Source organism: Chrysoperla carnea, chromosome 3 (genome assembly GCF_905475395.1).
Source record: "Chrysoperla carnea chromosome 3, inChrCarn1.1, whole genome shotgun sequence".
In the NCBI taxonomy this organism is placed as follows: domain Eukaryota; kingdom Metazoa; phylum Arthropoda; class Insecta; order Neuroptera; family Chrysopidae; genus Chrysoperla; species Chrysoperla carnea.
In genome coordinates this window covers 48,874,332-48,946,420 of record NC_058339.1, presented here as the reverse complement: position 1 = coordinate 48,946,420, position 72,089 = coordinate 48,874,332, and the positions used below count along the sequence as shown (strand labels likewise).

General features: G+C 28.3%; 1 protein-coding gene and 1 long non-coding RNA gene across 4 annotated transcripts in view; both read left to right on the top strand.

Annotated features, from left to right (window-relative positions):
- The first annotated feature begins 17,038 nt into the window (after positions 1 to 17,038).
- Positions 17,039 to 40,047, top strand: LOC123296684. Its single transcript, XR_006535190.1, has 3 exons — positions 17,039 to 17,087; positions 24,032 to 24,038; positions 40,037 to 40,047. It is a non-coding gene; the product is annotated as an uncharacterized LOC123296684 (long non-coding RNA).
- Positions 40,048 to 58,857: 18,810 nt separating this feature from the next.
- Positions 58,858 to 72,089, top strand: part of LOC123296432 (triple functional domain protein) — a 343,272-nt gene continuing 330,040 nt past the window's right edge. For all 3 annotated transcript variants that reach the window (XM_044877904.1, XM_044877905.1, XM_044877903.1), the window contains exon 1: positions 58,858 to 59,064. In XM_044877904.1, the coding sequence (XP_044733839.1) occupies positions 58,883 to 59,064 (182 nt within the window). In that variant the 5' untranslated portion in view covers positions 58,858 to 58,882. The remainder of the gene's footprint in view (positions 59,065 to 72,089) is intronic.

Genomic DNA, 72,089 nt, shown 5'->3' with positions numbered 1-72,089 from the left:
AACCAATAATAAAAGAAAACATTTGAAATCAAATTGATAGCGAACTGATTACGTTTCCCGTTTCCTTAGAAATCTCCTATCCCATATCACGTTTCGTCTTGCTAAACAATACCCCCTCTGCCCTCTCATTTATACGCCGTATTTTATGAATGAGAGCGCTTGGTTGCACTAAGCAAAATTTTTAAATTTATTTTTGGAATTATTTAATTAATTCATTCTATTTGTAAACAGAGAGATATCCATTCTTTATTTTGACGATAAACGTATAAATATTGACAAATTCTTACTTTTAGAAATTTTATTGAAATATATAAGGCATTTGAAAAAATTGTTTACTGATCATCTTCATCTTGACTTTCACATGAAAAAGGTCATATGCATACAATTCAATTTCTTTTGCAAGTATTTAAATTTATAAATATTGTTTGTAAAATAGTTGTAATTGTTCGTGAATTACTGCTGCATGTAGGTTAACAAAGATTTTATTTATTGATTCTTAAGGTTGTTAAGGTAAGGAGCGCCAAGGAAAGTTTAGACTTGTGGTTGAAACTATTTGTACTTTATTTTCAACTTCAATGACGAACTTTATTATATTTTCATGAATGTAGACGATAAATAAAAATAAATTTTGTCAAAAATCGGCCTTGGTTTTCGAAATTTGGAAAGCTAAATAATTAAACAAAATTTTCAATTTTCGATGTTTTTAAATGCATTCTTAAAGAATCTGATTTGAACAGCATATTTGACATGTATTCTTAAAAATCTTGCGCTAAAAATCAGATTTGTACGATTTTAAACGAGTTAAAATGGAGTCGGAGGTAGGCAAAGCATTTTTTGAGAATTTTCTTAATCGCAACCTACAAAAAAGTACAATGGGAGGTTCCTAATTCCATGTTACCGTAAAATTTAAAAGTATTTTAGTGTTAATTAAGGGGATATTGGCTGGTATGCGTGGATAACATAACGAAAAAAATGTTTTTCCGTTTTCCGAAACAGCAACGATTTTTTGTTGGCTCTGCCATATTATCTGCGTCTTAAATTCTGAAAATCGAAAATACGAAAATATTGGAATAATATCTGCGGATCGTCAAGTAAGATTAAACGTAGGTGAAATGATATCCAAGCGATTCACTCTTTTTCTATTCATTAACCAACCTCAAAAACAATGAGTATAATCAATTCGACTGTTTGTTTGTGTATACTTCCGAGGTGGTCCCAAAAAGATTTTATCAATCGATTAAATAAAGAAGGTTTTTATATTTAAAAAATATACAAAAAGTAAAACCGGCTCCAGAAAAAAGTTGTAGTGAAATCTTTTCTTAAAAATAGTAAATAATAGGTTTAAAGTACCGTCTTCAATTAATAATTTCTTTGTATGCAATTACACTATGAAGTCGACGACAATGAATTGATCTTTGGCCAAGGCTATGGTTGACGTCGACTTCAAAACGCATTTTCTCACAAGGAGGTTATTGATTGGACTTTTTACTTGAAAATTATTGCAGCCGGTTTTATGTTTTGTAGAAATCTTTATATTTTAGTCAACACTAATTTTTTCTTTCAGAATTTTCTGAAACAGAAGCAAAAAATGCGGAATCCAATTCTGTCATCATTTCAGAGTGTATGTTATCATTTTGAAAGCAGTAGTAATATTAAAACTTCCTTAATATTATTTATTGTATTATATATTATTCATTGTGATTGTAATATCATAAACTTAAATACTTTCTTCTTTTAATTTAGTTATTTTAATTAGTAATTCAATTACAACAGAGATTCTAAAGATCTTGTCTCATTTCAAAAGTATGTCGTCTACTATCTTTTTTGTAAATCTTTTACACATTATTGATGATCATGACAATGTCAATTCTTTTATGTTAATATGCATTTTAATCAGTGGCGAATTATCCCCGTACATTCTTCACTGAGTGATACATCTCAAAAAAATTGTAGTTGTTTGTATTTGCTACAGGCCCCGTGATGGCTTAATCCGATGGCTTAATCCCTACAAATTTTTCGGGTACGGAATCCTAAACTCGCACTTGAAACATATATAAAAACACTCTCCATTAAATTACCTTATTCCTTAAAGCATTTTGAAGATCGTCCCTCAATTTATTAGTATTTTTCGGGGACTGAACCCTAAACATAGCTTAGAATGCTCTCCGTTAAACTACCTTTCGAACGAAACCAAAAATATCAAAATCAGTTCATCCGTTTAAGCGCTACGATGCCACAGACAGACACATACATAGCGGTCTAACTTAAAACACCCTCTTTTTTAATTCGGGGGGTAAACAATTGGAAATCTCCATAGGCAAATTGTAAAAAATCGGAAATAAACCAAAGTTGCATCCATTAGACGTTTAGTTTTTGAAATATCGCCAATAATCGTATATGAAGGACTCTTTCGGAAAAATTTCAGTTGATCTCTTAGGAAATCGTGGGTGTAACATGAAGTTGTCAAAAAATGGTTATGAAAAGTTAATTTTTATACAATACAGATACGTTAAAATAAATAGAGAAATGTCGCGAATTCAGTGGCAGTTTCTTTATTTTGCAAGAACCCTTATAAAATCATACCTACTTCTTACCAAGGAATAGAAACTCTTTTTATTTTGACTAATTGTTGAAAAAAATTTCATTTCCTTGAATTTATTCAACAATAAAATTTTGAAGTAACTTTTCCATCAAATCATACAATCAATGAGCGTAAGTTATTTTTAGATACACTCATATATCATTCAATTTCAATACATATCTAAAATTATATTATCTGTCAAAAAAGTGTGATCAGGAAATGACCCAAATATGATTTTTACAAACACTCAAATATCAACAATAATATTTTCTACACAATTTTAATTATGATATACGAAATATCTATCAAAATGTTTATAAATAACAAAAAAAAAAAAAAAAACAAATTACAAACAAATAATAATTATGAAAAATTTTTTTGTTTTGAAATTTACTTTGTAAGATAATAGTTAATTTCCGGTCTGTCATAATAATGTTCATTTCGTAACATTTAATATCATCTGTGTATTATACATATATTGAAAATCTAATATTTACCTTTTTGAACGCCCTTTACCATTCATGTTGATCAAATTCATTGTATTCAGTGGTTTTCGTGTAATGGTTAGATTTTATGTGTAAATTATTAGACCACTTTGAACCCTTAAAATGATAAGTTGACTTAATCGATTCGAATCAAAAGTAAAGGATGAGTGAGTAGTGATGAGCGAGATCAACATCAAAATCAAGATCATAGTTATCTGGGTTTTAATCTTGGTATTGATCTTGCATGATCAGCCTTGGTTTTGGTCTTGCAGACTCAAGTCTTGGTGTTGTAGAGATGAGCCTAAGTCCTGGTCCCGTAAAAATAATTTCAGTCTTGGTCTTTGTCAATCGAGTCTTGTTTTGATCTGATCGCAACCATGTTTGGAACTTTTAATTTTCGATTGAGTCTTATTGTATTATTTCAGAATTTTTGGCGTCTTACTTTTTATAATTATTACAAAATTAATCAATATTTACAAATACATATCTTATCTCATATATTAAAACGAGTAATTCTTGTATATATATATCAGCAATCTCGGAAACGACTCTAACGATTTTCATAAAAATTAGTATATGCAGGGGTTTTTTGGGACGATCTAGCTAGGTTTCATTTTTAGAAAATTCAGTTTTATTCGTGTTTTCAGGAAAAACTGAAACAAACTGCAAAATATGACTCTTCCTGACATCTATTGGTGTTTATCGTAGTTAACGAAATAAAGTACATTTCCGGGACATTCAAATTGATATTTGTGTGGAGACATTTTAAACGGTTCTTATATTAGTGATAAAATTTGTGTCTTTACCCAAAAAATATCTAGTAAAGCTCGGTCATCCTGTTACTATTATTTATATAAAATCATGAGAACAGATATTCAAAGTCTGCTATTCAAACTGTGTTATGAGAAAGTAGAACTGTGTTTTTTACTAAGAAAGTAAATGTTTTTTCTTTATTTATGTTACTCAAGTATAAAAACAAACACATCGATAAATATCCTAGGGGGTTCTTGATCTTGAAAAATTTGCAAGACCCAGACTAGTTTTGATCATCCCTGTTGATAAGTTACGAAAAAATGTCCAATGATATCACGCTTTCAAGGTGGTGATCCAAACCTTGTTGACCACCAAATTATAATTTTTTTCCCCTGCTAAAAAACTATTCTAATAAAATCGTTTAGCTTAACTTAAGATATTAACCATCTCAACCAATCTTTACATGATTTATTGCTAACATTACAGGATACATATATTGTTACATAATATTTCACTTAAAATTACTGTACAAGATCAAAGACAACCACAAATAGAGAACCTCTGGCATTTTATCATTCGATTATTGTATCCCGAATATAATTGATCAAATCCTATGAAGATTGACTTGTATGTAATTGTTATTGATTTTGTGCAAAGCTCTTTCCATGGTTGAATTAATAGATAATCTTATTACAAGCCGTGACCTCCAAACAATTGATTGAAAAGGTGCGACCCTTGAACTTTTTTTAAATGTTCAACCTAATTTACTTGTATGTGCTGATTTGTATACCATGTATATGAAATATACCAAGGTAAACTAAGTTTAGTCCCAAGTTTGTAACATTTAAAAATATTGGTACTATGAACAAAATTTTGCTACAGGTGTTCATAAAATCAACTAATTAGTCCATTTCCGGTTATCTGTCTGTCTGTCGTCGTTCTGTCCGTCTGTCATCACGATTACTTAAAAACGAATAGCTGCTCAAGCTGAAATTTTTATAGCGTGCTTAAAGACGTAAAAAGTTAGGTCGAGTTTGTAAAAGAGCAACATGGATCAATTGGGTCTTGGGTCCTAGGACCTATCTTATAAACCGTTAGAGATAGAACAAAAGTTAAAATGTAAAAAATGTTCCTTATAAAAAAATAAACAAAAATTTTGTTTGAAACATTTTTTCGTAAACATCACTGTTTACCCGTGAGAGCGCAAATTGTATAGTATGTATTATAAGGGAATATCAGTTATGAATGTGTGACATGTATGAATGTGTAATGTGTTAGAGTAATCAACACTGCCTATACATGGTATTTCAACATGTAACTCAGTCAATTGTTTGTTTTCACTTGTTAAACCTATTTTTTGATAAAAGCCCCTGAAAAACAATTATTATTTTGATTTATTTTATATTATATTCCAATCGAATAGCTTTAAGCTTTTATGTAAATAATATTAAAGTCGTTAAATAATTACAATGAAAATCGTTTTTTATTTCATGTTTGTGTTAATATCGATATCAAAAGTTATTTTTTTTTTTCAAAAGAAAAAAGTTATGTAATTTATTTACTTTCCATAGAAAACATAATTTATTAAATATTAACATAAAATCAATACTAACAATATGGTTATGAACTGAACCTACCACTAGGAGTTATATCAACCTAGTAAACATGATAGAAACTATTTAATTGCCTGTTGGCTACTTGAATATTCGACTACAACTCAAAATTTAATGAATTCCTAATCTTAGTAGACATAGACCTTACTATGTATAAATAATGTAATCTAGTTGATTAAAACGTACAATTCAATTTTTATTTTAACCTTTTAACTATATTACTTACTTAAATTATTTAGCTTTTCACAACTCAAAAATTCAAACAACCTTAAAAAAGTGGGAATAAGAATGTGTTTTGTGAGTAGAATCCAATAAAATAAAAAATTCCGCCTGCAAACTGTCTGCTATGATTCTATACAAAGAATGTAGCTCTGACAAAACCTTTCGTATTTTATATAGATATTAAAGGATGCTTTGCCTATACGTAAACAGTGAAACCACGGTAATCCGGCCACTATATAATCGGACATATCTATAACAGTAATTACAATGCATCGAAAAGAAAGTTGTGTCGTACATTTGTACAAAATTCCGTTTCTTTATGCCCAAATGTGAAGAGATGTCGCCAAATTTCCAGATGAGTACATTAGTAGCTAATAGCCTTAGAGCTTATAAAGCTTTTTCGACTTGCCATTCGCCTCACTTTCATAATTAATTTATTGGTAAATTTAGGTAGTGTTTAGGATAAAATGTCAACTCCGGTACCTATATTATTTCAGTTGGTCTGGCGTGTAACCATTAAACACTGCCTCGATTAACTATAAAATTAATAATAAGGTGGGAAAAATCACTCCAATAAATGAGCTATTAGCTCCAGGGCTATAAACAATGCACAATCTTTTCACCCTGTGAATAGAACTGAATAGACTGATTCATAATCGTAATATGTAAATATTACATATTGTATAGTCGAGAGCTACGTATTTATGCATGTATGTTTGTACACATATAACAAACACGAAAGCTTTAGCTATCAACTTTGTTTAATAATTGCACACAGAGATGAAGTCGATCGCGTTCATCTCATGCATAGTTTGAGTGTCCATGTCGTATTATATAATAAGTTTCAACCAAAACAATGTCTAACATAATAATATCATTCGTATTTCATCTATTATATTAATGAAGGAGCCAGATTTTTTTAAATTGTATTTTAGGATCTTTTAAAATAAGAAAGATGTTGGCTGCTTTTCAGTTAACCGCTTTTGGATTAAAGCCAATTTAATATTCGAAAACTCCCCAAAAAAACAGTTAAGTAAAAAAGTGTTAATAAAATAATTAATTACAAAAACAAAAAACCGGGTTGCTTTAAATAAAATTTAAGAAGAAAAAAACACGTTCAGTAATTTACATAGCTACTTGAACAATCGGGCCCCACTATTGGAAAGATTTGTGCCAGTCTAGTTATTAATTGCCCGCACTGTTGAAGTAGCTATGTAAACTACTGGACTTTCAGATTTCAGCCTCTTTCTATTCAGGTTTTATTCAACCCAAAACCCAAAAAATCCTCTTATTAATACTAAATTAAAACTTTGCAAATCAAATTATCATTCCTTAATAAATTTAAACAAACAGGCTGGTAGGCCATTTTAATTTATAATGGCGTCGTGAAGAGTGCTAATAGTTCGTTTTGGAGTTAATTAATAAAAAAATAACGTAAAAAAATGTAGAGTTTGATCGGAGATAATCATGTTCTGGCATCAGATCGGACCTTGTTCTGAGGGTTGCTTCAGTAGCCAATTTAGATCCTAAACGGAGAGATATAATAACACTTCAAATTAGAAATTTGATCCTCATAAATAGTTAGCTTTCGGAGTAAATAGTTAGCTTTCGGAGTAAAAATATTTATATATCTCCTTCAAAAGCTGACAATTTTCGAAAATATGGTTTAGATGAAAAATGTTAGTTTTTTTTATGAGGATCAAATTTAAAGTACTTTTCTATCTATTACCGTTTAGGATCTAAATTGGCTACTAAACGAACCCGAATGTCAACATATGATGTCCCCCATTAAACTATCCAACTTTTTTTAAAGTTATTTATTGGTTAACTGCAAAATGAGCTATTAGCCATTAAAGATTAAAATGGCCCGCACATCCTGTATAACTTTACTACTACTTAACTTTTATATTTTTGTAATACTCTTTTTATTATTTTGATACCCTACTGCGATAGATTTACCGAGATAAAAACACTTGTGTTTCTAAGGCGAATATAACGATACCTTAAATTTCGAAATCCATCGAGGTGTTTAGAAGATACGAGGTATTAAAGAAATTTGCAAAGAAACATACATACTTACATACGTGCAAGATAAGCCCGAAATTCATCCCAATCTTTGACAGTCGGATAAAAATGTAATGAATTTCCTAAAATTTTTAATTAATGAAAATCCTTTATCAAGTTCGGAAGAGTAGTTGCATGTTACTTCATTTCAAGGTTTTTTTGGGACAAAACTATGAACTTTCAAACTCCATACTCGAAAATTTTGGTGTAACCTTGCGCCTAAGTTACATGAGTATGTATGTATGTATATGTATGTGCGACTATGTGATAGATTGCTATCAACCAACAACCAATAATCTCTTCAACGTTAATAATAATCGTTATATAACATTTCTCTATATTTTAACATGCAATTATATTTGTAAGGTATTCAAACCATCCGACATGTTATGTGACGATGGGTATTTATTAACGCTTAAAATGCTATTGAATTATTTAATGACTTTGAATGTTTGTTGTTGAAGTATTTTTGGTAATTGTTCATATTTCAATTGAATATTTTTGTGTCATAATATGAGAGCTGGTAACATTTTCAAGAGTGAGCATTTTTTTTCTTTATTGAACTTCGGAAGGGATGATGTACTTGCGTGATGTAACTGCGGTTGCGTTAATTAAACGCGTGATGTGCGCTAGTAAATCGCCTGATTTATTAAAATTATATTTTTAATAATAAAATAAATACGTTATTATTATAATCATATCTAGCGCGGTGTGAACCGCCAAAAATTCTGGAAATTATAATTTATATTGTTAAAAGGACATAGAAAATAATTTTTTTTTAAATTCGTAGCGCAGGAGCTGCTTATTCTCTCAGAGATTGAAAAAATAAAGCATTTTTCTTAAAATAGAATATTGCATTCTTTGCTTAAAACTCAAAATTTTGTATCTTGCTCCTAAGTCTTTTATTCTGTTTCACACTGATCGATTAGAAAGCTATGCATATAAAGATATTTGCGTTGAGTTTTATTATGAATTCCAAATGAATTTTCTCAGGAAACAAACAATTTTTGGCACTTAATTTCTTATTATTCAACATTATTTTATTTTTTGTTACAGGTAAGCCAGAAAAAGTTCGTTACTTAATTATTAAGAATTTTAATGAAGGTAGGATCTACATTTATAAAAAATTCAGTGATGCTATTGAACTACAAAATATAAGAACTATCTCGGAGTTATTCGTTCAAGAGGTAAAAACTTCTGGAATTGGTAAAGCACTTGTGTTATAGCCAAACCGTTTTCAATTTTTTAGTTACAGACAGTTTCGGTCTTATTTATGTGTAGCTTAAATTGCGATTTAATTCAAATGGCCATGAACAAAACAGTGGCACCCCTTATTCGAAATAATAATGGAATATCTTTAGATCATGTAACCATTTGCGTATTTTTGTTTGAATTCAGTTATGTTATTTATAGTGATGAACTTATATACTTATTCGTGTCTGCTAATTAAGATAATTAAAAATATTTTGGTCACGATCTTTTAATTTATAACACCCTTAATGTTGATTACAGACATGTTAACCACTAAAAATAATTATTAATGATATGACGTTTTTATTAAAACCTATATGAGCTTTGAATTTTTGAAATGTAGTATTAGAGTATCCCGATATCCAAATCGAAACTTCCCAGGTGTTGGGCGAAAGCTAGGTATTATACAGTATTTGCCAATTTAACACCAGAACTACAGCAAAGATTTAGATAACGTTAGAACAATAATAATTTCTCAATAAAATTATATAACCGAAAAAATCTACTTTTCCAGATATAGGGTGCTGTAATTTTAGAAAAAATGACATTTTCGTCTGGTATTTCCAAACAGTAGAAAAATTTGAAATTGGGCACACAGTATGAATAAAGGATCCTCACTTAAAACTGTCTTAAAAAATTACCAAAATAAGCAGTGGGGATACGGTTATTTCATTTCCTCGTTTATAAAAATCTCTTACACCACTGATTTCTTAAACCGCTGAAAATTTCCACAGGCATAATGTGCGCTAAAAATTCAGGATTTTGGAGTATGAAGGGGCTAAGCTCCAACATATGCAAATAATACATCTCTTCAGAAAATTATAATAACTGGTGTATCTAACCTTAGAGATAAGTAACTGCAGAAAGGTTTTTTCTATTTTTAAATAGGTGCACACAGTTAAAATATAATATAATATTCAAATTACAAATTGATAAAGTAAAGGATATAATCGCAGTGCTTGAAATTCAAATGTAACTTTAACCATTCTAATCGGGAAAACCGCTTTTCTTTATAAATATTTGTTTCCACCAATGAATATTTAAGGGGAGTCTTAAAAAATTTAGAAATTTTCCCGCCAATCAAATAATGATTTCACGCCATTGAAAAATGTGTATAGAACCGTCTTAAACACGCTGTGTAATCATAAGCTAATCCTATTATGTGGCCGTATAGGGTATTTTTGGCAATGTCTTTTTGAAAGTCAAATCTCCTGCATTTTACGTACAGTTCAGTTCAGATATTTGTGTTGTTTTGGTATCAAAGTCTCTCTTTAAGGATAAACTTCAAAATTATATCTCCTGTGGTCTATATGGTAACTAATTACAAAAGTTTAATTAAAGATTATATAGTTATTACTGAAAATTATTAGCTATTGCAGTGGTACACCTGTACAACAGATATTAATCAGGAAAGTTTGCTAATATCTATGTACAAGCATGAGATAAATTTCATTCGATAAATGGATTTAGGTCATTCAAATTACAAAATGAGCAAATACTTGAGCATCTACAATATACAGAATGCTTTCTAAGTACAAAAAAAGGGATTGAACTAATTTTAAGAAATAAAATGTTATACATGTGAGTGCGTCCCTTATGATCCACACGTTCGACTTCCTAGATTATGAAAAAAACTTCCCCAAACTGTTGAAAGACCATGCATAGACAATGTTGTTTATTATGCATCGATTGGCGCAAATCCAAGATCACTATCACTTTTTATTCACAAGAATCGTGAACGACAAAATGTCCCCAAACGAACACACACCCGAGCGTACGCATAGACATCAAACTTAAAATGGTGTAAATACATTGTCCGGATGATGGAAACGTACGGAGATGCCGAAAATTTCGATTTTCGAATTGAAAAGAAAAACTATGTCTCCAAGATACATATTTTCTTCAAGGCTCTGTGGTGATACTTAATAGGATAGAGGGCCATTTAAAAAAAACGCAAAATTTGTTAAGTTTTCTTGGCTTTTAGAACTTTCACTTCTCCGCTGTTACACTGAGCTATATTTTTACAAATACAAAGGTCACAATTGATAGAACACACCCCCTAGAAATTATATAAAAATAAATAAAACTTTAAAACAATCAGTCAGTTAAGAGAAACTATAATTTGCTTTTCATATGCGCGTGACATATTTTATGAATGGCTCCTATAGTATTTTTTACATTTGTGACCCTGAATTGTTTAGAAGTCGAAATATCGATAATTTACTTTCAAAATTATTATTATAAAATTCAAGATGGGGGCAAAAAAGTTTTGGCGTATGAATTCCAAACGAATTATTTGCAGATTAAATTGAAAAGTAACTAAAGACACACTTGCTTAAAAAAGTTAATTTTTTAATCATTAACATTTTGATAATTGCTGTATTATTCCTATTATTTGCTTCCGATCCTTCTGTACAAACGATTTCAAGATAAATTCTGAAATACAATACAAGAACAAACTCGTCGTAAATTCACTTACTTATCGAAGTCGAAATATTATTCTACATATTTACTTACATTCTAGTATTTCTCCAATTACAAATTTATCTATCTAAACGAGTTAGATGTTTGTATTGTTGTTTTAATTCAGTTGAATAAACTTTACCGGAAGCTAACATTATGAATTATGAGAAAATTTTACAAAATTAACATAATTTGGTATATTTTAATTACGTTTTGTAAAACAGAAATAAAGGTATGAATAATTATAATTCGGTAACTTCATGTGTAATTTACAGATAGAGATCGGATATTTTATTGCAAAGAATACTCTAAAAATTATTTATTTATTGAAATTTTTAAGTTTTCCATCATATTATCATTCAACTGTATTTTATGGTTAGGACAGGGAATGTAAAATCAATAGACTAGCTAAATTTTTTGTTATATATTGAATCGATTTTGAGTGAACACGGCTCATTTTGTTCGTAAATAAGTTTAGAAAAAAGCCTCTAAATAAGTTTTTGACCCTCTCTTTTTTTTCGGGAATTCGAATTTAAGCACCCCCCCCCCCCCGAGCCATAAGAAATATCAAAATTCAAAATATCGGCTGAATAATAAAATTTTTAGCCATAAGCCCCCTTTTAAACCGATAATATAAAACTCGATTAAAATCAGGGGTTTTTCAGCTTGCTGAATCCAAATCTAAACTTAAATAGTTTAAAAATCGAAATTGATGGCCGGAAAATTCAAATTTTAAAAATTACAAAATGAATATATCACAAAAATAATGCTACTTGGGGCTGTTCCGTGATCGCTGAATCCAAATCTTTACTTAAAAAATTTCAAAATTTAATTGACATTCAGTTTTTCAGGTAGGATTTAGGTGACAGTTTTATTATGTGTATTTTAGTTAGTCTTCGTTTTTCAAATTTGACTTGTTTTGGGAATCTGTATATTAAAATCTACATGTTTCGAACAACTTTTTAAAATTTCTTATTTTTAACCGACTTCAAACAAAAACGGAGGAGCTCATCAATTCGATTGTTTTTTTTTCTTTTTTGGTTTGATCTTTCAATTTGCGGAATTTTTTTCTATTTCCACCAATTTTAGTTTCCGAAACTGTAAAAGAAGGTTTAACATCAATAATAGGTATCTTAAAATAATTTTTTTAAATCTTAAATCGATAAAATTAAAGAGAATTAAAAGAATCAAAATTAAAATGAAAAACTTAAATCAGAAGCACTTGTGGAATCATTTATAGAACTTTTTAAATAAATATAATAAGATCCAATCTTTATATAATATACTATACGTACAAATAATGTAAAAACAAAACCCATAATGAGGTTAGTTTTTTATTCTTACATAATTTTTTTGTTGAACTATTCGTATTGTTGTAAGTTTTTTATGAATAAAAATATATTTGTTTGATGAAGTTTCTGTGATTGTCTGATATTTGATTAAGTAATAGATATTTATAAATTAATATTCGGCAATGATAGTTTTAGACTACAGTCAAAATCGCTCATAACAACATGTAAAGTCCTTCAAGTCGTTATAACACCTTTCTGGTCGAGTTATATCCTTCAGATAGTAGTCGACTGACTTTGAAGGGTAGGCACTCTGATTGTAGAAACTTTAAAATTGGAGAGTTTATGGAAACCACTTTGAAGGATTGTGCCAATTCTTGAAATTGCATAAGCTTAGATTTGTATGTTACGGAGCTAAAAATTAACTCTGTGTATGTGGTTATGTAATCCACTTAAAAACAGGAAAAAAGAATATTCTACCTAAGGGCATCTTCAAAGGTACGTCGTCAGTATCTTTATACATGTTATTTAAAAAAGTAAAAAGTTACAGATGTATTTTAAACTAACTAACTACTCCTTAAACTTATAATAATAATATGTGCTTGTTTTGTGCAATGTAAGTTGTTACATAACACTTCAATATTTTATAAAACTACCATGTATTAGATAGGTAGTTGTGTTTACTGAACATACATAATGAAAATACAAAATTTCCATACGACTTACTTAGTTTACTAATATTAAGTACTCTTCACATTCTCGTTTAATAGCGGGTGTTTATTTTTTATAGAGGTTTACAACTTTAAACTAAAATATAGCAAAGAAAAATATTTTTAATATCAATGAAACTGATTTTATTGGAAAGATAGTTTGATGCCATTAGTGTATGAAAAATGTAAAATAAAATTAAAAAGTTCGCAAGTGAAATTGTTATTTTCTGAAAAAATATCGCTTGAGTAGAAAAATTAATCGAAGATTTTTATCCGGGATCTAACAAAATAACAAAATCTCACATAATCCTTTGCCATGTTTTTGATTCCCCAATGAATACTAGAAAAATTTTCAAAGAAGCTTTCTATTTTAATTGTCCTAACGGTTCAAAAAAGACTTGCCAATTCTTGTGGTATAACTACTACTGCTGAAATCACAGACGACTGTGGTTGAAATTGTAAAAAAATGAAGTAAAAAAATCTTTGTTGATTACTATACATTCGATCATTGAGTTTTGAATAAAACAAACTACAATGAATTGAAAAAGGTGAAATTAACAAAATTTAAAAAACCACGCAGATGAAAAATATTTTTACATATTACGTAGGTACCACAACTTTTAGTTTTACATTTCCCAAAGGGGTCCAAATAACATACCAAAAAGCTTTATATATACTTTTGGAGAGAATGGACACGAAATTTTTTCCTAATTTGCTACCGAGATAACAATTATGTTTACGAAAAATTGTTTCAAACAAAAGTTGTTTATTTTTTAATTAGGAACTTTTTTTACATTAAAATTTTTGTTTTATCTCTAAAGGTTTAACATAAGCCAAACTCCAAATTTTTACATTTCCTAAAACCATGTAAATTTTTCAAGCATCATATCTCAAAAACTATTAGATATACAGAGGTGGGTTGGCTTCTGTTGTTTCAAATTTCAAAATGATAGCTTACTAATGTGAAAAACTCATAGTTTTTGAATTAACTGCAAAGATAATTTTGCATTTTGCACAGATTACGCAGGTAGCTCAACTATTTTGCTTGTGAAACGTAGTTTCATACTCGTCTTAAGGGGTTGAAATTACATATCAAAAAAGCAGCTTTATATCTCGTTTTGCGATTTTAATGTAGAATTTGTCGGGCGTAACATCGTAAATAAATTGAATTTAACTTAAAATAAACTGCATAACTAGTTCACAATCCAGTACATACTTAAATATAGTCAAATAAAATGTGATTTATGTCATTTGTGATTCTGTGTAAGACGTTAGCATGCAAAGTCATAAATTATATGTTTAATGTCAAAATGCTTATACCTAATATTAAATTTGAATGGTGATAAAATGTTTCGACATTAAAGGTCGGTCATTTTTATTTACTAAATAATATGTTTGTAAACTTTATAAGAAGTAAGCACGCATATATTATATATTAATATGTTAAATAAGTGGATGTATGTTATATGTAGACTGTAGAGAACTTACTATAAGCATGCATAACAAAGAAATCAAGTTATTTATATAATTTATTATTATTTGCGATACTAAAATTATTTTTTAAGGGTCAATGTCAGTAATCAAATAATAATGAAAAAATTAAAAGTCAAATTGAAATTCAGCATCAGTGAACGTACTTGTCAAAATTAAATTTAATTAAATAAGGGAACACGAGATATTTACAGTTTATAAATATCCTTAATACAATATTTATTTATTTAATAATAAAGGATACAGAGGCTTTCCTAAATTCAAACAGTTTTCTGGATATTAGGGGAAGTGAAAAAGAACTTAGTTGTGAAATTGCCTAGTCAAAATAAAAAATGTCTCTAATCCCGCCAAAAATATATCCAAAATATAACAATTAATGATAGTAAATAGTCGATATCGTAGCAAATACTCAACTCATCGTCAAATGAGCTCGATTTTTGGGCCAAAACTATACTATGTACCGTCCATAACTCGATAAAATGTTTCCAATTTTTGTATTGTTTGGCTCCGAAAATTCACTATACATGTAGTTTTATCAAACTGTGGCAAAAAAGGCGTTTGCGATTTTTTCGATTTTTCCGAAGGGGTTATAGAAATGACCCACCAGAATCATGTTGAAAAAGATGCTCCTATATGTAAAAGTAAGTTTAAGCACCATAGTGTCATTTCTACGTTACGTGTTACATTTTGGTGTCTTATCCCTGCACCAGCAAATATCTACCTCGTTGCTGGATACTAACTCTGCATAAATATTCGAAGCGAATTACATAAATGCCGTATAGAACTAAATTCGGTAACTTCGATACCGGAAGTTTCTGATCTCCCATCAATTTCCGAAGCTCTACGTGATTTATTTCTGTACGGCATTTATGTAATTTCTTGATGGGATTTCCTGAATTCATTGTAGTCAATGTCATAAAAAGAAAAGATTAGTTAATTGTCAAATGAACCTGGTTTTTGTATTTTTTGGATTTGTAAAAATGGCACTGTATTACGAGTTTTATCAATTTTCGAGATTGATAAAACAATTTTTTTAGACAATTTTTTCAAAAGTCGAGAAAAATCTTACACCAATTATTTCCATAAAACTAAATTAGATAATTTTTTTTCGGATTCATCAGATACGGAAAACAATTTCTTGGATTCTTTTTAGGCTATTTCTTCGAAAACATTTATCTAATATACTTATGATCCTAATTATTTTTGAAAATAGCTTTTTTTTAATTAGAATCACATATGGAATACGGAATGATTGTTCATTTTAATTTACGCATTTTTTATGTATTTTTTATACATTTGTTACATCAACAACATATCAAATTAAAGTGAAAAAACTCACAACTGTCTTGAAAACTTGACATGAAAATGAAATAAGAATAATTGTTTAAGGTATGTACAAGTCATTACTTCATTAGTTCACGTTCGTATGTGTATAGCTATGGGGGTGACGCTAGGATGATTGTCTAGAAACCTAGAAAGTATTACACAAGATATATGTTGGGTAATGTGTAGTATCTTTGATACTTTTTACCTTGAATAATTCTATAGTGTCTCGATAAAAATTATAGATAATATAGCAATTTTGAGAATGCTTTACTGTTCATTGACTTACTTCCAGACCCGAATTTACCAATAATTTAGTTTGTAAAATGTGTGTTTATGTCAAAATATTCTTGAATAGACAAAAATTTTTGTTTTTTCCTCTTTTGCATTGTGTTTCTAATCAGTCGACGTCTTTGATTAAATATGTTGCCAAAAATTGTCATTCGAGCACGGCCAGCAAGTTACTCGTTTGTAAATGTCATAGCTCGGCATAGTAAACCTTTTCGTGGGGGAGAGTTTTCGAAGGAAGTCTAGTTAGCATGAGCATCAAAGTGCATCAAAGATATTTCTCTATCTAGAAATACAATAAAAGAAACAATTTTAAAACTGGCCAGAAAAGTAACGGAACACTCAAAAATTGATATAAACTCGCTGCTTCTTTTTATATCGCTATGTTTTGACGAAATCATTTACGTCACTAAATGTGCAAGATTAGATGGTTTTGCTTGATATTGCGTAGGAAACGTCATTAAGGAAGGATCAATTGCGAATCCCAATAATCACGAAGTCGAATTATTTGACGGCACGTCTATGGCCTCATTAAGCATTTCTTTAAAAAAATGGTACGGTGATACATAAATATTCGCCACCTCAGGCCTAGTCAATCCAATCTCTTTTTTAAAGGTTTAAACCTAATCATGCCATATTGACTTCTTTTCTCTATTGTCTCTAGAGTGAACTGTTAACTTTGCACGTTAGATAAAGTGGCTTAGAAATAGTGTTATAAAGATTTTTTTTTTTTTAGTTTTTAAATCAATTATAGTATTAATAATTAAAATTTTATAATTTGAAAAAGCAAGTATATTAGCTAAACCCGGCCACATTTCGCTGTGGTTTTGTCTGATAATTGGGGAATGAATATAAATAGTCTAGAAACGCATTTGACATTTATATGGCTTTCATCACTTTATTAAGTTATTTTTAAATATTCGTTTCCGTGACAACTATGGGATGCAAAGTATGTATTCAAACTGTTCGGTATAAATGCAAGTATTTGTCAAAATCAAGTCAATCCATCGACTCTTTTTAGACATCTTCATGGGTATTAAAACTAGTATAAATAATAAAACGGCCATAACGCGCAATGTTCTAAAGTGGTTCTCCCATCCAAGTACTGTGCCTTTTATTGCCTTACTTCATTGATTGGTCGTGAATCGATGTTTTCGTCATCCGAGATCGTGAATCGATGACGTTACCAAACAAGAGGTTTTACCCCAAACTAAAAACATTTTATAATAAGAATGCAAAACACAGACCATTTCCATTATTATATTTAAAACAATCGAATTTAAAAAACCCATGAATGTATCTTTTGATTCCCGGTATAACACTCTCCCCTATATAACAAGAGGGTACCTAACTTAGAGACACATACCAACTACTACATAAACATGCAACTAACGACTCATATATATATATATATGTATGTATCAAATGTTTATATCTGTGTGAGTATATTAGAATTCACGAAGATATCCCAATCTTCACTATACATATATACAACAGGCGATATTCACCGTATATACAATTATTGTTCTTGAATAGTTTGTGCGCATGCGACATTGAAATTCCAAAAGTATTTTCCAACAGAGAACATCATATCCATATATATATATATATACATATATATATATATATATATATATATATATATATATATATATATATATATATATATATATATATAATTTTTAAAACCAGTAGCGTACAATGATTTTCCTTACGATTTCATTTATTATTCTAACGCATACTAATGCTAGTTATGTCACCAAATTTATTAAGTATCAACATGTACCTATGTATGATAAAGGAATTTTTTATTTGTCAAGTGCAAACTAAGACTTATTTCAGATGTAAGCTATATTTAATCCAAAAATCGTAACCCGCTATTGCTCTATAGAATAATATCAGTAAAGTAATAATGTAAAAATTCGTAATTCGTGTAAAAGTACGTCAGACAGAGAGATCTGGAATCGGCCAGACTAGAAAATTGTGTTTTAATAGGAAGCACTTTCATTATCAACAGAGCAAAAACTGTAATCTAAATATCGGTCAGTAACGTTGAGCTTTCTACATTTTTAAAAAGAAGAAAAATATCTGTTTTATGTAGTTTAAAATGCTTTTACCATTCGTATTTCTTTGCCGATTTTAATTTCACTTATTGTCATCTCTTTTACCGTATTGGAATATTTTTTTAGAGACGAAAGAATTTTTAACGAATATTCTCTATTAGTATTAACTTTTCTTGATATCAAAAACTAAATATATAATAATTTTGTTACAACTTAATGAATGTAGACAATATATATAAGAATAAAATTTTCTTGGTTTTGCCTGGAATTTAACAAAATATTCAGTTTTATATATTTTGAAAATTGCTCCAAAGATGGAAAATTTTTAGTCATCATTATTTACCATCAAAATTGAAAAATTTATTTTATTAAATTCGTAACCCCACTCCCGTGCTCATACAGCCTTAATTAGTCGGGCACAACGTTTTTTTGTTTTCAATAATTTATTAAGATTTACTTTAAATAATTCTTTTTTTATTTTCCACCAACTAGTTTTGGAGAAATCAATGAAAACAAATCAGCCATCTACCGTTTTCCCATAAGACCATTGTTAAATGTGCCTACTTTTGAAGTTATTTATTTATTTGAATTGATTCAGGCTTAGTCCAACTTCGTATAATAAAAATCAAGCTTTTAATTTAAAATTTCCTTGGTGTTCGTACATCCTTCAAAAAACACTTCATAAAACACATGCTGTAAACTATAATTATTATTATTCTTTCATAAATTGCATTTTGAAAGTAGAAGTTAGTTGGAAATAATTTAGTAGAACCGCCTTTAAAGAAATTAGAAAATTTCAGGTTGGATTCATCAAAACATGTTAAATTTTGTAAATAATTAACTAAATTTTGTTGTATTTTGTTTTGTTACAGGTGAGGAAATATTAATTATATAATACAAGATAAGACAAAATTCTTCATATATTGTAAGTATGCAATAAATTTGTACTATATAAGAAGACTTTTTCAAATACAGTTTTATTATATTATACGCCTATGAAATAAATGTTAAGAGGCACTAACTATGGGCACTAACACCATATAACGCTCTGAATCCCTAACAGCTATATGTATATTTCTCATCATTTTGATACGAATACGAAGTGTTCTAAAAATAGTCTAAAAAAATTGAGAAAAAAAGCATATAAAAATGTTTAGTATAAAAAGGAAAAGAATTCTTTAACATTCTGAAAAATTGATTTTTTCGATTAAAGAGAAACTTGAAAGAAATTTAAAATAATGTATCAGTATGTATTTTTTTAAGAATTTTTTTTCCTCTCTATTCCACCACTTTCCTTTGAGGGAAGTGTTTTTGTTGGTATAAAACTTTAAGGAAAATTAATACTACGTTTGTAGGTAATTGAATTTATTAATGAAATTATTTTCCTCTTGTATCTCCAAGTTACTTCAACTTTATGAAAGTGAAAACAAATTATACAGGGTGGTACATAAAGTTTTATAATGTAGGTAACATAATCCATAGATAAGTACACCACATGAAGGGAATTGTAGAAAACAGAAAATAGTTTTAAAATGAATTGTTAACTTCTCTGCTTTAACACGAACAATACATTGTACCTGAGGAAACCCCGAAAAGTAAAATCGTTGGTACACAAAACCCAATCATCAAGAAAATCAATAAATGCATATGCAAATAGTTGATTTATCATATCGTTTCGTCATTTAAAAGTAGTTACCAATCAACAACTAATAAGAAAGAAACTAATTCCTATACCAACTATAATTAATGCATATCAATTTATTCACTTCTCTGTATTTTCTTGGCACGTACCGGTACGATGTACCAAGCGTATACATATACTTAACTCTCTGATTTGGATCTTTAGTCTGGATTAGGATCTTATCAAAAGGAGCAAATAAAATCAGATAAAATTTTGTAACAATTCTGTTTAAAAATTTATCCATTTCTACAAACAAACAAAATTACTTTAATTTAAGTTTGAGAGCGTTAATTTGTGGAAGTTATTAACATTAATTAAACACATTTTATTTGCTTAAAATCCACTTTATTAAACATTTTGTCTATCAAAATATTTTGTTTATGTACATTTCAACTTGTTAGTCATCTTCAGAACAATTGTTAATAAAAAAATTAATAAAAATAATAATAATTAATTCATAAAAAAAATTACATTTTTTAGAAAATTGAATTAAAATTTAAATTCATGAAATTCAAATAAAGCACTATTTGTGATTAGTACTTCATATACAGTTAGCCCGTCAGCATTCACGTTAACCGTTTGGTAATCTTTAATCGCGTGATGATTATTACTTTTTTTTTTTCTTTGCCCATTTTAAATTAATTGATTTTTTAATTACTTTAAATTTAATAGTATTTTTTTTATTGTATACAAATAGTGATTATATTGTTTTTGATTTTGTAATATGTCAATTAATAAATAATAATAAAATTGAAGTTCAGATGTTTCTGTAGCTGAATTAAAAAACTTGAGATGCTTGGATTTAAAGAATCCCAATTCACATATCTTCATAAAGATAATATATCTTTAATATATTATATGAATATATGTTATATATATTAATATATTATATGAATATATGTTATATATATTATGAATCATATAAGTACAATTATATAATTTTGGTTAAAAAATTGAAAGTATATATATTATGTTCTATTTTTTATATTTTTCTTACGAGCTATTATTTAATTTCACTTGGCATGCATGTAATGTCCTTGAATTTTCCAAGTAAAATTTGACCCTCTTCTCACTTTCTGATTGAGCTGAATTTAACATGCTTACGGTAATCGGATGGCAATGTTTTATATGATATGAATTTTTTTAAGTATGATCTGATTTTCCCATAGTTTGCATATATTTGATATATCATCATACGTTTATTAGTTTTAAATAAAAAATACTTTGTTAATTAAGGATAAGCTTTGATTCTACAGTAGAATTTCTACTAAAAAGTAAAGAATAATTTTTCTTCGAAATCACTCAAAGATGACTAACAGTAAAAGCTTAAGGCGTTTCGAATCCTTTTACAAGAGTGATTTATATGAAAAATTATTTTCTACTTTTTAGTACCATAAAAGCTTGTCTCAAAAAACAATATTTTTTATTTAAATTTTTGAAAGTGACGAATATTCTTAGAGATACATGTTATGTTATATTTTACATCTTTCTTCATACATTGTATGTATTAATAATATTCCTTCGTCAGTAAATTCTTCTTTCAAAATTTTTATAAATCTTGAAAGAAAAGCCGGATATTAGTGTCGCTGTTATCCTTTGAAAATCTATTGATATAATCTTATTTTGTATCAATATATACAAAGTGGCTTAAAAAACACTAAAAAAAGAAACGACAGAAAGAACAAAATTCAATATACTTCTTTCTATTTTCTTTGAGGTCGATATTATAAATTTGAAACATTTGTTTATTTGCCAGAAGGTTGGGTATCGTTGAATTCAAAAACTTGATACGATTTCATAAAATTTAATTTATTGTAGTTTATTCTTAGTTATGCTTTATGAAAATCTATCAACGGCTTACAGACCGCCATCGTTTTTTTGAGGAATAATTTACGAGGAAGGCAGAGAAGTTAAAAAATAACAACCAAAAGTAATTCATGATTTATTATTCGTCGGAATGAAGTTCGCCTAATATTGAATATTTCTAATATTGTAACAAAACTGTTTCTAAATATGGCCGCAAAATTGTTAAATCAAACGGAATACTCGAAATTTTCGATGAATAGATCGTACTCTGTTAATGATAATTGCATTAAGATTTGTTTGTTGTGTATAATAATTTCTTATCTTATTCTTGCAAAACAACTTTTGATATCTAGTCTCTATGGCAATTGCAGGCTATGACGTCACCAAGTGTTGTTTTCCTTTCTATTTGTACATTTAAATGCTTCATATTTTCGTAGATATTGATGTTATCCAAAAGTTGATTTCACACGATTTTTTGGCTCGATTATTTCAAAAGATGAACCTACTTAGCATTTAAAATGAAAAACTTCAGTATCTACAAATGGACAGTTTGTAAATATTTTTATACTTCAGTATGATAATATTAAATTCGAGTATTATTCATTAAAAAATTTGCTCAATGTATTTTTGGTGTTAATATTTTTGATCAAATAAACTGTAGGTCTGAAAAGCAGTATCAATACATATAATTGAATTTTGAATAAAATAACAAAAGCGTGCTGCGTAGATCTATGAATTCCAAAATACGTAAGACAACTGTGGATACATTTAGAAAACCCACTCAATATTTAACCATTCACAACAACATATACACAAACACATATTTAAAAGTTATGTATATCCAAATACATAGAAACAGAAACGCATGACAGTGTGGCGCCCATATCGTCACAAAACCGTATTTCGTAGTCAGTCTTAACGTCGGTCGCGTCGATCCACCACCAATATAATATTATACACACATAGAAAGTCACCAGCTGGCGTTTCAATCATTACTATACTATACTCCTTTATACATTAATGCTTTGTGTACAAGTGGCCTTTTTTTACAAAAATAAATAAAAACTTGAAAAAAATAATCAAACCCTTTTTACATACATGCAAGTTTATTCATACATATCATTATAAAACTCTATAAAGTGTGTTTTCCAAGGACTATGTTCTATTACTGTGTACAATCAATGTTTTTTCTTACCTTATTTTCTGAAAACCTTATTCTGTTTTTCCAACATCACCCTTTTATGACAGTTTATGGAATATAAAATATTTTCTTGTTTTCCTGAATAGAAAATTGTGTGCATTTGTTTTTTATTTGTCTATTTTTTTATCCATAGTTTTTATAGTGCAAAAAAAAAATTGTGTTTAGTTAGATATACAAAAATATTTTTTGTTTTTTCGTTAGCTGATATGAAGCAGGTTTGAATTTTCTTAATGTTGTGTGTTGTACGGATACTATGGAAGAGAGGAAATTTTTGTCATTTCTTGGTAAAATTGCATGCTTATGTCAAGTAACAATAGTTTATTCGTTTCAATGAATTTTGATACGAATATGTGACATTATTATCGAAGATACAAAGACAACTCGATGTATGTAACTCTTAGAGGCCAGATCAGTCATCTTTTTGTTGTACTCGCTGATAATTATGGCCCCTAGAAGCTCGAACATTAATTAATTTCAAATGGCCCTTAGAAACTAGTTATCAATTTCGTATGTTTTTTGATAAAATATATTTTCTTAAACTTTGCTTGTAAAAGATTGTAGGTTAAGACACGTTTAAAGAGCTCATTTTTTCACTTCTGAAAAAAAGAAGCTGAAAGTAAGCTGCCAATATGTCAGTCAAGGACAACTGTTAAATCTTAAAAAAACACCAACTGTCTATGAAATGGCTAGATATTTTAAAACAGTTATTTATTTTTTCTTTGACAGTCCATTTATACATTTGAGCAGTGAGGTTGTAAACTACTATGATTTCTTTATATGCATCTTTTGTCGCATGACAAAATGGATCTGCCAATTAAGAATCTAAAATTCGACAATTTGGCATATTGATTGCATAATTTTTATTATCACTTCAGGTGAAGAATTCTCGTGCAGAAAAGTTTTTGAAAATATTTACTAGTATGCAAAACATGAACGTTTAAAATTTCTAATTAAACAAAGAGGAAGATACCCACTAATGCCGTCATACTTGGGTATCGCCATAGAGATTACATATAAAACTTTGTTTTGATAAAAGGAGAGAGGCAACCTTTGCATGCCAACTTTGATTGCTGATAACTTCTTCGTTTTTTAATCAATAGGGAATCGGACTAATTTTTTTACTCCAGATGAAGAATTTTCGCTGGACATGCATACAAGTTTTTAATAGTACCTATGCAAGATATGAACGTTTAAAATTTCTAATTTAACAAAGAGGAAGATACCCACTTGTCACGTCATACGTTGGTATGTCCATAGAGATTACATATAAAACTTTTTCTTTGTTTTTTTAATCAATTTTGATTTCACTTTCAAATTTTTTCATGGTACCAAGTTTTAAATTTTTATGGTTATTTCCTATTCAACAGGCATTCATATTGTGTTAAGCCAGAGGTTAAATTTTCGTATAAGACAAGTACTGTTGAAGATAGCATGAGAATATACTTAAATTTTCTTTTTATAAAGTTTCATTACGAATTCAATTTTCCATCAGGAAATTAAATTGACGGTTTATCCTTATAAAAAAGGATAAACCGTCAAAAAAAGTTTAGAAATAGACGCCTACAAAATTATCAGAAATGAATGAATGCAATTTATTAATATTTTTAAACATAATAAATGTGAATTTAAAAAAAAATCCATACACAACAACGGTACATGCTTTCGAAGCGAGATCGAATACTATATAGTCATATATTTAACGTAACTATGGTTTCCATGGAAACTGAAGTACTGTACGTGTGATGCTTGCAGGAATAGCGTAGCGTAGAGAGTGTATTATACATACGAAAATACAATACAGACAAGTGAGAATTATGATTGGATTTTTTATCAATATTCATTTGAATAATCGCAATAAGTTTTTATATTCATATTCTAAACTTAATTAGTAATATTCATATCGTAAAAAATTAAAATCACTCGTTTTCATCCCTATATATATATATATATATATATATTATAAATGTGAAAGTAAGGATGTTTGTTTGTTACGCTTTCACGCAAAAACTGGCGAATGGTTTTTAAGGAAACTGTACAACAATATAGCTCATGCATCAGAATAACACATGAGCTATAAATTAAAAAGATATAGATACTAAAAAAATTTTTTTAATAAATTTTAAATAGTAAATGTCACAATTCATAGCTATCTTTTCTGATATACTCAATGAATTGTGACTACTTTACAATTTAAAAAAATTTTAAACTGTGCTTATCTTTTAATTGCGTAAAACAATCCCTTCAAGTGTTATGGAACGTTGATAATTGAGATCAAAGGAGGTGGAGGCTAAAGCGGTGGTTTTTACTTTTAAGCCCAGTGATTCGGGCGGATATCAAACTACTTCCAATATAAACGTAATTGAAAAGATAATTTTTCAATTTTAATTCATTCTAATGTAAATTCAATGTTTAAAAGCGAAGGCTTCTATCTTCAAACATTCTTATAATTAGTCGTCTATCTTACAGAACTATCTTACAGAGGACACAGAAATGAAACATCAACGCGTTTAAAGTAAATAATTTATAATGTAATTAAAATTAAACCATTTTGGATTTTCTGTCATTAACTTAACTTTTTCTTGTGTGTTTTAAAACACCTAATTTAACTTACTCTCTTTGTCACAAAAATGCACGTTTTTTACCATTCTAAGTATTACAGCTTAAACATTATAAATGAATTTCATATACCTAATGTTATAGTAATATCGCTTAGAATGGTTTAACTTTAGTGTTTATTAACCCTTGAACTTTTGTCTGTCTGTGGCATCGTAGTGCCTAAGCGCATGAATTGATTTTGAATTTTTTGTTTCGTTTGAAAGGTAATTTAATGGAGAATGTTCTAAGCTATGTTTTAAGTGCGACTTTAGAGTTCCGTATCCGGAACAACTTAAAAATAGACGATGAAAATTGATTCAGTTTGTAGAAGGCTGTAAAGAAAAAGGTAATTTAATGAAGAGTGTTCTTAGATATATTTTAAGTGCTGATAAATGAAATTATCAGCTGAAAGGTGGTAAAACACATATGGTATCACAATGGGCTCTATAGCCTAAGTGTGTCCTTCGGGGACAGCCAATATAACCTAACCTAATCTAAACATTATATTAACATTATTTATAACACAAATGGTATATTTAATATTGCATTATATTGCAAGAAAATAAAATAAATGCAAGAAAAAGTAAATGCTTCATTGAAATAATTTCATTTATACTTCGTTAATCGTTTATCGATAATGTTTTAGCGTTAAATTTTATAAACAAAGATGTTGAATAGAAAATACTTAACTCGTAAAAGTAAAGTAATTTAAATTCAAATTAAAACAAAGAAAATCCGATAAAACATACGCCTTGCTTGATAAAACTATTTATACAAAGCTCGATGCTTTGTTAAAATAAAGTTTCAAAATGTATTTATTCAATGCGCAAGTGAACAATTAAAATTTTATTTTATACTGTTATATGTGAGGAGTAATTTAGTCTAAGAGTAAATGGTTCACAGTGAACAAAATTTTTTTGTTCGAAACTGTTTTTCCTAAATGATACTTCGAAATACAAGGAATCATACATAAGCGATTAAGAGTCCGTTGCCTTTTGACCCACAGTATTTATATTTCCTTTATTACTAAACAATTAGGTCTAAACTTCTAAAGCAGACCTCTTTAACCTGCGACACAGCTAATTTTGAATTTGTGTATTTAAGACTTTCAGTAGTATAGTAAATATTTTGAAATAAAAACTTTGAAAAATCATTTAAGGGGTTAATAAAGGACACTATGAGGGAATGAACCAGTTTTTGGTGGGGGGCTTATCATTGTTAAAGGAAAGTATAGTGGATTAGAGAAACAAAAAATGAAGCTGGCTGAAAAAGTTTTAAGCGTGGGCGTCAAATAAATGGCAAAGATCAGCACAGTTTGTTTTATGTCCATATTATTAAAGTACGGAACAAATTTGTCTCCCTCAAGTGGCTCAACTAAGACGAATACGCTCAGTTTACGAATCGAACTATAATCTCTCGGATTTATGATAAATAATGTACATCCAACCGTCTGCACCATTAATCTGATGGTAAAAATAGTTGCTGTATTTGCAAAAATCGCCAGGGGTCGATTTTTGACCTGTGTGTACAAATTTTCATTTGCCTGTTAATTTAACAAAACTATTTAAAGGTCTTTTAGCATTGTAATTCTATTTACGTGTGACACTGTACTTATTTTTGTTGTCAACTTAAATTGGATAAACTTCAATAAGCTTTCTATATCACTTAAACGAATTTCTAATCGAATGTGTTTTTAAATACATTCTTCTTAGACTTTTATTATGCTAGAAAGCTATTTAACATAATTATGCATGAATTGTGTTTTTTTGTTGTTCATTATTATCTAAGTATAATGCATACATTCTATGTTAAGGTATAATGCCCGTAAACTCACTTTCTTACTGAATAAAATAAATATACAATAAAATAATTATGTAGAATAAAATTTGTGTAGATGTTAAGAATAACCGTCTTGAGAATTGTTAAATTTTAAATTTTTTACCCGTCAATTAATTTATGACGAATTTTTTGGTAGAAAACTCTTCTTGCCCGATGTGTTAAAAAGGAAAAATAATTATAAATACCGTATGTGTATAATTTGTATATGTATACATACGATGTACAAGTATTACATTTACACGTATGTTGTCACAAATAGTGTAAAGTATAAATAAATAGAATACAGTATATCGCAACATGTCTGTATAACCGACTAAAACGGAGATTATACCTTAATTTTATTTATATATATATATTAAAATTGCATGATATCACATTACGTTCATACATAATCGATCTCTAAGCTACCATTATAAAATGCATTATTACGGAAATATGAAAATAAAGTTTTAAAAACTATTCAAAATGTCATTATAAGGTGAACTATTCTAAGGTGAAAGAGCGCCCAATCTTTGAAAACATAAAGCGATCATTAAGATATTACTAAAGTGCATTATAATTTTAATGCAAATTTCGGACTTCAAAGCAAAATTACGTAAATTTAAGTACACGGAGAATTTTTTTAAAATTATTTTTAGTTATTAACTAGTCGGAACTTTAACTACATCTTAGAACATTGATCTACGTCAAATTTTCAGAAAATTTTTCAAAAATGTGTAAGTCTTTTTAGAGCAGAACGAAAATGGTCGCAAATCTTTAGACGACTTGAGGTATCAACAAAATTGTGCCTCGAATGCACGGCAAATTTTATATTCCACTAATTTTTTAACTACTTATTATTGCGCCGTTCGGAGTTCTTAGGTCGTATTTCAAGTGATACAATGTTACTTATAAATTTCCGTTAAAATAAATATGTCGAATAGCATTCAATTTAATTTGGGAAAAATTCAAATTATTGAAATGTTCACTTATTAACACAACCAAAAACTCTATTTAAGAAAATATTAAAAACATTACAATGAAAACTATTGAAAACAATTAATGAGGTAAAATAAATTAAACGAGGGATATACAACAGACATAGTTAAATGTTTAAATACCATTTATTTTCCGAGAGAAACTAAGTTTTCTTAATAATAAGAAATTAAATTTTAGTGCTTCCAATATTTCTACTCAATTTTAAGTTAAATTAAATAAACTAGGCAAATAAGGAATTTATGAAAATGGACTTTTAAATCGTCTAATAAATAGACATTTTAAGATTTTACAAAATAACAAATTAAACTTAATAATTAACCAAAAAATAATTTATTAAATAAATATATTGTATCCTAATTAAACAAAATCCTATTATACTGTTCACTATGAAACATTTTTATGATATAACTTTATTAGTATATCATTTATTTAATATCTTTTTTTCACTTAAACATACAACCAACAGAAAAAGCAGAACAATACAACCATTTTTATTTGGATTAACAAAGCCTCATGATTAATCCACTCTAGTCAACAAACAGTTGTTAAAAAAAGATTTTAAACAAATGGATAATTTAATCCAAATGAAGGGATTTATTTATTTTTATCCTTTTTAAAAGAGAAAGAGTTGAGCATAGAAATGTGCGATTTTGAAAACGCCATAAAACAAAAACTCATTAATGTGTTCTCTAATTATTTTTTACCATCTTAAATTTATGTATTTTTAACCAATTGACAAATATGAATTGTATTAGTGAATTATAGATTATATTTTCGACAACTTAAAAAAAGTAGTCAAGGAAATTAAACAAATGTAATGAGTTCAAAAAAAATCTACAGTAAGATAGCGCTACGCCCATTCTAGCCTATAGATTCTTCTACGGTGAGATATTTAATTCATTGATCGTAATCGGTTATTCTGGTACAGTTTTTCCTTCTCCTAATAGTCTTTTCTCATGTTAAACAACAAAAAAAAAAAGTCACAAAAATTAAAAATTAGTAAGAAAAATATAAGAGAAACTGATGGGTTTTTGTTGTACAGCGTTTTGAAAACGCCTACTTCTTTGCAAACTTGTTTAATTATACCCGTACAAGACCTCTTCATAAGGATATTTCATTTTGAATCCTAGAATTTTGATTCCAAGTTTACAATAGTGATCTTATGGTGATAAAGTTTTTTTTTCATAGTGCATAAGAAAATTTCACTTTCAATATAAAAACTAAAAATGGTGTTTGTGATTTATTTCACGTTTAAAATGTCACTGATGTTTAAAGATGTCATATTACATCAGCAATAAGTGGTATATAAGTGAGCATTCGAGTGAATTTAAAAAGAAAATAAAACACTTTCACTACTTTCATTTGTAACTGAAATGAAACGTTGGCAACAGCTTTTCTAACAATATTTCTAACAATTGTTTTTGTCTCTTATAATGTTCATTTTTCGCATTAAGTTTATATCTTAAATGATTCCAAGGAAAAAATAAACTTGAGATAACTGAGTTAAAAAATTTTAAAGCTTCTATATAAATTAACGACACCACTTGAATCAAATATAGACAAAAATATCATATTAGCTAATCGATATTTGTATGTGTTCTTTTTATCACTTAACATGGGCATTATCCTCATCGGGCCAACGTTTTTCCACGTAAATTATAAACTGTTCATTCAACTACTCATATAGGTAAAACGAATGGGAACTCGAAGTAAGAAACGTCAACAATTTCTCTTCAAATTCAATTCAAGTACAGTTATTCTTATAAAATTAATAAATTTGTCACAATTTGTTCAAAATTTCTTCGAAATTAGTTAATTTTCATGCTATTCGTAAAAATGAGCGTCGCGAGAAACTCAATTTGTTCAGATACAATAAAGCTCGAAGGAAACATCCCTACATAATATATATCTGAGAAAAACATTAGAAACTTTGGTAATAAATAATTACAAATTTTTACACACAAACAAATATTTATAAACATAAATATACTTAGGTTGTTGTTGTCCTTTGTACCATTGGCCTAAAAATTAATTGTAAACCATTTTTCTTGTTTTTATCTAATTTGTAAAAGCTCACAAATAACATTCCATTGTTTTTAATGTGTTGTTGGTACTTTCGAATAAATTTTTATTTCAGCAGAAATTTCAATTTTTCGTATGTAATACAATTTTAATACATGATAATATTAATTTCCATTAAAATTTCAAATATTTAAATATTAACTCCCTTCGGTATTAAATATGAGCAAATCAGTAATTAATTCGATAATTATGTTAGGTTATATCATATAGCATCCGTGATTGCGATGTATATATTTGTTAATTAAAAATTACCAAAAATTTTAATTACTACAACAAAGTATACAGAGATGGTTTTTTTCGAAAAAAATTTTTGTATTTAAATTGCAATATTTTGAAAATTTATTATCTGAAACTGCTATAATAAAGTACTAAAATAAAGGAAATTGGAAAGCGGCAAGCATTAATTTAAGTTACCGCGGAAAATAAATCAGTTTTTCTGCTGAATACAACATAAGAAAATTATACAAGAAAATTTTTTTTATTATAACTCTATTAATTTTTGTGCAAATGACTTGAAACTTATTTTTCATTTTAAAGGTTTTTTATTGTACTTGGATGTGTACGATATTATTTTCTAAAAAAAAGGCAAATTTTTCAGTTATTTGACGTTAAATACTCTGAATTTCAGTCGCCAATAACTCGAAAAGTGTTGAATTTTCGAAATATACTTAAATGACACTTTTTGCTTAGACTTTATTACTCTTTCGACTCCTGTTGTCATCTTCAACACATATTTTGCCACCCCCTAGAAGGCGTGGTTTTACCTTTTTAGTAAATGGCCCGGTGCCATATAACGTTTGTTTCTTAGGTTCTTATCTACTTACCATCAAACTTTCCGGTCAATCGGAACTATAGGAAAGAATTTGGAAGGCTAATTCTCGTTTACTTTAGTAAAATTGATTTTGAATTTTGCGACAAAAGAAGTAAAGATTGGCTTAAAACGGGGCGGAATAGCAATTGCTGAATAATAAGATCTCTCTATCACATTAAACCTATTAACACGAGTTCTACTTCAATAGGAAGTGTGAGTGAGGACTCCCGTCGTGAGTTGGTAGCATGTATGGTACACATTCTATTGAATTATAGTCATGGTTTCATTATATGTATGCTACGTGAAAGGTTCAAATACACAATACAAGTAGAGAAGAACACTTGTGATTTTCTGAATAATATTTACTTTGCCTTCTAACATACTGATTTTGTTCCAACTACATGCCATTGTTTACTGTAGAAACAAACACATGTAGTTCTGTATGATTTACACGTAAGACTAGTGATGTTTAACGCTTTATATCGTTATTTTTTTGTAAAATTTTTAAAGTAAAGAAGATAATCTTCGACAAAATTTTGTGATGGTAAAAAAAAATTGCTACCAGAAACGCAACTTATGGACGTCGTAGGATAGATAAAAAAAAAAATTAATTAATTAAAAACACTGGCAATTTAAATTATTAAAAATGTTTTGTTAACGGAGACATCTGTTGTGTAAATTATTGTTTTACAAATCCATAAAAATGAAATAAAATATTTCAAGTAACTCGTCTTATTCTCAGATGAAAATTGCACGAGATTTGAGGCTCCAGAGAACTTTGAAAATTGTAAAATCAAAAACTTGCCAAAAAGAGTGCCAGTAGGAATTGAATTCACGACTTCTAGCATTCTGCTAGATTCTTCCAGATGAATGGCAGAAGATGTGTACGTTTCAGCCAAAAACTCTTTATATGTAGTGATGTGCCCTAGGACCAAAACAAGACTAATTTGATTGTTTTCATCTTACACACTTAGGCGTGAACTCAGCTCTTTGTCTTACACATTGATCTTGGTCCATTTATATTTATAAATTGTAGCTTCTGTCTAGCATACTTGCTGTTGTACTTTGATCTTGGTTTTACACATATGCAAGACCAAGCAAGACCAACGAGTAACACAAAGATGCTAAATCCATTACACTAAATTCGTTAACAAATATATACAAATACAGTCTTGATTTTGGTTTTTTCTTGGCGTCGCTCTTCACTATTTATATCTTTGGTTAAGGCTTTGGTTTCGCTATGGACATAGTGTCAGAAAATTTCTATTTATCGTATCTAACTTTTAATGGGATAAACTTATATTATTTCACTACAAGCTTATATACTCTTACCGTGCTTATAATATCGAAAACTTTTTGTAGGATGGCATTAATTTATTTTTTACATTTTGAAAATAACCTATTCCATTCGTGTGCAATTTATTTTTTTATGTCTTCATTCTTTTTCCCAATTACCTTGACCAATAATAAATAAGCTTGAATTTAAAATACCTAATTCGGTTTGTTGATTGTTAGTTAACCATCACAGAAAGCATAGAACTCATATAACATACTCACATGACTATATACAGCTTTCAGTACACCACTATTCCACTCTTGTACATACAGGAACCAAGGACACAAACCTCTCATGTATTACCGCTTCGTTAAATTAATGTGTACGATATTCTCATACTCAAAGTTCAACATTTTCAACCGCATACCCATCTTTTAACTCACTTACTGTAAACCTCTTTAAAAATGTGTATCTACCTGTGTATGTGTAAAATAAATATGCTCGTCAAGAGTTTTACATTAGGAATGTCCATGGTTTAAACTTAAATCAAGTTGTATGAGACATAGTTGAAACTTTTTTTAGATGAAAGAATATTTCGAAAGAGCAGCGCTCATATGAAATATATAATTTTTCGTTATTCGGCGATAAAGATCGATTTAATATCATCAAGAACATTGTTTTTTTTTTTTTTTTTTGAGACTCTCAACTGGACCACATGTTTCGATGATTTGGTTTAAACGCATTTTCGGATTTTTTACTTTTTGATATTTTTATCAGTTTAATTAATTTTTAATATTTTTATCAATTGAAAATCATTGAGATTACCCGACTGTACGAAGGGGTGGCTATATTTTTGCGCATCTAGTATGTATGTATATTTGTTTGTAAATTTCTTTATTACCAAACTACCTTTAAACAAACTTTATCTTCCAAACGGCTCGATGGATTTCGAAAGTAAACGTATCATTATATTCGTCTCAAAAATCCAACCTTAGATAGTTGTTTGAAAAAAAAAGACAAAACGGCGAATTTTTGGCTCGAAATACGTTAATAACCAAAATAAACCAAACTTATCCAGTCGGGTATCACAATAATGGAAACTAAATATATATAAGTTACATGTTTAAATTTAATGAATAATTGGTTTAAAAAATTTTAATATAATGGCTTTTTTCTTCCAGATACTAAACAGTCTTAAATAAAATAAATAATTTTAAAAAAATCAAAATCCTCACTCTGTTAAATAAAATCTGAAAAAAAGTAAGCAAACCCAGAAGTTTATATAGCGACTTTAAAAATCGTGACCCATGAGAATCTAGATCGACTCAAGTCGCTATGTAAACTACTGCGCTTGTTTCCTTCTTTTCAAAATTTTATTTAGCACAGACAATAATTTGTATGCTTTGTTCTAGATTGAATGATGAGAGATGGTTATTTATCACTCACAAAAAAAAAAGGAAATTTAAAAATATTTAATATGGACACTCTTAACGATAAACCTGTTATAATGTGTAAAATGTCTAATGAGGAAATTTATGAACATAATATTAATAAGAAATATGTCTTTTCATTTATATTAATTAACTAATTTACTTGTTTATTATTTATTTACCAAGTAAATTACCTGGATATAAAACTTTTTACTCTGGTTTTGTAAGGGTAGATTAATTTGTTCCTGAAAACATTGATCGTTTTATGCTTTAGGGCAACTGTTGGTTGTTTCCCTATATATAAGTTGTTTATTTAAGCTGTTTAAATTTTTCTTAATTTTTAATAATTAAAAAAAATGTTTATCATTTAAAATGTATACTATAAATTTACCAGAGCAGTTTGGTAACAGAATGTGGCATTTTTTAATTATTTATGATAATTTATCTATGCTGATGTAATAATACCTATAAGGTATTATCCCTCGCTTCGCATATCGTATTTACTTACAGGCTAGCGTTCTCTATCTGCATATCTCTATGCTTACGACACTTGTGTTTTAAGGCTTATATAACGTATATATCTGTCGAAATCCAACGAGCCGTATGATATGAGGTATTATTACAGAAATTTATAAACAAACTTACATACATACATACATACATACATACATACATACAGGGTATGCCCGAAAAACAAAACCACTCCTTGGCAGTCGGGTAAAAAAGTATCTAAAACTACATATTAGCTTTTATCCATGGGAATACGATTTATTCTTCCGTAAAAATAAAACAGTTTGACCTTATTTTATATCCGTTTAACGATATGTTTTTACTAGTGTTTTAATTGTTGATGTACTGTAAATACGTTTAAATATAAACTCGGTTATTAATTTCATTGTCACAAGGTCGTAAATGTATGTATAAAATAATTATCATTGAAAAAATGTTATCATGTAACAGCAATATTAATTTCGCTTCATAACGAAGTTATAAATTATAATGAAATTACTTAATTTAGTTTTTTGCAAGTCAGTTTTGCTGCTTGTGTAAGTGAAAAATTTTGATCATTAAAACTAGCTACTGCCGAATACCATAAGGTTAGTCATTTCACAATTCTTTTCACATATCAAAAACGTTTTTTTTTTAAACATACGAAGTATGTAAAGTTATTTTTATTTAATATTATTTACCTAATTGATTTTATTAATTGGTACAAGCGCCCAGACTTTTATAATAACCTGGAAAAATTACCTAGTAACAGTTTAAAAGTTTAGATGTACGTAAAATCTAGATAATATAAGCTTTCAAATGATTGATGAAAATTTGATCATTTTTCGCAGAAAAATAATTTATTGAACGTATTATTTGATACACATAATCTAGAAAATACAAACTTTCGTATGACCTGTAAGTGAGATGGTCATTTTAGGCGGACAAAGTGTATTGTTTTTAAAATACGGAAAATTTTGGATGCTTTTATGCAAAAAAATAATTTTCTTAATTAATTGAACATTTAAAAAACACACAAAATTTCAAAAAATATGGTGGAAGCGCAATGAAATGCATATTGCGTAGTAAAAATTCTTATATTGCACAATTTAACTAAGACTCAACCATTTCTTACTAAATAATATTGTACGATATCAAAAGTATTATTTAATATAATATAACGGCCCCAGGACAAAAAAATTTATAATTATATAATTATAAATCTGAATATCTTTTTATGAGTTTTTTGAAAAGAAACCTCGGAAACAAACTTTCGATCGAAGTCGGATGAAAACTGAACAATGATTTTCTACATTAAAACAATATATTCGAAATATTTTGTTGAAATAAAAACGTGTAATATTTTTGTGTTCAATATATAGTAATTTGATTGATGTATCACATAAATAATAAATATTCAGTATATTTAAAGCAGCAATAGATACCAAATATATGGTGTGATACCAACAATCAAATCAAAATTCCAATTTCAATTTAAATATAATAAATTGGCAGTATATAGTCGGTGTGGTACTGAAGTCGTGTGAGTGCGACCCCTGTAGTCCACACGGCTTCCCAGGGGGAAAAAATTAAAAAAAGATCTTGTAAGCCTTCAAAGATTATTTTTCGAACATGTACTGCAGCTTATCCTGGAACGATCATTATCTCTATAGATAAATGATGTGTTTTATCCACTTTTCAAATTCTGTTTATTTAGTTTTTTCCAGTTGTTTTATTACCATTAAAAAACGGCTAAACTTATTCTGCTGACAACTCTTTCATTTGTTAAATACGCGACTACGTGTCGAATAATCGAAAGAATCCGAACGAACATACGCACATGCGTACACACACACACAGACATTGAAAAGGTTTGGGTCGAATATTGCGGCGTTAAAACTGCGGAAATATGTAAAACTGAAGATTTTCAAAATCGGCCCCATTACATTAACTTCCTCTGGGAAGTTAACAAATCTTATGGTTTGTTACGGTTAACGTATGGCGTTGGCCTTATATGGCCAACGCCATACGTTTATAAACACAATGAAAATGAAATCACGTATTGTCAAAACAGTTATATCCATTGAAATTTGTAAATTGAAAATTTTCGATGTTACTACATACAAACAAATCCAAGTGCATAACTATAAGTGACTACAGTTGAGTTATATGAGATGCGTACATGCATATGAGTTATATAAGTAACGTTTGAATATGCATTTTACGTACAGACGTCACGCCAAAACTAAGAAAATACATATAGATATAAATATTATCAAAGATAATAATGAGAGCTCTAGGATATTTCAAAATAAATTTTGATTTTTGCCCCAATTTACTGTGGCGGTGCAGTCCGCCACAAAATTAGCAACGAGTAACTTGGTAGTCGAAATACGTATTTATATCATACAAAAAAATAATCTAGTTAATTGGGGCAAAAATCGAAATTTATAACATACACAGATGCTAAGGATTTATATGTTCGTTGAAGAACCGACTTTTTCGCGGTTGTAATGCTTCCATGTTTCGCGAAATTTGTACAAAGAAGCATATTCTTAAATTTGGGTGTTATCTAAAAAAACTAAAACAAATACGGTTGAATAAACAAAACATAAACTTGGATGAAAGTTCAACAAAACTATCATAACGATATCAAAACAATATATTCTAAACATTACGTATAGAAGTAAAATCGATCAATATTTTGGTGTTCAATAATATAGTAATTTGATTGATGTATCTCATAAATAACACATATTCTGTAGTATCACATTAATAATACATATAAGGCTTAAGGCCAGTGTATTTGACAATCTTTTTAGAACGACTTGAAAATTGAGAGGATGTTGTTTCTCAAAATTGCAAAGTTGTTTCTCTAAAATAATCTTAAAGCCGGAATCTGCTCTTTCGAAGAGCCTGGAAAATTTTTAATATCGGCATAAACTTAAAATTAATGGAAAGGGAAGCTATCGGGTACGTATTAAAATTTGCTTAGATTGTTCGGTTTTGTAGATCTTGGCATCTTGAGCGAAAGTCTGAATGAGCACGATGATCAAAATGCAAACGGACGTTAGAATGTGGATAATCCCTATATAAAGGTTGGCGCGTTTTTCATTTTTTTTTCGATTACTTGGGAGCGTTAGTTAGTAAATAATAAAAAGGCAACTGCACACTGCACAGTGTTCAAATTAGGTCTCCTGTCCAATTACTGACTGTGCCAAAAGTGACTTCATTGATCGGACGTGAACCGGTGTTTTCAACATGTTATGTAAGTTATATGGTATGCATGTCGCTACCAAGGTGACGATGACGTCACTAAAATAAAATTTTTGCCTCCTACGAAAAACTGCTAAATAAAAATTACTCAAAACGGGTAAAGAAATTTTCGTTTCACAAATCTCGCTATATTAGCAATTTGATCAAAACCCAATTCCCATAAAATTAATGAGGAATTATTTCCAACCGTTCTGAAATACGTGTCAAATACTACGACTGATCCTAGAGCTACCTATTTATAACAGTAATAGATATTGCACGTATGCTTGTTATACTTCGGCCGCTGAACCGGTTTTCGTGACAGATTGAGGTCCACGAAAACGACTTATGGTTTTTGGCGTATTTTTTTCTACTGAATCCGAAAACCAAGGTCGTTTTTTCGAATTATGGTGCAGTTATTTTTTATAGGTAATGACTATAACCAATTATGCTAGGCAATGACTTCTTGTTTTTTAAACGGATAATATTATTCTATAAAACTAACTCCACGAAAGAATTTTTCAAAAATATTAATTAGAATAAAAATTAATCAAAAATTTCGGGAGAAAACCGGGAAAATATTACTTTTTTACTGTAGCAGACGATTGGGCTTTCATTAATAACGTAAGTGTCCCGAGAGACGGAGGTTTAAAAAATCTCCATATTCCTTTATCTTGGACCACGAGAACCAGCTCAGCGGTCGGAGTACTTCTAGTCTAGCTACCAACAAACGATTTCAAATACAAATTTTAATTCAGTTCAAATATAAAAAATACCTGTTATTTATTTTATTGTATGTTCAGTATTGTATTGTATTTGTACATTGTATGTTTAATAATAAAATGAAAGCACTATACTACGAATCTATATTAAAATGAATGAAACGTATAACGCATAACAAATACGTCTGTATGTGTGTGTGTGTGTGTATTTATGTATTATTGTTGTTGTTGTTGTTCATATACAGAAAATATTGATCGATCTCTATATACAAACATATCATATATTCATTTATACCATGTATATGAAATATATCAAAGTATACTAAGTTTAGTCCCAAGTTTGTAACGCTTAAAAATATTGACTTTACAATCAAAATTTTGGTATAGGTGTTCATAAAATCACTTAATTAGTCTATTTTCGGTTGTCTGTCCGTCTGTATGTCAACACGATAGCTCAAAAACGAAAAAAGATATCAAGCTAAAATTTTTATACGGTGCTCAGGACGTAAACGGTGAGATCGAGTTCGTAAATAATCAACATAGGTCAATTTGGTCTCGGGTCCGTAGGAATCATTTTGAAAGCTGTTAGGCATATCTGTAGAACAAAAGTTTAAATATAAAATGTTCGTTATAAAAAAACACAATTTAGGCGCAAATTATATAGTTTGTATTTTATGGTAATATCAGTTAAGTGTGTATGTATGTACTTACTTACTTGGCTATCTTTGTTTACTTATATGACGTTAAAAAACAAACGATTGCGTGATCAACACTGTTTTTACATGGTATTTCAACAATTAACTCAGTCAATTGTTTTTTCACTTGTTTTTTTTTTGTAGTTCATTCAATGTTTAAATAATTCTACAGGTTTTGTACCGGAAAATAGTTTTCAATTTAATTTTGCGGCTCAAAATTATTTGGAAAATATTTTTTATAACCAAAAGCCACTGCCTTTAAATATATCTTTGATAAGAGGTTTATTTTTTACTTTTTAGTTGATACGCTAAAATTTTGACACGCTTCCAAACTTTATATAAAATTTAGGGATCAAATTTTTCACACTCCAACCCTGTGCAAAGCGGCAAGGGGTGATAAAATAAAATGAGCTATTGAGGATCCAAATTCAATGATTTTTCGCGGAGATACTGCTATTTGAAATTTAGGTAAAATTTTGTGTAAAAATTTTGTTTCTTTGATAATTTGGTGCAGTGTGTGAAGAAATAGATAAGTTTTTTTTTTATCAAAAAACTTTATTTATGCCACTATTTATTGTAGCATAAATTAAGTACTATTTATTGTTAAAAATTTTTGTGGCAAAATTTTAAAATTTTGTAAATTGTAATTTTTGACTCTTTCGACTAAAAAAGCCTCTGGTCTTGTCATTCCATAGAACACTGTTTTCTTTAAAGATTTAAACCTGAATATCTGAGGTAAAAAGGTTTAAACAGCTTTTTCTTTGTTCATTTATATGATCAATATGAAATTCTGCTCAAAACAAATATCATTGAAACAAAAAAACTGATTAAGATTTTAAAAACAGTAATTTCTTTGCCTAGATGATACAACAGTTGTAAAAAAAAAATAATTTTTTTATTTCCCTACTTACTACTTAACTTTTAACATACTACTGCTTAACTTATAACTTTTTTGGTTAGTTAACTGTACGCACTGTGAGTGGGTAATGTATGTAAAAAATGTATATGCAAATGTATGCAGAAACATTTTTTATTTTTTTGCTTCTTTCGTAGAATAATCATTAAAATGTTCTTGTATATGTGTATTTTATGTTTTCTATAGTCACGCCTTTGATTCAGAAATGTAATTGAAGTTTTATCAAAGCTTTGTGAGCTACTTATTTACAGATTAAAAACAAATCATTGTCAATATGAATCAAAAGAACAAACAGCATGTTAAATAAAAATATTTATATTTCTTTGATTGATTGTTAATTATACAAAATATTTTGTTAACGTTTAGACTACATGCAAGTCACCGCACGCAACCTGTGACAAACTGGAATTCTATGCTTCGTTAATAGTAGAAGCGATAAGCACAGTGGCGGATTTATCAGCAGACTGGGAAGGCTAGAGCCTATGCCAGCAAATTTGGATAAAAAAATGAAAAGTGTTGTAGACCACTCGGTAGGAACTGTGTTTCTATTGTATCTTCTCACATTATAAATGTATCGCTTACTTTTTTATTTTCAGGATATTTTTCTGAAAATTTAAGGTATTAATTTTAGAAGACAAATATTTGTTTTATTCTTTCAATAATTTAATTTTAGCTACTTTTACTTTTTACTGTATGAATTAATTGTAATATTAGTTTATAAAAAAGACATATTTCTGACTTAGTAGTCAACCTTATATGCGTGTACCTACATTTGGTTTGGTCAGGATATTTATTACTTACTTCAAATTATCTCTACTATCTTTAACTTCTCATAATTCACTTTCACTGAAAACTGACTGCAGATAATTCACTTCCACATTTTTTTAAATAAAAAATCGTTTTGATAAAAATATAAATTTACAATTTTTTTTTTTAAATTCAAAACTGTTTTCAACAACAGCTTTACTATCAAATTGACAAATTAAAAAATTTTTTTTTTATATTCTCAAAATTCAAGCTGAATCGCTTAAAAAAGTTTACCCAAAGACTATTTTTTTGTTTAAACTTTACTAAATCGTCAATTGTAATAATAATCTAAGAAATGACAGAACGATCTCTTAAGTCACAATCATACTTATTCCGGGAAAAAGCTTTTGTAATTATTAGAGGTTAGTTGGAGCGGCAAAAATTGAATAGCCTATTGGCAACAAATGTTTAAATCTTGCACTGGACAAGCGCTTCAACCTTACATTCTTGGAACACACAATGTTATTTGACACGAACTGTGGTACACTCAGTTCCAATATATTTACAATATTAAGTTTCATATTCCTATAGTGTAATCATCACATGTAATGTTGTAGTATCACTTAAAATGTTTTAATTGGCGCCTTTTTAATAACACAGAGATATATATCAATACCAACAATATGAAATATGAACATATGTTCTTTTTTTTAAAGATTTGCTACGGTCCTGAAAATTATGGGCTGAAATCGTTCGATTCAATTTGCATATTGAAATGAAGAAATTTATATTGTATAATGTCAGCGCCAGGGGTTACAGTAATAGCAACTAAATGGCATATTAATTCCTTTAAAAACATTAGGTATTTTAAAGTCTTATTGTACGCCGCTGCTTCTTCTTGTAATTGTAATCTTTCCTCACAAATCCAATTCGCGATATACTGGTCACAAAAATGTCTTACTACTCGGTTTTTCATAAAGAGAATAGATCGAAAACGGTTAACTCGTATCTTATTAAGAGAACCAACTACAATTTTTATACTGATTTGTATAGTTTTAATAAATGAAAATGACTTTGTGCTGGTTTTGTTGTAGACATATGGTATTGTGGCTATCTAATGTCGCATTATAAAAATATTGATTTACTCGTAAAAGTTATGTACACACACTTATAGATCGGGTCATTTTAACAGAAAAAATGAATACAGCCAGCTATTTATATTACTCAAAAAGGAAATAGGTTTCTTAATACACAATGCTATAGGTGTTACATAACGCAAGGTACTAAAAAATAGCGCATGTTCTTAGCAGGTAAGAGACACTAAAAAATTGCATCATTTACGTTTTTTAAACACTGTATATATGAAATATATATCAAGTCCGTCTTCATCACGATAACTCAAAAGATGTATCAAGTTGAAATTTTTATACCGTGCGTAGGACGTAAAAAGTGAGTTTGAGCATCATCAAATTTTCGCTGTGGGCTAAAATTAGGACAAAACTTTGGTGTCAATTTTCTCCAAAACTATAAAAAATAAGGAGTTGAAAATTTGCAGATAGCTTTAACTAGTGGTCTTGTGAAACATTTTCACAAAACGAAAAGAAAATTACAAAATACTTTCGGTAATTTTCGAAAAGCAAATAGTCCGCCATAATTGGGTCAATTTATTTTAAAAAATCCAAGCACTGATATTCAACACTTTCTATACAGGGTATTTTAACAATTTACTAAGTCAATTTGTTGTTAAAACCCTCGTTTCTGTTAAAATCGTCCAATCTATTATATTTTAATGTTGTGTGGTCAAAATATACAGACAAAAATTTATTATACACATAAATTTAAAGATGTGCAAAACCTTTTTCCTTAATAATGTTCAATTTTATTGTTTTCCTTTGTTAATACATTATTTGTTGCTCCTATAAATTATATCTTAGTACCATATTAAATGGCATTAAATATGTGGGCTTTTAAACTATTCGTTTCATTTAAATATGTACGATTTGAGAGAAACATATATGGCTTCCTACACAAATATTTGTATAATTTTTGTTGATATTGTATGTAAATCAATTCTTGTATCATTCAATCAAATTTTATGAAAAAAGATTTTAACTTGCTGCGAAAAATTGCCGTCATTAATTCAGCCAAATATCAAAATTTGACAAAAGTTTGAGGTATCGAGTGCAAAAATAACTCCGAGATATAACCCCTTGTATATGATTTTAGTCGATATCGCGTTCAAAAGTCGTATCGAGCTTAATATTTTGTCATAAAAATTACTCTAGACAATAATTTTTAACGGATGGTTTAAAATAGTTGACTTACTTCTTGGGGAGTGCATTTGCCTCAGTTGCCCTTCGCTCTAGATCCGCACTTGACATTCATTATAATTAAATCACGTTAAAAATTTCATACGATAATTATTTCTAAAGTAAACACTGTTAAACACACAGTCTAGTTTGTGTGCTATAAAGGGGTTGAATGTTCAATAAATCATAATATTCTACAATTAACTATATATTTATATAAACATCCTGACATTTAACATTTCCTTCTGTACTGTTTGCATTACCGTATGTTTTTATAAGTGTAGGGTAGAGTGTATAACCAAATCAAAAATTGACGTTTATATGTTTTTCAAAGTCATGCACTAAAATTTAACTATAGAAATAGTGTCTATTTATAGCATTATTATTCGTTCATACGTACTTTTTTTAGAATTTAAATATTAAACAACTATCGATAACCATGTGTGATTGATGGTACAAGATATGTGTGTGTGTGTGATCTATGGTATCCGATCATAATATTCCATGGAAATCACACCCTAATGTGGCTTGGATCACCCGCACGGAACATCAAGTTATTCAAGTTCACTCTAAAAGTTCCTCTAAATCAGTCCATGTTACATTATGTTGCTAAGTTCAGCAGATTCAACGAACCTGGCTTTGCGTCTTTTCAAACTTTACTTCCTCAAAATTTTATTGAATTTTTGTATGTTTTGAGCTGAATGTGTCATTAAAAATAATCACCAATAAGCAACGATTTAGATAGAATGTGACTTAAAACACAAAATACTGCAGTTCACTCATTAATAAATACATGAACAATAAAAGCAAAATTTTTTTCCCTTAAAACACTACACTGATGTTATTTCTATTTAACTTCAAAACAAGTGTATATAATTCAGTCATCCATTCGGTTTCTTACCTTCGAGTAACTTGTAGACATCTTAGTGAGAGCATGATTTTTCAAAAAACTGTAGAGCATCCATTGGCAAATGTGGCTTAGAGAAGCCACTCAGACTTCTGTATCTAACATACGAGTAAGACAGTGATACCCTAACCAGTGTCAACCAATAATACGAGTAAGACAGAGAGACAACATTTTTTTCTACCTATCTTATTACTGTTAGAGAAACTGAGATAGGTAGAAGAGTCCTATACCTGTCTCGCTTACTCCTCTATGAGCAATGCGGACTTGCAATAAAGAGACATACAATAAACTTTATTGCACGCAATAAACTTATAACAATGGTGGCTTTGACTTAAAATAACTTGCCCAAGCCTCTTGTAGAGTATTTCAAAGTAAAATGTATTCGTGGTACTACACCTAATCCTTTTATTTTAACAAAATAATTTGAACCTTAACAGAGATAGTTTTGTTTATACGGTAGTATTACTACTACACTCAGGCTTGAATCCCGCACTTCATGTTGTAAACGACAGGCCAGCAACTACATATGATAAATGTTATAAAAAGAAGCATCAGGTTGATTTTCTATGATACCTCCAAAAACTTTGAATGTGAATATTTATGTAATAAATTATTTTATTTCTATTTTAATAAAATATATGCATAAAACAAACAATTAGACATCCAGACGTCTTTCCTGTTTGGATAGATAACGTTAGTATTTTTATACAGAAAAAGTATTATTTTAATTATTTCGTGTGGATTTAAAATGTCTTCAATTAATCATTCCTAAACTGTTTAATTTTTGTAAAATGGTAATTTAGCCTTCAAGCAAACATTTTATTTGTATTTTGTTAATGGTGGTTTTAAGATCAAAAAGTATATTAAGACAATTCGTATTTTTATAAAATTATTGTTATTTTTGTACAAAAATAATTATTAATTAACATAATAAACACATGAAAAATTTATTTAAAAAAATAATTTAATTTGAGACTTTTTCCGACCACTTGCATCTCCCGTTTTAGTTACTTTTTGTTTCTATTAACTTTGAAATTTGACTGATTTCTACAAAAATTTTAGTCTATAAACAAGTGAAAACAAACATGAAAACAAACAATTGACTGAGTTAATTGTTGAACTACCATGTTTAGACAGTATTGGTTCCTCTATCACATTACACATATCCCTAAGCATGTCACACATACATAACTGATAATCCCATAATAATACATACTGCATCTAATGCGTGCCCTCGTGAGTAAACAGTGATGTTTACAAAAAATGTTTCAAATAAAAGTTGTTTATTCGATCAGGGACATTTTTACATTCAAACTTTTGTTCTATCTCTACGGTTTACAAGATGGGTCCTCCGGACCCAAGAACTAGTTGACCTATGTTGCTTATTTACGAACTCGACTTCACTTTTTTCTTCCTGAGTGCGCTGTTTAATTTCAGCTTGATATCTTTGTTCGTTTTTGAGATATCGTGTTTGTAGCATCAATATTTTTAAGCGTTACAAACTTGGGTCTAAACTTAGTATACCTTGATATATATTACATATATATACTAGCTGTTACCCGCCCGCTTTGCGTGGCGTAAAATATACCCGCTTTGCTGGGCAACATCCCCACTTGCACCCCTCCCTCCACATTTCCTCGCGTTGGATAACATTTTTGTAATGTACACGTCATGCTCTTTTATTTGATACCCCACTTAGGTATATTTGTAAATATTCGATATTTTCTTCCCACTTTCTCGCTACACCTTTCTATCCTCCGAAGGTTAAAAAAATTTCTAAATGTAATTTAAAACATTCTGACCAAGTTTTGAACTATTAAAAGCCATAATTTAAAAATATGAATTTTTTATTCATGAACACCCCCGCAACCCCCCTTGTGGGTGGAATTTCGTAAAATCCGTTCTTAGCTGACCTCTACTTGGCAAAAGGAATATTCCTGCCAAATTTCAAGTCTCTAGGTCTTATAGTTCCAGAGATATCGTGATGAGTGACTATCTATCTATATAGATCTATAGAAAGTCTCCTATATATTTATAGATATGGTATAAAAATTTATAATATGTACAAAATACTATAAATGTTTAAAAGAAAAGCAAACACTTATGAAAAGAAAGTATGGAAACAACAGAAAGTACATTACAATATCATATTTTTAACTAACATAATGAATATGTTCACTATTCGGGTGTGTATAATTTCACACATACAAATAGCATATTTGAATAAATTGTTCTGAAAAGTTTAACGATTGCTCTAAAAGGATCGTAATGTTTTTTAAGTATATTATTATTGACTTGTCATAGTAGTTTGTCACTTAATTGAGGCCCGTAATATTCATTGTTTATGTGATTTTAGTGAAAACTTCTATAAATAATTGCTGTGACAAACGCAATATTAAATGAACTTGTATATAATATTTATGGTTTAGCATATATTAAATAACATGTGGTCTTAAGTCGGTTTTCGACTTCGAAGGAACTATAACAACAACCACGCGTTAACGTTGACTATTCCATGCACTTTTAAAATTTTCTGTGGAAATAAAAGTTTTGGAATATGTAACACCATTTAATAAAAATTAAATCGTAGTTTGTGAAATTAATAACATTTTATCAAGTCAATTATCACAAGAAAGTTTTGGTATTTTTACAAATATGCAAGAAAATGAAAAACATCATAGAATTCTTGCAACAAATTGTTTAAAATTACTAAAAATAAACAAGCTCGACCCTATCGGAACTCCGCAGCTACGGTACCCGTGGCTAAAAACAGGCTTGAGAAAAAATATATAATTGAGTAATTTAATTTCAATTTACTTATAAGCAATTTTTTTACAGATATGATATACAAATTACATATTGAACAAAGTTAAATCTATATATTATTTCTGTAACCTGTTTTTTCCTTAGCGGCACATTTTTAGGCTATTTTTCGTCATCAGCCATCAAAATAAGCCTTAACATGAGGTGTTAATTCATAAAATTTGATAAAGGAATAACTAATATTTAAATAATATAATATAATTATATTTTGAAAACGGTATATTTTTTTTGTAATATTGTAACACTTTTTTTTTTCAAAAAGATAATATTTACCAAAGCACAGAAAGTTGCAATTAAAATAAATACTACTATAAAATAATCCCAGAAATGTATACTAGGCATTCAGAACCAAGATAGTCTTCTTTGATTAATAGTTTCGTAAAATTTTTTTTGTATTTGCCTTATTTATTAATCTTTTTGTATGGTTTAATATAAAAGTACTAAATAGCATAAAGTTATAGACATTTTCTACAAATCTGAATATTTGATTGTTAATAGTTTCAAGTACCGCCTTCTTTTCTTAACGAGTGTATTGCGTCGTTTAACTTCCATTTATTTTCAGGATAGGCTTGGATACATAATGTAACATAGAATTTCATCGAAAAACATACATTCACAATACATAAGGGAACAATTCTTTGAAGTTAATGTCACATTTTAACAGATGGACTAGTTACGTAGAAAATATCACTGCGTATATTACAAATGTTAATAAGAATATATTTCCATGAAACAAAAAGTTTTGATATCAACTTCTGGTTTCTAGAAACTTTTAAAATGGTAAGAACAATGACTCCCATGTATGCCAAATATTAATTTAAAATATATAGCCTGTTTGTTTATTTTCTAATTTCACAAATTTAAAAAGTTTTTTTCAACTTTTGCCTAAGAAACTAAGTTATTATGATTCAAGACTTTATCTTATAATATTGAATGATTTCCAGCTTGCAAGTACGGACAAGTATGGAAACTGTTTCATCGATCTAGGCTTAAATATACAGAATTTTCCTTACAAACTTAGGACTAAACTTAATTTACCTTGATATATTTCATATACATGGTATAATAATGGCCAAGTTTTCGAAGAAATAAACAAAACAGAGAGTGTTGACTATCTTCTTGTCTCGTCTCCTTTTTATAGTTAAATCTAATTTTTAATATTCAAATAAGAATAATAATTATTCATATCTGATCGATTTATACATTTAACAAGAATTGGAAGTAAAAAATAGAAGTGCCTTAAGACTGTGACAACGTTTGTCAGTTTTTGATATGTAAATTTTCAAAGATAAATATTGATTGTCTGTCTCTCAAATATCTATCTGTTGTATGCCTATCGAAAATCAGAATTCTTATTATCGATTCGTCTCTCGTTGACGTTTTATCGTATCGTGCCGTTTTACTCGCCTCTCGTGACATTATTGAACAAAACTATTAATTGTAAGAATTTGTAAATCAATTTAAAATTAATCGTCGCAAATCGAGTACAAATCAGTCACGATAATTTGACACAAATGATAATAATTGAGATCAAATTTATAAATAAAATGTTACATAAATAACACAGAATATCAAAGCGTACAAAAAGAAATGATCGACCTTGTCTATTATTGCCAATATATCTTTCTATTTTTTTTCGTTTCATCCTTGACTAAAGTCCTTGTCGAATACAATACGTATTTCTATCTACCTAATACACCATAGGTCACATTATATGTATTCTTCTTCGCCTTTTTATCCACAAATAACATGTTCAGTTCTATATCTCTTCAATTATTTGTAATAGCTTATGGCAATTTCATTACATTACATAGTACACATAATAAAAGCTTGAAAAAGATAAATTTTTATTTTCTTCAAATGTTATTTCCATTTCATTGAACGTTATTAAAACTATAGGACGTTTACTATCAGCAAAAAAGTAAAGATTGAAAAAATTAAAGTTTATTCATGGTAAAAATTTAGTTTAAATAAATTTTAAATTTTTCGCTGGGCTTAAAAGTAAAGATTGTTAAAGATTGCTCTTGGTGATGCCCTTTCTATAACTCTCGAAATAATGGTAGGGATTGTTTTACACAGGTAAAAATATGTATGGTTTTCTATTTTTTTTAAATGTATAATAGTCGTAATTAATCATTGAGTATATCAGAAAAGATGGCCTTGAAATATTTTATATTGACTTTTTTTACAGAAATCTATAACTTATGGTAATGTCAAATGACTACTTTTACAGAAATCTGTAATTTATGCTAATGTCAAATTAAATTAATTTTTAATTTTTTTTATTTTTTTATTAATATATCTTTATAAATTATATCTCATGTGTTATTTTGAAGTATGAGCTATATTGCTGTACAGTTTCATTAAAAACCATTCGCTAGTTTTAACGTGAAAGCTTAAGAAACAAACAAACAAGCATGCTTACTTTAGCATTTATAATATACTAGCTGTGAACTACCCGCTTTGCTGAGCAACTTTCCCACTTTCACCCCTCCCCCCATATTCCATATCCTTTTCTAGGTTACTATCTATCACCTAACTAAATTTCATCAAAATCCGTTCAGCCGTTTAGGCATGATAGAGCAAAACTCCCAGCAAAAACCATAAAAAAATCATTAACTCATTCAGTTTTCTGCCTTCTTCCTACCCCCTAAGTACGATGACGTGATCATTTTGATCTTATATCCGTTTTTAGGTAACCATCTATCACCATACCAAATTTCATCAAAATCCGTTCAGCCGTTTAGGCGTGATAGAGTAACAGACAGACAGACAGACAGACAGGCAGAGTTACTTTCGCATTTATAATATTAGTAAGGATAGAGATAAGTTATTATTTTTCACTACAAATGCTCAAAATAAGTTCAATTCTGAAGGAAATTATAATATTTGGGATTTGTCTAATTTATATATTTGTATAGTAAAACTGTCGAAATCAAGGAAATTTTAATGGTAGAAAAGGGTTGCCCCCAGAATACTTCTAACAGTTTCCTGGTTTCTTATCTTTAACGTTGTATATGCGTGTTAATTAGCGGCATTCTGTTAGCTTCAGATATTTGTTAAGTTAACTTTTGACTTCAAGCGACAAATACAATGCCCGAGTCTTTTTTTTTTGTGTTGTTCAAATTATCGCCCGTAACACTTTTTTCTTACTCAAGTTACCGTCGTTGAAGTTCGTCTGTAAAGTCAATAATGAAGATATTTCAGATACAATTTCGTTCCAGGTATTTACTGAAATTTATTCAAATAAACGATCAACAGTTTTTTGTGAATGCAGATTAAATTCTTTGAATATAGTTTCAATATCATGTTTCTTCGTCGAATAAGAAAAAAAAATTTCACAAATAAAATATACATATCTGTAAAATAATATCAAGTTTGACTCGAAACAGTATCATGTATAAACAATATTATATCGAAAGAAAATATTCGATATTATTATATTTGTAAATATTAAATTATTTTTATATAGGATACAAGAAATGAGGAAATATCAATATCTGTAAATATGATTTTGATATGAATGTACTTACTTATGTAAATATTTCGAAATTATATACGAACATAAAAACGATATGGTTTTTTTATGACACTACGAAATGGTGTAAAAAAACAAGCATTTTGAAATCTTTTTGAAAAAAATGTTATTGTATGATCATAAAGGAAATTTTGTAGCAGTATTATGATCAGTTGATTTATCAATAAGTAATGACAACAGTAATTTAATTTAAAAAAATTTAAACAAAAATTATTGTTTTAGGTGCAAACTCAAGCCCTAAGCTTTTACAATAGTCATTTGTAAGTGTTTATAGATGAAAAATTTTTATTTCCTAATATCTATTCCACGGGAACCATACATTTTACCGGGATAAAAATTCTATGTTCTATTCGAAACTATAAACTATCCCTGTGCCAAATTTCATCCAGATCCGTTCAGCCATTCTGACGTGATTGAGTAATAAATATCCATCCATCCATCCACGCAAACTTTCACGATTATATTTTACTAACTTGTCTGGACTTAAAAGTAAAAACAACCTCTCTTGATCTTACTTACCCCCCTTCCATAACACTCGAAGATATTGTTTTACACAGATAAAATATATGTAAAGTTTTCTATTTTTTTAAATGTAAAATAGTCATAATTCATTGAGTATTTCAGAAAAGAGGGCCTTGGATTTTTTAACATTTACTATTTTAAATTTGTACAGAAACCAGTAATTTAATGTTCAAAATGATGATCATAGATAGAGCAGTATAATCTCAGAATAAATTTCTTTTTTTAAAATTTATATTTATAAATTATAGCTCATTTGTTATTCTGATGTATGAGCTATATTGTTGTACAGTTTGATTCAAATCCTTTCGCTAGTTTTTCGTTAAAGCGTAACAAACAAACAAACAACCTTACTTTCACATTTATAATATGTATATCAAATATATGTGTATATCAAATTATCGAAATGCCATCGCCCATTACTCAGAAACTTTTGCATTTGGTTCATTGCAGCCATTAAGTTTTTTAATCAGGATACCAAGATGTATAAAGTCTCGACGTATGCGCAAATTTGATCGAGATTCAATTCCCATGAGATTAGTGCTTTTGTAAGGAACATTTAAAAAAAATACTATTATTTGATAACATGTCAGAAAGCCTTGGAGATTCATCTTATTATTTAGGAATCTTTTTTGTTTATATATTTAAGTTTGTAACAAATTTTTGAACAGTTTGAAGAAAATTATCATTGCCAATGAAATCAACATTCAATACTCACAAAGTTTTCTACATCATAATTTATAATCCTATATATAATTAACATAATAAATTGCGACCATTATTGCGGCCATTGGTTACATTAATATTGTATTGCTCATATACCAAGTCAATTAATATTCATAATCCAATATTCCACCAATTCCTGTAATGAACATTAATATTATAATAACTAACTTGATATTTGTCAAGTGGATATGATTAGTCGTGTATGAGTGACTCAAGGAAAAAATTTTAGTACAATAAAAGCTTCGCCCTTAAAAATTAATAATAATAATAAATCTTGATCCCAATAAATGAGAAACGGAAACTTCTTTCATAAAAGAAAAAGGCCCTAAAAAATTATTATTTTTTAAATTTTTAAGTTCAAAACTAGAAAACGTATGTATATGAACTTTACCAAGTGATTATTGACATTCCCATGCTCATGAATCAAAACTGCTTGTATTTCGTTATTCGTACCCATTGAGGAGACAACAGGCAGTTATGATCTGAAAATTTACATAATAGCTTGATACCCGCCCGGTTCGCTAGGTATAAAAGTAAAGACTGCAAAAAATCATCGCATTATAGCCTTCACCTCCCTTGCTCTCACTTATCCCCCTTATATATTTTTACAAATTTTACATTTTAATGTTTACCATTTACCATTTTTACAAAATAAATTTATTTTTATTTTTTAACATATCTTTATTATAGATCATGTGTTACTCTGATGTATGAGCTATATTATTGCTCAGTTTTATTCAAATCTATTCAGTAGTTTTTGCGTGAAAGAGTCACAAACAAACAAACAACCTTACTTTCACATTTATAATATATCAAATTTTTATGATTTTATTAAAATGATTTTCTGTAGTAGGTTCTTTGAATTGATGACAATACACCTACATTTTATTATATTGTATATGCTAAACTTGACTTGACGAAGGGAAATTTAATTTACTTGGTAACTAATTGAGTTTACAGAAAAATAATAAACTACATTCAGTTCGTTTCAATAATAATTTGATTAATTTTTAATAAAAATTTATTACAAAAAGATGTACATTTTATATAGAATTACAATATACTCAATATACATAATATTAAATTCTTTTGTTTAAATAAAATTCGTCATGCAGAAGCTGCGTAGTTTTATCAAATTTTCTTGATAAAATGAAGAAGAATATATATTCCACGACGTTTGTTAGGATTTTTATCTAATGAGGCTACTATGAAATAAAACAATTTAATCCTTACCATTGTATGTAAAGATTAAAATTATCGATGAAACATTTTAGTAAAAATAAAATTGAATTTTCATTGCGCTAAATATTCCCACTTATATTAAATTAACCGAAAAATTTCTTATTTAAGAACATTTAACGGGGATATCTGTGTACATATACAACTTTGCTTATTGTAAAAATTTCAGTTTAACTGCTATTAAAAAAAAGTTCCCAAATGAGATAGATTTCCCTTATCCTCTTAACGCTGAACGTATATGTACCAATTTCGATAACAAACTTTCAATAACGTAGCTTTTAAAGGCGAAAAGCAACTTTGATTTGATAATAAATTGTGGCTGATTTATAAATTCTTTTCAATGTTGGATATAATTAAATGAATTTTACAGAATTTAATCTTCTTTACAAAACCAAGAGCTACTTTTTCTGAAATAATATTTGGTAATTATTTTATGCGCATTGTTTTGAAACTTAATTAATATAACTTTTTGTGAAAGCTATTATTTTGTCTTTTGTACATAATTATTTCTTAAAATATATTAACTGACAACGCTTCTTAAATTTTTTTTAATCAATTTTTGAATTTTTGTTATGCGTCCATATTACAAATAAATATATAAATTTCAAACCGTAACTTTTGTTAATTTTATTTTTATAATTTTTTTTGTTTAAAAAGTTTGGTTATTCTTATTGGATATAAATTTTATAAATTTTAAGAATTCTTATCTTTCAAGATTCCATGTAGAAAAATAAAATACTATTTTTTTCTCAATATTTTAATTTAATACTGTTTTTTTTTTTGGACATTCAAGAACCGTTTTTCACCAAAATTTTACATAAATATGACTGAAGAAATATCAAAATAGCATAATATTATGAATAAAAAACGATTCGGAAAACAAACAGAATCTTTTCTAAAAAAAATTTCGAATGCAAATTTCTAGAACCGAATATGTTAGTCTCTGTTAGAAATAGTCTGACCAATGAAATTGGTTATTGTGGCCCAATTTGTGTATACGAATGTAAGAGTTTGGCGAAAGTTGGCCAGATCCTTCTAATTGTAATTGAATGGGTTATTGTAATTTCAAACGGACGCAAGCTAGTTTCAAACAAGCTACAAAAATATTTTTTATGTTCTGTTAAAATGCACATAATTTTCTTGAACCTAGATAATATTTTTAAATTCCCTTAGGATTCATTTTAAAATTAACGCCTTGTCAAATTAAAAAAAAGTCATATCTTGAACATATATTTATTCCATTTCAGTGAGTGCTTACCGTAAGAAAAAAGGATTTTCAGGTACAATAATAACGATGTGTGTAATGGAAAATGTTATGAAATAAATAATAATACCAACCTTAAAAACAAAAAATACTATGATTGTGTAAGCAGTGTGTGTTTGTGTATGCAGCAGCATTGTGTATTGTGATAATAAAATGGCATCAGGCTGTGGTGGGGCACAACATAATGGCCATTGTAGTAGCAGTAACAGTAATACACCATCTCCATCAGGATCAGGATCTTCATCATCTACACAAATAACAACTGGATTACGTCGACGATGTCGTGGTCGTGGTGTATCATCACCTCCTCAAACATCTCATGGGTATAATAAAAAACGACCCCATAGTTGGCATTGTTCTTCATCAGCAGCTTCACCATTATTATCATCATCTTCAGTAGCACTTGGATATCCTGATAATATTTATTTTACTGGTATGACAATGAAAATAATCATATCTATTCTATATACCTACATTCTTCACTACAGCACACAATATATAATAAACAAACGCATAACAGAAGCCATCCACACCGGTATTTTACATTTTATTAATAGTTTTATATTATTAATAATTTTTTATCTTAATGCGCATAAAATTTACAGATATGGATATTCCGTTCTCTTCTTTTCCTGTCTCAAGTTTCAGATTATAATGTTTCTCTTTTGAAAACCACGCTTTCTCTGGGTTCGCCAAATTTACTGCATGAATTATACGATCCTAGCTACATAAAATGAAAATACAGTAGGACCTTGAAAAGTTAAAAATCAAGGGAAATGTTAAATAAATTTTAGTAATCGACTTTGACTTATTAAGAATTGAAGTTAAGGAGTTTTTAATGGTTCATACTTTACTTAGTGAAGTTGATTTATGTTTCAAATATTAATTATACATGTTGTGCTATGTATAATTATATTGTGCATTTTTATTTTTTATACACATAAGGACTAGCTTAAATTTTGAATAATAACTATAAATTGAAAGTACCTAACCCAAATAATCAATATGTTACTACCTATACCTTTTGATTTATATGTATATCGATGAAATCAAATCCCCACAGGAAACCGTTTTTAAATAAGAACAAAATACTCTTAGTTTTAGATATTTAATCACCCGGAAGTTGTGAAAATTGTTCAATTTATTTTAGCTTTGAGAATAAACCAACCTGAAGTGATAATGTATAAAGAAATCGAACGAAAATTTTTCATTCAATTCCCGCAGGTCAACTTACAATATTCTAAATTATTTTTTTGCCAAAAAAGCATATTATATTTTTAACATTTTATTATGACAATTTAAGAGAATTAACCACAATTCAATTTAAAGTAAGTATAAATATAATTTGTCATATACTCTACTAATTTTACACATGTTTCTTCTATTATAAACTATACTACTTATATTCATTACTATATCACTTTCAATTTTATTTTATAAAATATATGTTACGGGTAAAACATAAAATTAGAAATTCTGTAGACTTTCTAGAAATCCTATACAATACCGTGCTCTTGTGGGTAGAGAATAAAATAATATGCATACAACTATTATGTATTTTGCCTTGGTTATGTATATAATATACAGAAATTCTATAAAACGCCATCAAGAAATAAGATAAAGTTTAAAATTAAAGCCTCATAAATGCCAACTTCAATTTCAAACACACGCTTCGCTGGGCAACTTTAATTTCAAATACAAAGATTATTGTGCTACAACCTTCACTTCATATGCCGTCTTTTATTCACAATTTCGTTTACCTCTAAAGTTATCAGTGTTTCTCTACTATATTATGGATATATTATACATAAAAACCTTCCTCTTGAGTAGCTTGAACCTGACTCTATCTATAAGAAAAGGCGCATCCAAATATGTTGTGTAGTTTTAAGGATCTGAGCATAAATCGGGACATAGGGGCAGACAGCGGGAAGCGACTTTTGTTTTATACTATATTTTGATGATAATTTAATTCTTCTTACCAAATAGATTTAATAATAAACAAAGGGTAACCAATAAGACTCTGACTCTCTGGAGATGGAGTAAAATGAAAGAGCAAAGTATTTTGATCACAAAAGGAATTGAAATGTTATAGAATACAAAACGTAACCGAATATCAATTTATCTCCTTTGAGCTACCAAAAAAAGGTTTTAATACCCATGCTTATTTGATCGCTGCTAACTCAAGTCGTTTTAAATTGAACTGTGGTAACACAGGTTGAGATACACGGTAAGAAATTTTTTGCCGATATCACTAGGGAAGTATAGGCGTGAACGATACTGTACTATTGTAAGTGGCGCCAAAGTTTTTTATACCATATAGTATTGTAAATAACGCCATAGTTATGGATCTTACGGCAATACTATATAGAGTAGTATCAGATACTTTTTAGTATCTGTCCCTATACCATACCAGCATTGTAATAACCGCCATGCATTTCTTATCGTGTAGAATTGTAGATATATGTTTGGAATCTCGGATTTTCATGAAATTTTGTATGTACGGGGTTTTTATGGCGAAAAATTGATCTACCTAGGTTTCATCTTTAGAAAACGTCTTTTATCCGTGTTTTCAGGAAAAACTGAAACATATACTGAAAAATATGTCTCTTTCTGATATCTATTAGCGAGTAGTAATACTATTATTTATTTAATTGGGAGCAACTATCTGCTTTGCCGTCACTGCAACTACTAAAAAGCTGGTTTTTAGTAGTTGGCGTTGTTAAGCAACACGCGGTTTACCAACAAAAAAAAAAAACGAGGAAGCCGAGCGGTCATCCAAATTCTTTTTATTTATTCTGGCTATTTACTATATCAATGCTATTTAATTAAACAAGTAAATCTTTATTTGCCATATTACCTAGATGATGTATGAAATACATAATATTATATAAATTAGCTAATCGTTGTAAGTGTTCCATAAAATATGTGAAGATTATAAAGAATATTTTTTATACACATTACCAGTAACATATGCATACTATATATGCGAAAATTAGCTATTCATATGTGTGTAAAATATTACATGTATTCAAGTTTATATTAAGTAAATTAATTAATTAATATAATTATACTAATACAATATATAATAATAAAAGCTATTTAAATGTAATATTAATGTAATATTATATATTTATATAATAATACAAGGATATGGATTTACTTCAAATTGTTATTGATGTTTAAATATGTATCATATACATAATGTAGGTACTATGTTTTGAGTAATGGATAAGTAGTATTATATTATATTTTATTCATAATTTGATATGCTTTACCTTTTATGTACTGTTTTTAATATTCTAAGAATTTTCTAAAACCTGCAGCATTTCATTAAACTGAAGAATTTGTCAAGATATCTAAGAAATAAAATATTTTAATATCAGTATCAGATCTTTAAGTAGTGTAATAACGCTGTTTTTACATGTAAAGAACATCTGAAACAAGTAATTTTTCACATCTGAAACAAGTAATTTTTCACAAATTCAATATTTTCCCAACTAAGCGTAAAAATACGAAAGACTTGAAATCTAAAAGCTCCACGTTCTACGCCAATGGAATTGATGATAAACTTAATCTTTATCTACTTTAATATTTCAATTATTTAGCTTCTAAATGACGTAATTTGGTACTAAGGCAAATTTAAATAAACCGACTTATTTTAAGCCCTACCATATCTGGTAGACCGTTCTACTGATCATTTAAGAACACTCGAAATTTTGATACCAGATGTTAGAATTAAAAGATCCCATTTTTCTTCACTTCTTTTTCGGGTAAAGGCTTTTTCATTGACTTATCTCTTTATATCGAAGATTTGTCTCTTTATATCGTTAAGAGGCCACTCATTAATTACGTAAGGATGACTGTGGCGATTTTTAACCCACCCCTCTGTTAGGATACATAAGATTTCTCGAACCGACCAAACCCCCCCCCCCCCCGCCCAATGTTGCTAGAAAAGGATCAGTTAAACTAAAATTCAGCAGTTTATTATTAAGAAAAATTAAAATGAATAAAAATGAACACATTTTTATATTTTACGTTAATAAAGAATATAAATTTTGTAAAAAAAGATATAAATCGAAGTATAAATTATAGAATGAAGAACACGATTCGGCATCCGAAATGGAAGTAGATTTATGATATTAAATTTTGACTTAAAAAATATAATGTAAGAATGGATTTAACTCCCGGGAGGGGGAGGAGAAGAGTTGAACCTATATTATTAAACCCTACTTAAAACGTATTAAAACCTATGGTACAGGCATGGACAACCATTGGTTGAGAAAAATAAATTCGCCTAAAATAAACCGTTTATTTGTAAAAATTCTGTAAATAAATATTAAAAATCAATTTTCATTTGAGGAGGGAATGAAATAAATTATAATTTAACTTTGTTTTTTTTGTCATTTCAGGAGATAATAGATTACGTAGTACTGGCAGTATGGATGGTGGATTGCGCGCTCTGGAGTTGATGCCCCTACTCCAGGAGCGGCTTGTAGTATTAACGGGGGGTCGTGATAGACGTGGGGGGCCACTTTTGTGTTTTCCTGCAAGTCCAAGAAGAGAGCGTGCAAAACCAGAGGATTATCGTCGATTGCTGCAATATTTAATGGCGATACCAAGGTTCGTATTTTCTTTATACACAATACAATAATTAATAGTTTAATTTTTTTTAAATAGTAATTTTAGAAAGTTTTAAATCAAACAATTGATTATAAATTTCTTAATATTTTCACTCAGTTCAGTGAAACTAATTATGTTAAAGTGTGGAAAATGACGGCTCAAAAATTTAATCAACGGTTCTTTATGACCGTTATTAGATTCTAAAATAGTTTGAGAAGAGTGTTTTCTTTTCGGTTGAAAACCAAAATTCGAACATGGTTTCAGATAATGTCAGCATCAAAAACTAAATAAGACATCTATTTTGAGTAATCAGCAAGAGATGATGCAACCCATATCACAATATCTCGTTGCTAGAACGGAATAACTAATATTTTTTCAAAGCGGTTCCCCTTAAGATTACAAAAAATCACACACAATCAAACACATTTACGTATCTATGGATTATTTTTAACCCCCGAACTAAAAAAAAGGGTGATGCCTTAACGGATGAACCTTTTTTGATTTTTATGTTTCTTTTGAAAAGTAATTTAATGGAGAGTGTTCTTAGCTTTTTTTCAAGTGCTAGTTTAGGATTCCGTATACGAAAAACTAAAAAATTGGCAATGATTTGCAAAATCATCTCCGTTTCGAAAGAGCTTTAAGAAATAGGGTAATTTAATGAAGAGTCTCCTTAGTTATGTTCAAAAAATGTGTAATTCAAAAATACAAAAATAAAGGTAGTTTCTGTAATATGGCCCAAAATCGTAAAGAGTACAGCCCAAAAGGTTATATCCCGAAGGAGTTTTAGCAGTTTTTCTCTCGAAAAAAGCTAATGTGCAAATCAACACCAAAATTCAAAGTAAAAATAGACTGCTTATTAGTAGTAGTAATAACAACTCTATATTTATTTCGAAATATATATCAAACAAAATTATATATAGATTTCAAGGAAATGAAATGCAAAGGAAAATTATTTTATCTTACAAAGTTTTCTCACAATATAATTAAAAATCTTGCTTCAATATAAAAATTTAATGAAATATCTTTTTGTTAAAATTTTTAGAAATAAAACTTTGTAAAGTATAAAGTAGGAAGTAATATATGTACATACTGTCATTATCATTATAATAATAATTCGAAACGTTAAACTCGTTAAAATTTCAGGGTACAAAATATTTTCTTAAATTTCAAAAATGATTCGATAATAAACAATTAGTGACAAAGATTATGTGTATTACTTTTTACCCTTTCTAAGGCAAAATGCGACCCTGAGAATAAATAATTTAATGATACTATTTGATAGTAATTCAATTAAATAATAGTTTAGAAACAAGCTTTTGTAACTAGCTGGACTAAAAAGTGTTAAAATAAGTTTTTAAAAAATAGAATTGTTAAGAAAAAATACTTTTATCATAAAAAAGCGGGGGGTGGTAGACTTCATTTAATGTAACTATTTAATTGACAGATATTTGTAAAAGTCATTATAAAATATCTTAAAAAGCACCCCACGCTTTTTTACGATAAAATGATTTTTTCTTAATATCTCTAATTTTTTTAAGATTAGTAATTTTTAAATCTAGAAATTGTTTTCTTGTTTTAAAATCAGATTGCTACAAAAGCGTGTTTTTTACTTTTTTAAATTTTGAAACTATTGTTTATTATATTATAGAATTTTATCTGCACTTCCACCATTAAAGATCTGTGAGTTAATCATTAACCGCGACGATCCTGATCAGGATAATTGAGAAACTTATTAAATTATTGTATTTTCATCGGTCCTCATTAGTGAGCAATATTAATCCGACGTTTTGAAGTGGGTGAAAGTTACGTTCAAATATTCTATTACATGGATACATGAAAAACATGCCAAGCTGATAAAAGCGTGTTAAAAAGAACTTTTTTGTTTTCTATGTGATCATTTGTCACTTTATTAAATTTGAATTTTTTGCTGATACCTTATCTATAAAACACAATGCCAATAATAAATTCAATAATTTACATCAACTAGTCTCGTTAATAGTCCATGTAACAAAAAATTGAATAAGATCTCAAACTTTTAACCGGTAGTGTATATTCATGCAGTTTATACTTCAAAATTAATCAGATTACTAAACGATAAAGTCTGATGATGATATTCTTTGTGTATATTCTTTTAAAATATGAGAAATAAACGGGGGTGATGATATTTCCAACCGTGTCAGGATATAGTGACTACCACAATACTGACTTTCTGAATAAACAAAAGCGTATACTTCTAAATGATATTCAAATTGTATTTTTAATTTATTTAATTTGTGAAAATAATAGTTTTTCATTTGAATAGTTTTTAATATTTTGAATATATTATTTTTATTTAATTGTTGGTGGTATAACGTTACTTTCGCTAATTCATGTGCGCCCTTTCGCATGAAGAATTTTTGAAAAAAACAAGTTAAGTAGTCTTTTGCTTTAATTAGCAAGGTGATTTGTTAAAATAAAATAAAATTTTTGGAATGTACTTATCTTAAAATAACAAGCGGTGAAGTGATTCTGGTGCAAATCTTGAAGCCCATACGAATAACTTCTCAGTATAATAGTTATGAAAAAATATTAAAAAATACTCGACCGACTCAAAATTAATACGCTAACGGAGTTAATATCATTTTTGGTCCTCACGATATCAGGGAAAAAATGACTACGAACGTACGTATGTACACACACTTGTTCTAAAAATTGAAACCTAACCCTAACCATTAATCGTAAAGATATGTAGAAAATTTCGATTTCAAAAATCGGACCCATTACAATAATTTCCTAAAATGTCCACATTTATATTGATTTAATTGTACTAATGTGCTACAGTTAAAATGAAAACGTTATTTAAATTTGAAGAGATTTTAATGAATTTTCAATTTTTGTATATATATATATATTTTTTTTTTTAATTTTAGAAATACGAAACTGACTATGATTTTTGTGAAAAAATTCTGTTGGATGCTTATTTGCGATGTTATTAAATTGTTTTGAAAGTTCATTTATATAGTGAAAAAATATTTTTTTTTATTAAATTATTTCTCACGAAGAAAATTGAAAAGAAAACAAACCTTTTTCACCATTGCTTGAATTAAAAACGGCATGGAGTAAGCCCTCCCATAATTGAAAAGAATAAGCCGCAGTGTAATTTACATAATCGTGGTCACTAATTGTTTAAAAAAACCAATATATGATTTCCAATTCATTTTTTATAGCATATAAATCATCGAAGAAAATAGAAAGAGAACGATTAAATTATATCTCATTTCCATATCAATGGCATTTTACTTTTGTATGTTTTGAGATAAATTATTATAACAAACGGAAAATAGTTTTATATACGAAATCATATTTCATGTCAAAGCAAGAAATTAAATATTGAATTACTTAATAAGTTGTATAACGACCTTGGTGTTTTCAACTACTCTATATTATTTGGTACAAAAAAAAAAATATAGTTTAATGCCGAATGTTATATTTTCGTGTTTTTATATAGTCATAACACGGCATTGCAGTAGAGATGATTTTGTTCTATACAAAGTGGTTCGAAAGTGGGCTGTGAAATTTGTGGTTTGAAATTTACTCAACGAGTGTTTAGCTCGAGGTTGGTTGACTAAATTTTATTTATCACTTCATGTGCAGAATTCTCACTGCACGGCCAGAAAAATGAAGTTGGTTTTTGAAAATATATATATATAAGGTACCCAAATATGAACGTTTAAAATTCCAAATTAAATAAAAAGAGAGATATAGGTTAATGACGTCATTGTCCGATATCACCATAGAGATTCATATAAAATAAATATAAAACTTCGTTTTGCTAAAAGGAGATGGACAACAATATTTGATTGTTTATAACTTCTTCGTTTATTAATCAATTTTAATTTGAAATTTTGTCATGGTTTCAAGTTTAGTTTTACATTTTTATGCCTAATATGGCAAGGTCGACATCTGGCAACCACCGAATTGCAGAAGTACGTTAGTAATACGTTTTAAAACATATAACGTTAAAACATTTTTCTACGCCTAATGTGAATATAAACGGTAATTATATTTTGCGCAACTTTGCGCAATCGCAGAAGTACGTTAGTAATTCTTTGTCAGTCGTATATTGTACAAAAATTTTGCCATGAGTTATTAAGAAAACTAAAATATTAAAAAATTTACTGTAGTAACTTGTTATTAGTTTAGATTTTGAAAGTATTTTGGCTAATTTGATTGGTTGAAAATGCAATTGGTAATGCAAATTCGTGCGGTAATAAACTATTAATCCTACACCAAATGAGTGGCATAAGTAGTTCTTATCTTACAGGCGTAGATAATAATATTTTATTTCAGAACCACACAGTAGGAGGCATATGAACAGGAAACTAATAACTAATAACATTCTAAATCTCTAGATACTTATATTCGAACACAATATTGAATAATATGTTTACTTATACAAATGGTTTGAATATACTGCTGTTTTATGCTAAAAACATACATACAATATGTTTTTTTTTCTTATGTACACGTTGTATTTTCAAAATTGAGCCAATTCAACATTATTTTATTGGCATCGTGTATGAGTTTGATTTCAGGCGTTTCCATGGTAATAATACACTACTTAATTAATGTAATTATATGGATGGACATATAAGTTTATGATTTGTTTATATAGTTTACACTGAAAATTCTATTTTTTAGCAAATTTAAATAAGCAATTATGTTAATTTACATTTAACAAACGTAATTAATTGTTATTTTTTAATTAATTTTAATTTGACCTTAACTATTTTTCCTACCATGACTACGAACAAAGTCAAGGGCACAAATACATATACTTCTACAATTATTACTTTTCACGATTATATATTCCAATTCAGTGAAATTTTATTAACTTTAAACCAAAATCAATCTCTTTCGTAGAAGTACTGATTTAGTTGATTCAAATTATGTGATTTTGTATCAATGAATTCATATTTTAAATTCAATCCCATTCCATTGTAAACACAAACATTTAGCTAAAAGTACTTATTCCAATCATCAGGAAATTGTTTGAAAGTATTTTAACTCTATTTCAATATGAAACAGCCAACATGGGGATAAGGTTTTCATGATTTTAATTTTTTTTTTTTTTAGTGTAGGCTTAGTCTAGAGTACAATGAAAACAATAATGATAATAACAGCAACATATACTTAGAAAAGAGCATTATTCAAATGAAACTAACCTCAATTGAAAAGGCATTTAGAAAATAGTAGGTAGTTTATCTATCAACTTGATGGCATTATAATATGTCCTTGTGCACTAGTCGAGTCAATCTCTTTGATTCAATGGAAACAGTTAGTGAGAAGGAAGATGGTAGGCGCCCCATTTATATAGAATAGTCAGAATAGTAGGGTTGTACAATAGAATACATATTACATATATGAAGAAACGATAAATAAATTTTGTCATTTCCTATAATTCCTAGGATTGGTAAATATTCTGGTTATTAACGAACATCGAATGATAACTAGAATGTAGCTTTCATCTTTGTTTAGCCTCCGATGCTTGCTATCTATATTCACCGTGACCGATTTATCTAAGCCATTGATATTTTCATGTATATTTATCAACTTATTAAATCAATATTAAATCAATAATATTAAATCAATATTAAGTCAAGTATTTTTTTTATAAATAAACGCAGTTATGGCGGAAGAATAGCCCTTTGAAAGTTTGAAATTAAAGTAAAGGAAGTTTATACTATATATTCAAAAAGTCATGCCTCATGGCAAGAGTTCTTCAGGGAGTTCTTCAAACGAAACATGGTTGAATGGTTATGAAGTTCTCTTATTAAACATATTGTTTTCTTAAAATAAATGTCGAAACGTTTCAGAATATCTAAAAATAGATTCAAATGAGAATCGAATACCATTGGGTGGTGAAAATATACGAGTACAACAGATTATTTTTGAATTTTTGGAAACCTATTTGAATTTTCAAGAGGTGAATAATATTTGAAAATTCGGATAGTATTTTCAAGTAATGATTAAAATCATTTCAGTCATTTAAAAAAATATTCTAAAACCCTATGAAACTCTCCTTAGTGTTACTAATAATATAAAATTTTATAGTTGAGTTTTTCTGCCTGTGTATTGCCAAATTACTTATCTCTTTGCATTAAGTTTTTTTTTTTTTTTAACATGAAAAATTCAATCGTTGGCTTTAACCGTCGGTGTAATTTCGCTATTTCTTGAAATGCCCATCAATTCTACTTTATAATAATTTGATCAGAATGTTTAATTTCTTATTTAGCCTTTGAAAGACCAAAAACAATTTCCAAGTCTTTCTAAAATTGATCTAGACATTAAAGTCAATACGCTCAATTTTACTTACTACGCACTTTAATTTATATGTGCGATTTGAATGTTCTGGTTCGTTCCGTTGGAGATTCTATAGCGTAAAAATTAGTTGAAAACTTCATCGAATTCTAGAGTAAGACACTACTCTCTCTATATAAAAACGTATTGAAATATCAATATTACTACGAATGAAATAGATAAAACAGATTTCAAACTAAATTCCTCTTATTGGTAATTCGTTTTCAATAAAAATTTTTCAGTTACGTTTATCGACCAGACATTTCAGTAATGAATTGAATTGCTATGTTAGAACGTGTTACATCTATTTAGTATAATAGTGGTTATAAGCAGTTATCTATAATAGAATTGGAGACTGATAAAACACACAAATAGAACATTGTCGTCATGTTTAATAGAATATAGTGAATGAAATATATTCCACTGACTATTATACAAGTAGTGTATTTACCCATAGTTGCAACAAAATTGCTCTTATGTTATATTTTGAGTTGGTTTTAATTTTTACTAAATGCTTCTATTAAATTTTCTAAAAATGTTGAAAAATAATAAGTGGCTAGTTAACCAAAAACTAGAAAATAAAAAAATAAAAATATTTTAATATTTTGAAGTATAAGAAAATTATTTTGGAAACGAAATATGCGCAAAAATTGAAAATTAAAAGTGAATTAAATGAAATAAAAAGAAAAATGGAAATTTTTTCCTTCGGAACCAAACTTATTTGGGAGACAGGAAAAGCACACCGTCATATTCTCTATATCTCTTAGCTTATAATTTCCTCAAAACATCGTCATAAAGTAGTCATCGTCATCGTCATAGGATGTTTTTAACGACTCTGTCATGCCTCTTATCTCCTCTGCCAACGTATCATTAAAATGGAAATAAAAAGAAGATACATGTGATTTGCATTTTATTTTACCTTCTGTAATCAAATTACACGTTAATGCGGTTTCTAGCATAGACAATGGCTGCCATTTTATTCCACACCACGATTTAACATGTTATTGGAATTATACATTCACTATATTTACCATGATAATTCTGTATTTTTATTTCATTAATTATACGTCCTTATAGTGTCCTTAGTTCATAGTGCACTGATTACGAACCAAGTATATCACAGTTCACATGTTCTGACTTCTAAGCAGTGGATCAAGCTAGTCATTCCTCTACTGCAGGAAACTTCTACTGCTTTCCTCTACTGCAGGGACCAGGCTATCTAAAAGTAGTTTTAAATAATTGAAAGTCAAAACATACTCAAATCCTAATACAAATATGTAGGTATCTATCTACTATGTCAAGTTATTATCTGTGGTTCAGATCGGTATAATTTTGTTATGAAAATTTAGGTCGTGCTAACATTATCATTGTTCTTGAATATAGATTAATTCTATTTAACTAAAATCATAATATTTACTATTTAACATAGATAGTAGTTTAGCAGAGCCTACTACTATCAAAACTAAACCCTCAGAGATAATGTTATTTTATAATTTCACATTTGTTGAATAGTTTATTAGAGCTGAAAAAAGTAAGGTAAATGAAAGCAAACAATTGATTGAGTTGATTGTTGAAATACCATACATAGACAATGTTGATTACACAATCGTTAAATAATTAAATAATTTGCGCTTAATTTGCCCCCCCCCTCCTTGCGGATAAATAGTGATGTTAACGAAAAAATGTTTCAAACAAAAGTTTTTCATTTTTTTATAAGGAACATTTTTTACATTTAAACTTGTGCTCTATCTTTATCGGTTTACAAGATGGGTCCTACGGACCCAAGACTCAATTGAGCTATGTTTCTCATTTACGAATTCAACGTCACTTTTTACGTCCTGAGCACTCTATAAAAATGTCTGCTAGATATCTTTTTTTGTTTGTGAGTTATCGTGTTTACGGACGGGCGGACAGACATTCAAACGGACAATTGGAAATTGATTTTATGAACACCTTTACATATTTTTCATAAAGCATGGATATAAAAAGGGTATTGTTGAAGTCCTAGCAACATATTAAACATAAAAAAATCGAATTACTAAAAATATTCAAAAGAAAGTTATTACCGAATAACTACATAACATCAATCATGTAAATATTGAGACAATCTCTAATGACGCTTTTAATTAAATAGTTAGTTAATTGGAAACTTATTGTCGAGCCTGATTTATAATTTTGGATCCTTAAATATTTTTATAACTTTAATATAATTTCAACATACATAAATTAAAATAAAATAAAATTTCTTTTGAAATTATTTTCATGTGCTTTGTTTTTATAGATGGATAAATAAATTGAACTCTCGACAAAGTACTTTAAAGTTGTAATGTCAAATACACTATATTTCAATAATATAACGTTATGATAAATTTTATTACCAGTAATTTTTAAAACAAATTTTCCAAACAGCAATAAAATAAACGTGGTACCCTTTTTCAACATCAATAATGTTGATTGTTCAATGGATAGTTTTTTTTATATATTTTATATATTACAGACGGTTTCTATGAAAGACTGAAAAGTATTCATGTTTTTAGTTCAGATATAAGTAATATCTAAGTATCCTCTATGAATTAACTTCCTTTGCTTATTTTTTATGGAATCGTTGGGCAAACTTTATGGAAAAAAACTGAGAGTATACTGTTACTTGTTTATTACTGACTTACATATTATAAGAGCCAGATGTGTTAAATTTTGAGGGCGTCCTGTAACTTGCAAATACCGATAAGGCAGGCGGTGCTTCTTAATTTACACGATACTACATACAAGATGAGACAGAGAAGTAAGAAAAAATCTCAACAAAATTCCTAAATCTGTTTTGACCATTTTCAACATAAAAAATAATTTGAGAAAATTATATACATTTTTAACTAAATAGTTAATTAAGTAATTTTTAAATTAATCAAATTTTATAGCATATGTTCTAAAAAAAGAGTATCAAAAGAGAGAAAACTGCGGAACGTGATGAATAACTTAAAGAATGTGTACGCCTAAATGTGTGTTACATTACGGGAGTTTTACGGATTTTTTACAACTAAATTAAATTTCATTAATTTCTTGTATGCTTTTTTATGTTATTGAACAAATTAAATTAGTTGTAATTAATTTGAAAATTCAAATAATGTAATTTCCTAAATGATTTTTTATATATTTTAGAATGATATCAAATTACTTGGAATTAAATAATAAAATTTCAAGTTGAAACTTAGACTAATTAACTTATTTCGATATTTCCTTTGTAAATTTCTATAACTGTTATATAAGATAATCAAACTCCAAAAAAAGGAAAAGATAGTGGGCGGACATGCTCTGTAATTTTGTATAGGGTTATTTAATTTTCGTGGGGCCAACCCTTATACAGAGGCTCATATACATTTACGCACGCCACTGATAATAATGTCACAGAAAGAAAATTGGTTAAAAAAAAGTTTCGTCATCAGTTTGGTATGTTACAAAAGTTGCCTCTGGTTTCTCCTCGGATCCCACTCCTTCCTTCTTCCACTTTAACATAAATATATTTCGATACAAGATAACATATGTATTATAATAATTTAATTTCCCGTTCACCAGTAGCGTTCGTGTTCTAAAATTTAATAATAGTTCTATGTCCGATTCGCATATAGCGCTCGTGTGTTAAAATTTCACAATAGTTCAACTTTCTATTCACGGTTGTATTATTTATTGTCATTCTACATAATCAATTATAAATATAATCAAAAGCGAGGAAAGTTTCACTTCTGTTGTGGGCCCTGCGATCCATACAGTTTTAACCAATTTTTTAACCAAAATCAGTTTAATAGGATTGAAGTTGTGCTAATTTACAAGGTTTCTTCACTAAATGATGAATCCGTTATATGTGTACATTATAGCTCTTTTAATGCACATACATACATATTCTCTTTGATTTCATAAATCTAATTTTAAGTTGCTTAAATCGAATTCACTTTTACTATAATTTTATTTGCATATACGATTGCAACGAAAATTTAGATGTAAACTTTTGTGGGGTTCATGTAATTCAATTTGTCTATCGTAATAAATGTTTTATGAATAGTACTCCAAAATGCAACTGCACCAAGCTAGGTATGCTTCGTTACTTACTAGCACTGGATCCTAGGTTTACTTAGGAAAAAACTTCAAATCATATACATTTTTAACTGGACAGATAAATTTCTGAAGTCCTACTGTTCAGAGTAATATCTTGGAATCTACACGTATATCAAATGGGTTTATTTTTTTAATCAAAAATCCTCAAAACAATGATTTTGCACAAAACCAAAGTAAAAACAGTAAATTTTTTCGTACTTTTCTAAAGGGATAGTACCCTTTCAAAAGAACAGAAGAAATTTGTTGCAGAATTTGATGAGACCTGGTATATCAGGTTATAATTTTTACAACAAATATAGTTATTATCCAAATTCTTTATGTAAAGCCTTATTTCCGTTACTTTCCTGAAGATATCTCGAAAAGTCATCATCTGTTCAATATTTTATCAATTTTAAACAAGTTTCGCCACAATTGAATCGTATTATACTTTGAATAAAATTTAAAATTTTATACTTAAAAATATTGGCATTTATCTGATAGGTGTATAATAAAATTTCAGTTTACACTGCATCTTAAAAGTTATACGTAAATAAAAGTCAATGTATTAAAATGTATTATCTCAGCACAAGTATAGGAAGATTGTCAAGGTCAAACATACTACTTACTTTTGTTTATGTATCTTCTATGTAGGAATAATTTGTCGAAATTTAAACATATTCTTGCAAAAGTCTAAGGAAAATAATTTATTTTCTTTATATCCAAAACTGATAATAGGTATTGGAACAAAAACCCTTTCTGCTTAGTTTGATTCTTCACTGAAATTCAATAAAATATATGATGAAATTAGAATGTGTAACTAAACTAACTAACTAAATGTGTATATATATACCTCTGGTTGCTAATTTCCAAATGAGTAATGGCATAAGCAGATATCATATTACATACGACAGGCAAATAGGTAATAGAAAGCCAAGCCTCCAGTATGTTGATCTAAACAACCTGCCTATCTAGGCAACTTTCTTATACACAAGCAAAGGATGGTATATCGTTGCCTCAATGTATGTGAATTAAAAAGAAAAACTTTTGAACTGATATTGTATAATGTTATTCTGCATTATACTAGTTTATATTATAAAGTCAAGGTACAGGTTTATCGGAGAAAATAATATTACATAGAATGGAAGCATACTTTTAAAACAATTTTCATTATTGAATTAATTTTCCTACAGTATTTACTGTGAATGAGAAAAAAAGCGTAGTATTTAAATGAAGTTTTGAAGATATTTAAAAAATTTATATATTTGATTCGCGAATTATAAATTTAATTTTTTTTTTCGTTATTTAATCTTTTCAATTTAAAACATTTATAATCTTTTTGTTAAATTTAATCTATTGAAATCTAGGCTAAAATATCGAAAAATGTTCAAAATAATATTACCATTATAAAATAATAGTAAAAAATAAAATTTTAAGCTTAAGTAATGTAGAATATTTTTAGTTTAGCTTAGATTGCTGTTTTTTAACTTTTGTTTTTCTCTTATAAAACATCTCGTATTATTTTTGTATTTGAGTTAAGGTGTTTGTTTCCCTACAGTATTGTAAACAAGTTTTGGTTTATTGCACGGTACATAAAAACCAAATACATGCTTTGTAATCAAATAATGTGTTATTTTTAGCTTTACAATACAACGCGACTACAAAAATATATAATATATTGTGTGCCAGTGCTGCTTATAAATTTGATAATATAAATATCTCTGTTCAATCATCAATACTCTAACTATAGTCGTCTCTGTTCATCAAAGGATTGACCTTCGATAAACTTATAATTAAATTAAAATTTTGTTTTTATACCAACGACAACCTTATATTTTTATGATATTATTATAAACTACAAGATTGTCTAAATATATTAGATAGTTTTTTATCACACTTTCTAGATATTTTGATATAGAAATATCCAATTGAAAAGGATAACCGATAAAATAATAATAAAATGGCCGATGACCGAGGAATTTTTTGTGATATTTTGGAAACCTTAGTAATCAAAAAATGGATTTATAAAGTTTTATTGAAATCTCTAGTATTATTCAATCCTTGCATATCTCCTTAAATAGTTACTCTGATGGACAGATAGGCAGACAGAAATAGCCTAATTTAGTAATTTTATGAACAGCCTTGCCAGGTATTATTCCTTCGTGAAAATTGTTAAGAATAACCCACATTCGAAATCAAAGATAACTGTTTCGATTATATATATCAATTATCAATATTATATTATCAGAAATATCTGATTTATCAATTAAATTATAATATTTCCGAAATATTTGTTCACATTTAACGCAAAATTTTGAAATCTATATAGAACCCATTATAATAAATAAGGAATGTGAAATGGAAATGAAGAATACATTGCGCTATACCCTTATTTCCGTTAATATTAAGTATCATATAATAAATTCAGTGTTGCGCTATACAAAAGTGCTAAATGGCTAGGGTAACAATAATTACATTTATATATAGCAAACATGTAAATACTTATGTAAGCATTATATTTAGTCATGGCGCCAGTAGATTCTTTCAAAGGTTAACATCATTCTGATGAATAGTGATATGCTGAACACTAATATTTTTGGATT